The sequence below is a fragment of the Hippoglossus hippoglossus genome, chromosome 12 (assembly GCF_009819705.1).
Source record: "Hippoglossus hippoglossus isolate fHipHip1 chromosome 12, fHipHip1.pri, whole genome shotgun sequence".
NCBI classification, from domain to species: Eukaryota; Metazoa; Chordata; class Actinopteri; order Pleuronectiformes; family Pleuronectidae; genus Hippoglossus; species Hippoglossus hippoglossus.
In genome coordinates this window covers 14,423,400-14,475,740 of record NC_047162.1, presented here as the reverse complement: position 1 = coordinate 14,475,740, position 52,341 = coordinate 14,423,400, and the positions used below count along the sequence as shown (strand labels likewise).

General features: G+C 40.5%; 5 protein-coding genes across 9 annotated transcripts; 2 read left to right on the top strand and 3 right to left on the bottom strand.

Moving 5' to 3' along the window:
- Positions 1–1,063: 1,063 nt before the first annotated feature.
- hook3 (hook microtubule-tethering protein 3) lies at positions 1,064–24,017 on the bottom strand. Of its 4 annotated transcripts, none has more exons than XM_034602233.1 (25): positions 23,830–24,017; positions 18,185–18,270; positions 17,778–17,850; positions 17,553–17,603; positions 17,214–17,346; positions 17,064–17,131; positions 16,770–16,832; positions 16,377–16,460; positions 15,402–15,464; positions 13,778–13,941; positions 13,546–13,686; positions 13,243–13,330; positions 13,038–13,151; positions 12,811–12,921; positions 12,322–12,406; positions 12,159–12,228; positions 10,506–10,646; positions 10,132–10,219; positions 7,868–7,902; positions 7,681–7,763; positions 7,355–7,455; positions 7,136–7,240; positions 6,905–6,976; positions 6,119–6,255; positions 3,010–4,434 (listed from the first exon to the last, which is right to left on the bottom strand). In XM_034602233.1, the coding sequence occupies exons 1-25, from the start codon at positions 23,884–23,886 to the stop codon at positions 4,419–4,421; spliced, it is 2,229 nt and encodes a 742-aa protein (XP_034458124.1). In that variant the 5' UTR covers positions 23,887–24,017; the 3' UTR covers positions 3,010–4,418. The 4 variants fall into 4 exon arrangements, with proteins under 4 accessions (XP_034458126.1, XP_034458124.1, XP_034458125.1 ...); XM_034602234.1 differs by lacking the exon at positions 3,010–4,434 and adding an exon at positions 5,649–5,963; XM_034602235.1 differs by lacking the exon at positions 15,402–15,464 and having other exon boundaries at positions 1,064–4,434.
- A 1,608-nt stretch (positions 24,018–25,625) lies between these two features.
- On the bottom strand, positions 25,626–30,047 carry rnf170 (ring finger protein 170). The gene is made up of 7 exons (XM_034602249.1): positions 29,887–30,047; positions 28,806–28,969; positions 28,319–28,394; positions 27,770–27,884; positions 27,470–27,543; positions 26,915–27,046; positions 25,626–26,558 (listed from the first exon to the last, which is right to left on the bottom strand). Exons 2-7 carry the CDS (start codon positions 28,943–28,945, stop codon positions 26,289–26,291), a joined length of 807 nt encoding a protein of 268 aa, XP_034458140.1. The 5' UTR covers positions 28,946–28,969; positions 29,887–30,047; the 3' UTR covers positions 25,626–26,288.
- Positions 30,048–31,283: 1,236 nt separating this feature from the next.
- gpn3 (GPN-loop GTPase 3) lies at positions 31,284–34,359 on the top strand. Of its 2 annotated transcripts, none has more exons than XM_034602247.1 (8): positions 31,284–31,447; positions 32,234–32,342; positions 32,962–33,129; positions 33,290–33,414; positions 33,514–33,629; positions 33,734–33,830; positions 33,919–34,047; positions 34,168–34,359. In XM_034602247.1, exons 1-8 carry the CDS (start codon positions 31,400–31,402, stop codon positions 34,231–34,233), a joined length of 858 nt encoding a protein of 285 aa, XP_034458138.1. In that variant the 5' UTR covers positions 31,284–31,399; the 3' UTR covers positions 34,234–34,359. The 2 variants fall into 2 exon arrangements, with proteins under 2 accessions (XP_034458138.1, XP_034458139.1); XM_034602248.1 differs by having other exon boundaries at positions 31,292–31,442.
- A 918-nt stretch (positions 34,360–35,277) lies between these two features.
- arpc3 (actin related protein 2/3 complex, subunit 3) lies at positions 35,278–38,785 on the top strand. Its single transcript, XM_034602250.1, has 7 exons — positions 35,278–35,432; positions 35,834–35,933; positions 36,670–36,746; positions 37,068–37,136; positions 37,389–37,515; positions 37,915–38,009; positions 38,548–38,785. Exons 1-7 carry the CDS (start codon positions 35,427–35,429, stop codon positions 38,608–38,610), a joined length of 537 nt encoding a protein of 178 aa, XP_034458141.1. The 5' UTR covers positions 35,278–35,426; the 3' UTR covers positions 38,611–38,785.
- Positions 38,786–39,028: 243 nt separating this feature from the next.
- On the bottom strand, positions 39,029–43,248 carry LOC117771648 (ubiquitin-conjugating enzyme E2 G1-like). The gene is made up of 6 exons (XM_034602252.1): positions 42,941–43,248; positions 41,906–42,008; positions 41,723–41,820; positions 41,218–41,396; positions 40,624–40,734; positions 39,029–40,101 (listed from the first exon to the last, which is right to left on the bottom strand). The coding sequence occupies exons 1-5, from the start codon at positions 43,068–43,070 to the stop codon at positions 40,648–40,650; spliced, it is 597 nt and encodes a 198-aa protein (XP_034458143.1). The 5' UTR covers positions 43,071–43,248; the 3' UTR covers positions 39,029–40,101; positions 40,624–40,647.
- Between the last annotated feature and the right edge of the window lie 9,093 nt (positions 43,249–52,341).

The following is a 52,341-nucleotide window of genomic DNA, read 5'->3' as shown; positions in this document are numbered from 1 at the left end:
TTCACTCTCTATCGCTATCTCCGGCCAAACCCAGTTCAAAACCCTGGCAGAACAATGAGGTATTTCTCCACAGTGTCTCTGAAAAAAAGAAATCGTCAAATATTTAAACTAACCAGCGAAGGATTTCCGTGAACTGCATGACCAGCTTGTCTCACCTCTAATGCTGCTGCCGATTAACCGAGCTGCAGTTGGACACGACGAGAAAGTTTCAATGCCCCTTGGTTGTTTTAAAGATGTGTCAGCTGTTTTGGTTGAGTTGAAACCTAATCACCTGCCATCGCCATTATCTAGTTGAACCAAAGCACAATGAATTCTGGGATAGGTTCGTCTGAGGAGGATCCCCCCCCATTGGAGCTTTCGAAATGTGAGTCTCTAGCTCTACACCGCATTGGTCGAACCGAAATGACACGGTCTGGTCTTCCTATTGTGTCACCAGCTTGTCATGCCGTCACAGATTTAAAAGATGTCTTTTTTTTTTTACATGTTAGCTGTTCGGTTGAGTACTTAGATCTAAAAATAAATTCTCTTGATGTGTTCAAGTCACTTTTTGCCGCCATTACCTCTTTGAAAACAGTATATGTCGTCAAATATTCCCACTGAACACCTAAATCTGATTGACATGTTTTATTGCGTCCAAATAGTGAGAAGATCGGTGGATTCAGAATTTTGTCCCGACACTACCAGCTAATTATCTTTTAGAGAAATTGAGGCAACGTGGATTAATGCAAACATTTGAAAACACTGGCACTATTGTAGAAATGCGAAAAAAATGGGCCGAATCTTTTTACTAAAGCAGATTATTGAGTGTCCCGCTCAGTTATTTGCTATTATTGTCATCACAATCTCAGTTGGAGCTGCTGTAACTCAATTTGTTTTGGTGAACCAGTAATGGATTTACCCCCCCGAGGCAGTGGGCTGAGGTCATGGGTTGATTCAATCCCAGTTTGTGTGTGTATCCTTGAAACCAGACACAAGAACCAACTCCGGGTGGAAACTGATATCATGAGAAAACTCTTTTATATATATATTGGTCATCGTGTTGAATGAAAAGCAGACGCGCGGCCTGTTTTATACAAGCTTTATTTACAATGTCATTTCCAAGTTTGGCAGCGTAGGGAAGCACATCGATTGGTCCTCGTGGGACAGATGCTGAATGAAATCCATCAACCAAGACACGAGTTATTTTCAGCCTGACACTTCCTCTACCACTGTCACATAAAGTATGTACACGTGTGTTTGTATAAGAGCGATATAAAACTTGGCAAATGGAAGGTTATTTGCTACGTCGGTAAAGAAAACATGAGAAAAAAAAGAAAAAAAAGCAAACACTGCAACCGTCTGGATGAGACTCTGACCTGTTAACAGCCTCGTGTTGTTTCTGTTATAGACTTTTTGACTGGCCCACAGTTCAGTTAGCAGTCAAAAGTCAAATAACACTGGAAAATACTGGTTACTCCTTTTTATGACTTTAAACATTATAGGTTTTGGAAACTGCAATCCTCGTCCTGCTCTGATATGTGACTAATGAAGATGGATTTTTAAGTTACAGCTTAAAGTCACGTTCTGTGCGAAGAAATGTGGCATTAATAAGGTCTCAAAAATGGGTTTTTAACATTTCTCTGGTTATAGGACAGTAACTTTCTTGTCTACCCTCTATCTCATTATTTGCATCAGGGTAATATTATTAATAATATACACAAGACACAAAAGCAACACAGACAGTGGCTGATTTAAAGGGAAATAACAGGGGGGGGGGGGGGGGGGGGGGGGGGGGGGGTAACACAATCTGTGTGAGATATTAAATAACAAAACAAAATGTTTCCCCACCATCCCTGATACGACCAAACAGTACATGTGTTCCATTATATACAGATTTCATAACAAACCAATGGGGATGGACGGTCAGGATGTAATATAACATCATATTACAGCTCAAACTGCAGCGTGGTTTACAAAACACAGACACAATCAGAGACGAGGAGACATTGCAAGAAAAACACTTCCATTTTTGCATATCAATTTATACTGAAAACACTTCTGGGATAGTAATTTATTTGATATGAAATCTGATCTGTTTTAATCAAGACTCTTTGATTTAACGCAGTAACACATGCATCCGTAACACTTAAGAAACACTTCTCCCCACAAACAAGACCCCGGGTCTTTGTGAAAACACTGGTAATTGTTATAGGGTCACAGTAAGTTCACTAACACTTCAGTAGATGAAAAATGTTGAATGTGCTTGTTTTGTTGATGAGGAAACATTCATTTTCAAACAAGTTTCTTCGAGAGCACCGTATTTTCTAGGAAACCTCTCTCCCAGAAACGGCCGGAGGTAAAAATAACCAGTTTTTTCCTCCGGTCGATCAGAGATGACGCCTTTGTGTCATTTTTTTTATTAGATGGAGACAAAACGCTGAGCTAGTCCAAGTCTCCTCCCTCTGTTGCATAAGACAAGTATTTAATAGTGTTTTGATGTTGCATGGAAATCCATTGTAACAGTATAAGCGGTGAGATATTAATACTACGAACAGAAAACAAATTGAACAACCTTTGCTGTACACGCAGCAAAAAGAATAAATAAGCAATTGAGATAAAAATGCACAGAATGAATTAATCAGGTTACAGAATAAGACAATTAGGAGTAAAAGAGGTTAAAAACAGAGAAAGCCCTCATTAAACCTACTTAATCTAAACAATACAAGACGTTTATCATGCGGGTGAGATTTAAGCCGATCTCAAGACATTTCTTTTTTTAACTCTTTTCAAAACAACACAATAACACTGGTCTTTAAAAGGCAACACGCCCGTTGTCCTAAGAAGACCACAAAGTCTTTTTTCATTTCTTATTTTACAAAAAAGGCACTAAATCGGAGCGTTCGATATATATATGCACTTATACCTGTAATATGCACATATCCTCAGGTCCAGGGGTTTGAGTCTTTCCAACACTTTTATCAACACACGCTCTGAATATAAAATTTAAATAAGACCGGTAATTTTTTTTTATTTAAAAGCTACACAAAATGTACAGTATGATTTACAGCTGCACCAAATTAAGTGTCAGTGTTAGTGATATTAATATTTGTGTCTAGTGAAAAGTCGAGTATTTTTGCTTTGTGGTCACCGCCGCATGTTTAAGCAGTGATTATCCTCCATTGAGAATTAATGCCAAAACTTTGATTTTGAAACTGACGCAATTGTTTTCCCTCTGCGACGCCTTCTAACCGCTAAGCCCTTTCAATCCAACTCAATGAACGTCCTCCACATTAGCCTACGTGAGCTAACGTACAGTTGCATGTCCTTTATTTTTTCTATCATATTAGAATTTAGTTTTCAATGTAAAGTGCATTCAAAGTGAGACAAAATGCACTTACATCCTACAAGACGAGTAACGAACAACCCAGTAGTCAGCAGTGATGCATCTATGTGTATTAAAACCTGCATTTTATGGAGTAACAGATGTTACACTGGCATTAAATAACAGCTAAAAAAAAAGATTCCAAGTGGGCTTAATGGGGGCTTTTCTATATACACAAGCAGATCTGTAACAATGTTAATCATTTAAAAACTCATTTTTCCATCCTATGCTCCGACTGCAAACTGTCCAAAAGGCCTCGAGGGCAAACCACTAATGCCCCGTGAGCTCTCCTTTAGTCCACAACTTGTTGTACTCCCATAATACTTGTGGTAAAAGCACTTCTACGATCTGGCAGCGTGATGAGGAGAACCAGGCAGAACCACTGCAGAAGATCCACACTTGAAAAGGGGGAAAGCTGGTTTCTTTTTTGTTTTGCAGACTCATCTGTAGGCTACACCTCTCGACTGTTTCTCACTGGAGCCAACAGTCCTCCGACCATGTAAATCAAAAACAGATATGTGGAGAAATGTCACTGAGGTATCCTGAAGCAGCTCAAGTCTCACAAGCACCACAGAGAAGGCCTATCAAAGCAAATGGGTCATTCACAGACTGTCCTCCGCACCCTGTACTCGGCGGTTGTAACATACTGTTGGTTGGATAGTAACAGACTTGATGTGGTGTGGAAGCGCAAGCAGACACGTTTCATGAAGAGCAAGTAGAGAGGGGGGGGGGGGGGGGCGATGGAGAGGATAACAAAGAGCAGGGGAACAAGAGGAGCGAAGGAGCCGGAAGGGTGGAAAACGTTGAACTGGGGAAGGAGGGTGAGGGTTTTCTGTTTTCCAACCACATCCCTCCTCCGGCTCGTGTTGAAGGTTACAACGCATGACACTGCAGAGGGGGGGTTTGTTAGTGCTCATGCTGCTGTGCTGGTTATTTGCAGGCTGGAGTCAATGCAAAGTCATGCAAATGGCAGGCGGGCGGGTAGTTCATGCATCGAGAGCCTCTGCCTACAGCTCGGCCACACGGCGCTCGCTTGGCCAGGTCATTGGTGCAGCGGTCATGCAGTGACATTGCTGTTAAAAGGAGGAGAGAGAGAGACATGACAGTCAGAAGACAGCAGCTTGAGTCAATGCCTCAGCAGGTCCGTCACGTTAATAACAACAGACGACAAACACTTAAAATGTTTTCAGACATGCACTGGACATTTTCCTGGAATTTTCCAGAGGGGCTGTACATGAGAATGTCCGAGTCCGTTGCTGCGGACATTCAGCGGAACTTACCAGCCCCCTGATAAAATGTCAGGAGAGTGTCTGAGTGAACTCATGTGACAACGCAGCAGGAAAATGTCCTGAAAATTCACAGCTAGCGAATTAGTGTGTTGACGTCTTTTTGAACAAGCTATGGAAACAAAACTGAAGAAAAAAAAAACGCAGCTTTACAAGATAAGGACAAAAAACCTATGATTTCCGCAGCGCCCCACACCATGAAAAAACATTTCTACTATAACCATAATTCTAAGATGATATGGAAAGTAGCTCTGCTGTGCAATATGGTTCAAGCACCTTCTCTTTGGTGACTTATTGGCATCAAGGGAGATTTATAATCTAAATCCTGTTTCAACCGGACAGTACGAGGATCTGAAATTCACAATCTGTTTCACCTCAAGACGAGATTTTCCTTTGAACACATGTCTTCCTATGTATGAGGGGAAGCCGACCGTGTGTCGAGGATAATAAACTATGGCACACAAGGTGTTGTCTGAGACAACCTGGTAAATGCTGGTAATGATAAAAACATGTGAACAGAAGCATTTCTCACTTTGCTCGACGTCGGCTCCTCACACAATGAAAAGCAGTCAACACAGTTAACACACTGATCTCTACTGAGCTCTGGATTGAACTTTCTCAAACAACTTTCCTTCTTTTCCCCTTGGGAGAAAAATAATCCTTTCACAATTACGGTTGTTACAAGACAACCTGCGTTTTGTTTTTCAAACCACGTAGTCTCACTAGAAATCAAATCAGAAAATGTTCAAATCAAATTAAACATTTGCATGTGATAACTACACGTCTTCCTATGCCTCCGTGCATTTGTTGCTCTGTAACACGATGATAAAACAAAAGAGCAACCTTCTGAAACAAAGCAAATGAAACATGGACACGTGTAACGGATATTTGCTGTTAGCTTTCTTAAAGCTACATCACAAGAGTTAAAACACAGATAACACGGAACAGAAAATCTGCCAACTCAAAAACAAGATGAGCCTCAAACGTTATCACAGGTAGAGATGTGCATAAATACTGCATGAACAGGTAGAGCGGTTCCTCCAAACAGAAATGACAGAGGAGATGCAACTCCTCCCACCCCTGTGGGGGGGTCGAGACTGCCTGCCCGGCAAAGGCTTGCCACAGAGTACAGGTTGAAGAAGGTCAGTGGTTGAAAGGGAGAAAGAGGGGGGGTTTGAGGCGATTAGTCAGACCCTATTGAATATGCCAGGGGTTGAAAAAGGTAGAAGCCTGGCATCAGTGGAGTAAAATATGCTTAGTCAGGGAAAAAAGAGGTGCAAGTTTTGGGTAGTTCCCGGGATCTCTACCTCATGGATCTGATCAAGAAGGGAAAGAAGACAATCAATAGACAGAAAGGAGGAAAACAAGAACTTCCGTTAGAACTGAACGGAGATAGTGTGCCTCAGCGAAGTTCAGCGGATCTGAAAGGTAGTTTGTCTCGGTATTGTTTCTGCCCCCGTTGCCTTTCTACCTTGTGGTAGCTGGCTGGACGTGGCCGGGATAAGAGCGGCGAGAGCTGGTGGCTTGTCTCTGCCGGGCCAGGAAGGACTGACCGGAGCCGGTGTTGGCAAGTCGGTCCTCAGCCGCCTTCTTCTGAATAGTCATGCCCTGAGGAAAGATGCAGGGGAAGGTCAGAGGAAGTTTCACGAATGGGTCACTATCAGTGTGAAGTACATATATAGACTCAATAGCACAGTACCAGTTGTTCCAACACAGTAACCAGAGAATTAGCTGTAATCAGTCCACTGACTGTGATGCATGAGAAAGAGAACTGGCTTAAACACTATATTAGAGCCAATTTAAAAACTCATGAACATTAACACCAGCTATTGATCAAACATGGGACAAGCAAACAGTGGCTACTGAACTTATACAACAGTCTATGCCGCCCTCTAGTGGTGAACATGCCAAATTAGTTCATATTTTGAATATATGCCAGAAAAGACGTTTTCCTGTGAATCAGAGACATTTAGAGTGTAAGGATATAAAGAACATGCAATTCATCATGTAACATAAAAGTAGTGTAAAATGTTCTTTCTTTCAATGTTAGAGCTGACATTGCAATCATTTTCAGGACAGTTACTTTAAAAATATCTATGATAACGTCTTCACTGCTTTAAATTGACATTTTAATGATTTTTGTGACTGTATTAATAGTCTCCTTGTCCTCAAATCCCAGCTCTACATGAGTGTGTGTCACAAATAAAAGGACACGTAACTGGTGTCACAGCTACTGGCTGCGTAAAGTCCTTCTTACCATATTGTACCAGGCTGAAACAATCAGTTTCTCCTCGTAATCTCTCTGGCTCTTTGTCTTGTCCATCTCCTTCTGTTTGGAGGAAAAATAAAGAAACAAAAATACATAAGAAAAGATATTCTGTGTTTTCTTTTGTCCTGTGAGTGATCATCTATGAGTTGACCTGTTAACATTGATCTACAAGCTGCTGAGTCCTGTACACGATCATCTCAGCCTTAGCTTACAAATTACCTCCAGTGAGTGTAACATCCTCTCCTTCTCCTGCAGCTGGTTCTTCAGGGCCTGGACCTCTGGACCCGAACCCTGGTTTTGTTTGGGGTCCAGGGTCCGGATCACCTGGAGGGGAAACATTCAATCACAATCACAATCACCCACAGCAAATATCACTGGTTACAGTGCAGAATACAAAAGATATTACTGTTGATCCTATGGCAATAAAAATATACTCACACTCTTGGCTTTTTCCAGGTATTTCTTATATCTCTCCTCCATCTGCTTCATGTCTTCATCTTTCTTTTTCAAGGCCTCTTCCAGATCATCCACTCGCTGGCCTGAGAGGGAACAACACACGTGTTTGACTCAACCCATCCTGTGCTCTTTTCTATGCATTTCCGTTTGAATTGAAAAATACATTTAATGGCTTCAGACTGAGTCATATATGTGTTGCAACATCAGGTATTATGTAATTTCTGATTCAAAAACAGGAATAGACAGCAAGAGAGGAAGAAAGCAAACTGACTTCACACAGTCCAAATATAACAGGGGCACAAACTCACTGCTGGCGTTGTATTTAGGCTCCATTTCATCGATGAAGGTGTTTTTCTTCAATAACTCATTGTTCAGCTCTCGTACTTTCTCCCTGATGGAAAGAATAACGCACATATGTTTATAAAAAAATTTTCATCCAATATCTCATTTATATTTGAAGTACAAAGACAGCTCCTGGTGTGTGAATTCACTTACATGTGCTCCTCATATTTCTTTTTCAGAATGGAAGACTGAAAAAGACAAAATGAAAATAACATTAATCATATATTAGAACTTCAACAAACCAGAATCCTTTCAAGAGCCACTCTGTTGGATCAATGCAGGACCTGCAGCAAACTCTGTCTGTTGCTTTAATTTGTATACCTGCAGCCACATGTGTGTGTGATACTAGTCCCTGAGATTGTTCAGTTCCACTTCATGATGGAACACAAGTCCCACAATTAATGGAACTGGGCCCCTGGGACAATGTGCACGGCATCATAGAGACATGTATATCAAATAAACACCAAAAATATAGTTCTGATAAGTTAAGCACGTCTGTCTGATCTAGAATGAAGAGGAGTTGATCAAATCTTGAGCATTTCCCAAGGCGTCCAACAGAGGGAAATGTAGAGTCAATTATATTTGGAAATGATCATCATAATGGATTCTGGATATCTTATACATACAAAGATCTGCAATTTCAAAAGGGGAATCAATAGAGCAGCAAAGCAGAAAGACAGTCAGTAATGTGTGGGTGATCACTTGATTTTCTACGATAATCACAAAGAATATTCAGGATTAGATGAGTTTTAGAATTATTTTTTTGCTTTTTGATCCTGTGTCAACTGTTCATGTGGTAAAATATTCAATAAAATCAAGTGAATGGTAAAATCTTAAGAGTACTGGAGAGAAGTTTCCACCAGACTCTAAACTAGAAGACAACAGCATCAAGGAACAAAGAGGAGGAGGACAAATCTACAAGTGTCAAGTTACTAAGGACTAATCAAAGACGTCTCTATTTCTATCAGGAAAAGATACTGTACCTGCAGACTACTGATAGGTAGCTATAAGAAAATGACCTTTCCCTGTGTGCAGCAACTCAGGGCAACAAACGCACAGAAAGTCAGTGAAAGGCTCAATATAAAAATCTAATGATTATTGCTGGACTTCCAGCCATCAAATTTGAAATATTATTTGCAGAGAATATCCTCTGAAAAATAGTGCAGATTTATTACATTCTGAGTTGTGACACATTTGGTTCAATGCAATCTAAGGTCATGAAAGAGCAAAGTTTAACAGAAGGAACTTGTCTGATATCAAACACATATACTTACTATTGTCTGACAGAGGGAGCATTATTTGGAAAAAAAAACATAAGTATTTAACTGAATGGCAAGAGTCCCAGCCCGGCCGAATGTGGACGGTTTTATTCCAGTGTACTTGCTTTAGGTTCTTTTGCCTAGTTTTGTTTCTCCTGTTTTCCAGCTCAATGCACTTTAGACCATTCTTCAGAAACGCTTGATTGTATTGATCTAAAGCAAGTGCATTTACGCAGTGACCAAAAATGATTTTTGATAGTTTAAAAAAGGCCATAGCACCAGGTCTTCCTTTTGGATTGCAATAACACATCAACACTGTGCTTACTGTGTTCTTACTTCTTTAAACTTGACTCCATCTGTTAAATACTGAAAGTATTACTGTTCTGTTCATCTTCAGTGAAGAGGAAGGAAGTTAAGAAAAACTGATCGGAGGCCTAATCTACACATACTGACAGAAAAGGAACCGGAAACCCCAACAAAGACCACAAAATGTTTTTGATTAATGTTGATTAGGTAGTAAAGACGCATAGTGATCGTAATTGACACACATGCAAGCTCTCTCTCACACAAAAGCCTTGTTGGGTCCAAACCTCCTCGTCCTAAATACCAGTTGTTTCCTACTAGAAACTGGTTCAGGGGAGACAAGGAACAGAGAAGAACGCCGTTTTCCCTTTTGTGTTTAGGAGCACAGATTAGACATAAGGTTAATATGAACAAAAATAAATTAATGTAATTGATATGTGAGGATTTTAGTTTGTAAACTTCAAGCCAGTCAGATGACACAAGGCTTCTGTTTATCCCAAGAGAAATAATGATTATCTAACGCTACAACATAGAATTTAGATAAAAGCAAACACACAAACAAAAAAAACATGGATACAATAGGTGTTAGAAATGGTTAATGTTAATAAGTTAGTAATAACAAAGGGAAATCAAAAGGTGTTTCTTTCTATGCACTGGCCAGATAAATAATTGTGAGTGTGTAAGGAACCTAAGATAAATTACCTAAAGAACCTTGACCCTTCAGGAGGAGCAGTGTACTGCAGTCTTGCTGACTATCTATACTTAACAGCTGTGGTATGAAAGGAATTTCATTTTCTTTATATTATCAGTAATGTGCACAAACACACAATAAATACCACATTTTTCATAACTTACATCATCTGCTTGGGAGCCCTGTTCCTGAAGAGACTTTTGCAGCTCCTCCACCTGACCCTGTTCCTCCATCAAGCGCTGATTGATTAACCTTGATGAAGCACAAAAGACCAGTCAGACTACATAGCTTAAAGAAAGGAAGCAGCGAAGCTATGCAGTGGTAGATACAAATCATAGAGGCAGGCTTCTGACTCAAAGGTCAAATTGATGTTCCAGCATAAAGAAAGGAGATTGATCCATGTTCAAAAACAAGGAAATAATCTCACCACAGTCAAAACTACATGAAAAAGCAACAGATATTTTTCCTTGACTGTGAATAATTAATTCTCCTTTCTTTGGCTGTTAATCTGCATGTTCTTCTGCTCGTCTTTGCCGACCTGTTCTCCGTCTCCAGTTCATTTTTTCTTCTGTTTGCATCCTCCAGTAGACTCTGCAGCAGAGTGATCTTCTCATTGTCTGATCCCTCCTGGGCCAACTTCAGCATCTTGTTCTCATGCTGAAGACGAATCAAATGTTCCCTGTAATAAGAAAAACACAGAATAATTCATTCCTTATGAATAACAACGATTTCTGATCCGATTTGATTGAAATAGTAATGGTTATAACACACCTTTAATCAGCAATATCTCTTAAAAAACTAATTCTGGTGTCATATCAAAATTAATCAAGACAAATGAAAAAAATGTAAAAGCAAAATCTTGTGAAACCTAGACATATTATGATATAAACATATTTGAGTGAGCATCAGTTAATATTTGGTAAGAAGGCAAATCATGTCTGTACTTGGCAAACTTAATTATTTGATTGGGCAGCCACTTTACTTGCCCATTGACACATCTAGTCTGCACCTTAAAATAAGAATAAGAATTTTGATAGCACTGAGTCAGAACAGTCTGTTACTCAAGTCTTTCTTTAGGGTGTGGCTGCTGACTCCTTTCCAAACTGAAGAACCGGCTAAATGTGTATGCACTCGCAGGCGGTGGCTAGTCAGTGTTAGGCTGAGGGAGAAGGGAGGCAGAGCTGAGTAAAGGTTCCAGCGAAGCTTATTCATTCAAATATATTACATAAACTTGACTGGATTTCTCCGGTGGACGTCTGATTCCTGCACTGCAGCAGACAGAGAATAACTGTGTGTTTCCAGCTGTTCATCTGGCTGTGTTCATTTCAGAGAAAACCAGAAATAATCAATTCCAGATGTTGCTTTTAAAAGGCTGCTCCAGCTTTTCACATACACTCACTCGAACTGATGACCAACAAATGAGCAGGTTATGTAGTTTGTATCTCTGATATCTCACATGAAACTTTGCTGAAGCTAAAAACATCTTTCTTTGTTATTTGAATCCTTCCTGGATATGACATCTCAAGAAACTACAGCTTTCCACTACTCTGCCACAAAAAACGAACAAATAGTTTGGATTGATTTAACTCAAGTACAACATTTATTCCATAAGCAGCTTTTGTAAGATTAGGATTTCAAAGGAAATCCACATTGTTCTAGGTTTGCAAACGCTGAACTAAAATCCAGGCACTTTCTGCGACCTGAAGAAAGCCCAGCCCTCTTGGAGAGCGGCAGCGAGGCTGATGTAACTCACACACAACTATTACATAAGTCACTAGAGAGACGGCTCATTTTAGGGCCCAACTCTCATCTACCTTCATTTGGCAGAAAAAGCAGCAGGGGGAAGAGACTTGAAATAATCTGTCTGTAGCACAGCAGACAGACAGTAAACACAAACACAAGGCAGGACCCAGAGGGGGATCCAACTGCCAACCTGTCGTTATAGAGCACTTTTCAAATTGCTTCCTTAATCCTAACTGATCTGATTTTAACAGACAACTTGCAATATGGACTTTAAAATCTTAAAAACAACTGTTCTGAAGTAAATGTCTTTTGTGTGACCATATACGGAATTTCTAAGATGCATGTTCTCAAAATTATTTACTGCTGATATTTATTTCTATGTAAAATATAATATTTACTTTTCCCTAACTAATCTAATAAGTATAATTAAAATAAATTATAGTCATACCGAATCTCTGGGGTGGTGATCTCAGCAGCCAGCGAATCTGAGCCGTCGTTGCTGACCAATGGGAAGAGACCTGGGTAAACAGATAGTGTTGTTGTTATTACATGTCGGGGCAAACCTTACTCAACACAAGCTCAACTACTCAGGTTCGGCTGCATTTCCTCACTAGATGTAAGCTGTCCCTCCTGAGCCTGGACACAGTGCAGCTCCTCAATCGTCTCCTTCAGCGAGTCTCTCTCTGTCCGCATACGCTACAGAGGGAGACAGAGAAATACGTATGATCAAGTGATACAGAGAGTGTAAGAGAAATAAGAAATGTGCCATATGTCCAACTGTATGAAACTGCTGGATTTGAAGGTAATTTACAGCCTTTGGTCTTATTTTAAAGACAAAAAGTCACAAAGTTAGAAACATTGATCTGGTGGTAATATATCTGAACATATTTTGTCTTAAAAATGTCTCCGAGAACATTAAAACATGCAAACTCCACACAGAAAAGCAACAACTGAACCAGACTTCGAATCCAGAACCTTGTGAGGTAACAGTGGTAACCACTGGAACACCGTGTGGAATATTATGGGCTTTTCCCATGAAGACTGTTTTTGATCATTCCAGTTTCACTCAGTTGTTTATTAAGGAAGTGAATTGAACATACATCTTTTTCTTTTTGTAGGGAGTCCACTTTCTCTTTGACACGTTTGTACTCGAACTCCATCTTGTCTGCCTTTTTAGACTCTTCCGACAGTCTGTTCTGAAGTTCAACCACCTGCACAGAGTGAGAACAGTTGGAAATGAGATGTTATCCATGGGTTACATGCTCCTGTCAGGGGTAATGTAAATTAAGATGCTTGTGAGTAAACAACATGGCTGTTGATTGGGTACCTGTCTCTTGTACGTCTCCAGCTGGCCCTTGGTGGCATTTGCCTTTCGCAGCTCTTCTTCCAAACCGACGTTGGTCTGCATTAACACTGTGTTCTTCTCCTCCATCAGCTTATTCTGAAAAACAGCCACGGAAATATAAGCATCAACTGTGCTGGTTTATATGGATATTTATGCGCTGTACGTCGGTCTGTGTGTGATCGTGTACCTGTCTCCTCAGAAGTCCCATGTCCTCCAGTTTCTTCTTGTAGTGTTCCACTGTCCCCTCCAGTTTGGACACTTTGTCTGATGAATGCCTAGAGGGGGGGAAACAATGAGCGGTTTCATTTTGTGAGGTTACATAAAGCGGAAAGCTTTACTAAAGCTCTGTTTGTGTAGCAACATGCCTGAAACAACACATATCTGATATAACAGGATAGTGGTTCCAAAATGAAATATTTGGCTTTTGTCATCTCCTGTTTTTTTTCTGACTGTAACACAATGAATGCTTACATTACATTTTCCAACTTACCGAAGAACATCCATCTCGTCCTTTAGAGACTGGGCTTCATCAGCCAGTGACACAAGCTCTTCGTTCTGTGACTTTACATCCAACAGTTCTTTCTCAAGCTCCTCACACCGGATCCGGTAGTCGTCTTTCGCTGCCTCCAACCTAAAATGAATTAATAACAATAATCATCCTTCAAATTCAGTAAAGCCAGCGCTCACTTTTCAAGTAACAAAATCTCCTTCCATCTCCCCACCTGAACGTTTCTTCCTGTAGTTGCTCGAGTTGTGTCTGCAGCTGGAGGTGTCTGCGTCCAGCTGGGCTGTTGATATCCTCTATGGAGTCCGACTGGTTGAGTCTCTCCATCAGGACCTGGTTTTCTGCGAGTAAACTGCTCTTCTCCTCTTGCAGCGCTGCCACCTGGGGAAAAGGGGGGTGAAGAGAAGGGGAAAGAATGGAAGCACGTAGGAAAAATAATAAGAAAAGGAGCAGAAAGGGCAGAAGGAGACGGTCCAGTGGTGAGATACAAGATTAGATGAATAGGGAGAAGAAGGGAATTGGATAAGAGGAAAGTGGAAATAGAGGAAAAGGCAAAGGGGAAGATGGAATGATAAATGAAAGGGTTGTTAAAAGGATAGAAGAGAGGCAGAAAAAGGGGAAACGAGTTAGAAGGGAGTGAGACTAAAGCTTTCAAATTGCATCTGTCAACATTTTCTTTAAACAGGTTAATCACAATCACTGCAGCATCAACCGCAGTGAGGAAGCAAACCAGACACACCAGACACACCAACATAGCAAGTAGGGCTACATATGGTTTGATGTTGTCTCGTCATTGTGATAGACAGGGAATCAAACTCCACACAAAGCAAAGCAGAAGCTGGTTATTTTCACTGCTATTTCCACCATTTCTAATCCCTGGTTGTTGTTGGATATATTAAAACCTAAATCAATAAACCTCAGAATATCCTTCAGGACTATTCAGGACAGAATATCAGGACTATTAAAACAAACTTGACTTGCTCTATGAGGTTGTAACCTTGAGCTTGATCTGGTATGAGTGTTATCCACAAATTACATAGCAACTTTGTAAGTGAGGAAGTGAGAGGGATCATATCTAACGTCTTGTGACACCAGTGAAGAGTACTTTGGGTTTCACTGTATTGACTTGTGTTTTGTTCAAAGTTCAATGTGTTTTCATGTGTGTAACATATTTTGTATAACTACAAGTAGACTCATGAAACTGAACCTGTAGAAGTTTTTAAATATATTTGATAGCTGATTGATTTTTGTTGACACTCCTATGTGTGGAATGTAAGCCATTTGATTTGGTCAGTGACACTGTTATGTGGAAGCGTCCTGTGAGAACTTGCACCAGTGTGAAAAATCAGTGGAACAAACTTGGTTCTCGATGTGCACTTACAAAAGTCGAAAATCCTTATCAGTAATGTAACATATTAATAACATACAATCTGTCAATATGTGTCATATATCCAACCAACAGCTCTACTATTTAATGACTCCTTCCTATTGGTCCAAAAACCTCCTGCTGCCTACTGTTGCTGTGGGACAGTACATGGAACACGACAGGGTAAAGAGGCAGGATGCTGTCGTTGAAGGGGCGACCTCTGACACACCCACACAAGACTGGAGTTGTGGCTGGTGTGCGACGAGAGGACCGTGTGTATACGTGTGCACAAACACTTGCGCATAAACGTGTACACACACATGCACACATAATTAGGACAAGGGGAGATCTTGGTTCCAAAGGGGCCAAAAGGGATGCTGGTGCAAGCAGACTGAGAAAAAGATTCCAGGACTATTAGACACACCACACACCATGGATGGAAGGAAGAGACGGAAAGAAGAAAGTTTGGATTTACCCTCTCTTCTAGCTCATTAAACTCTAACCTCAGTCTATCACGCTCCTCTTGGACATGGTGGGCCTTTAAAGCAAGGCACACAGTATTGAAAATAGTCAGGAAGTAAGAGGAAAGTGATTTAACACAACAAGAGAGCAGGTTATTTAATTTACAGCTCCATTTTTCTGAAGTAGCAGAAAATGAATTCAAAATAATGTCCATTATGATTAGATAAATATGATTAGATGATGAATATATCATCTCTTCATTTGCCACAATTTATCATTGTTAAGGTTCATGCCATTTAATTAAATTCATACAGAAAAAGGGAGCTGCTTTTAGAGAAATACAAAGCATAACACAATTAGATAGTGAATGTATTCAACCTAAAAAACTATTAAGAACGCAACCGCAAACAAATGTTCATTACCCCATGCAATGAGGTTATGTTTACACCCACATCCTTTGATTTGGATCTTAAAAAACAACACACAAACACATTTATCGTGTTGAGATCAATTCATTTGAAATTAGAATTATCAGATTACTTTATTCCCTCATATTTTTTATAAAAGGTCCACAGACCTGTATAGGGATGTTTGACCTTTGTGGTTTGTTCTACTTTATCTCTCCTTCACCAATTTACTCTATGTCGATAAAGATCAACTGTGTCAAATATCATTTTAATGAGGAGAAGATCATTGTTCACAAATAATATTTAATGCCTGATAATCAGAAGTTGAAATTGTGCCTTTGGCTACAGCAGATGATATAAATGTTTCAAACAATGCTGTTATTTGATTAATATCTATGATTTAACTGGGATATTAGTTTCAGCACCGCATAATAACCAGCCACAAATAATGTTATCCATCTTAATGTCCAATTATCCACACACACTCACTTTTTATTAGTGTCATTCCGACATATGACTTATGTCTGTTGTATAAACCAGCGTTCAAATAACATGGAGGATTACAACTGTGTGAAACTAACCTGCATGTCAAGCTCACGACACCTCTGGGCGATCTCTTCCTTCGTAGACAAAGCATCGTTCAGCTCCTCAGCCGTTTTTTTCAGCTGAGAACCGAAATAAATCACAAATTTGTAAAAACTAATTTAATTTCCATTGATTTAAAGCTCACATACTGGATCTGGGGTCATACAAATAAAACAACAAACAAAAACAGTCACAGTTTGTACACAGGAATAAATGCAGAGTAGCAGAGGTTTGAAGTTAAGTTTGTATTTCAGCAAGTATAAAGAAAACTTAAGAGTTTAAATTATGAGTGTATTTCTTCTTGAAACTTGAGATCCCTTTGATGCCACTGTTAGAAAAGAGAACTGAATTGTAATGAAACCCTGCAGGGTTCAATAAAGGCTCCATACCTGTCTGTCTAGATCCACGTATGATTCATTTCCTCCCGTCACCGGAGTCTCTTTACTCATCAGCTACAGGAAACACACAACAAGAGGTTAAAGGGTGGAAGAAATCGCCTGGTTTGTCAACCCTGCACTTGTACAGGATTAACAGCTGTATTCTGCAGATGTGTCAATTCAATTACACCCACAACCCTGCTGAGATTAAAAAAAGAAATCTGACTAACCCCACTGTGTTCTCATTTATCAACTATCAATTGCAAACACTATTTAATCCAGGTCTAACGAGCTTGATAGTCTAACCTCTTGGATGGCTGTCATGACAACGTGCTGCACTGACTCCTCCATCATCATTATGGTCTGGATGTATTCTAGAGAAAAAGAGACACAGTTATGAGGTAAATTCAAGTTTCGTGAGATAAAAGACAGACAAACACAATGTGGAATACGCACCTTGTTTCTGCTCACAGTTGACAGCACAGCCCAGTATGAGTTGCATCATCCTCCCAAGTTCTGCTGCGTCAGAGTGTTCTCCGATGAGGTTAATATCTGGTAGTGTGAAGTCATTAATGTGCTGGCCTAGGATCTTGAAGGGGAGGAAAACACGTTATTGGGTTTTAAATTATAATTTTGTAAATATTCCATCAATGAAATTTGGATTATCATGGCCTGTATTGTGCTAAAGGGATTAAGTGTGGAGAAGGCACTCATGACATCACTGTATACAAAGGGTTATTGAGTCTGAATATTAGGCATTTTTATTTCAAAACGATTATGGTAGATGGTTCTTACCTCCTGGTTATAGTCGAGGATGCCTTTCAAAATTTTCTTTAGATTGCTGATCTGAAAAAAGAGAATACTTATATAGACATTTACCCAAAATATTAAAAATACCAATACTACGGACACCAACTGAGACTGACAAATATAATACATATATAAATATTTATTTATGCAAAAGAAATATCTAAAACTATGCAACCTTTGACATAAGACCAAATGATGTCTGATCCTTACCTTTAACCTCCAGTTGTCCCCGACCTCTGGCTTGATTCTACCAATCCAAGCGTCACTGAAATACACTATATCTCTAAATGATGAAGACAAAAGAAAAAGCGAAAAATTAGGTTCTTTAGTTTACTTTTGTAAATAGAAATATAAAATCTAGTTTGATAAGAGGGCCATCTTCTTTAAGGAATTTGAATGAGAAAAAATGCCAGCAGCAATGAGGTCACAGTCCTACTGAAAATGTCAGTATGTTTGCTCATAAGTGTAAATAAACATTAAAATATTTTGTTTTAAAATATATCTCAGTTTGCACAGACATGTCAAAACACATGGCTAAAAAAGGGCTTTTATAAAAATACAACTGACCAGATATATTACATTTGCCACATACACTTTCACAGAATATGTAAACTTACATTTTCTGTAGAGCTTGGGCCATGACGATGCCACTCGTCAAGTCTTCAACCGTCTTACATGGAGCCTCCACTCCGAAAGTCTGGATCTAAACAATAAAGAGAAACACACACATATTGTTTATCAGATTATTATGTTGACCTTCAACGTAATCCGCTCAAAACATTCAACAAAGACTTTACTGAAAAGCTGTGACGCCTTCTTTCCCCAAACACCCTACCACTCTCACAAATGAGGACTTAATTATACTCTTGTGGATGCACACAAAAATCTGCGGATACCAGGAACATATAATTGTTCTTATTATAAAGCTCTCTAGTCCGCTTGGAGTCTGTGGACTAGTGCACATGCACAGTTGGTGTCTTTGTATTGCAGTGGCCACGTTGGAGGGGAGCTGAGAGTCCGCACACAGCCTGGCATGCACCCGCTGATAATGAAGTTTATGTCAGAGCCGAGAAGACTTGCATACTTGGAGATGAACAAAGTATGACACTATCTCTACACACATTCACTCCGACAAGCTGCCCTGGATAACCCCAGTCGTTCCCTGCTGGCCACTAAGCAGCACCAGAGGGGTTGGGGGTTACTTGCTCAATGGTACTTCAGTGATGGTACTGAGAGAGGGGGCGAGCGTTGCTTTAAATATATTACATAATGTTTGGACCAAACAAGACTGAAGCACATCCACTTTGTCTTTCTTTCCAGTTATTACACTTGGCCTGTCTTTGTTCCCGTTCTGCCACTCTTCTCCACGCTTCCTCTGGGCTAAACGTCTGTTGCCCAGACAGAAGTCACTATTCCTCTCAGTCAGCGTGCCAAAAGAGGAGGGGAAACTGAAAGCAGGAATGTTGGAGAAGGGACAAGAAGAAAATGACAAGAGAAGATTGAAATTCTGCCTGCAGGTCGTCGTCATGCCCGTCTCACGTTTCATGACATGGCTCCAATGTGACACGAAGCTCAATGAAGAGCAGCTAAAAGTGTTGGGTAAGCAAGGATGTGTCACTTTATCCATTGGAATCTAAATCCCCGGCTGAGGAAATACTGGCTGTGTTTACACTATTTTCTTAAAATAAACATGATGCAGGAACAAAACCCTCTCCAGCTACTGACTTGACTGATGTACCTTTTTCAAATAAGTTTAAACAAGTATAACAACTGAATAAATTCACTGTGCTTCATTAATTCAACTCGACTTTACAAGTCTGGAATATTGAGCAGGATTTTGTTAACCCATGAAAAGCAAATAAGAACATTGCATCATCATATATTAGCAAAGACAAAGAGGGATATTAGTAGAAGAACCCTGACACGGCACTAACAATAACATGGGTTGTTTTACCCTTGATTCACTAGTGAACATTATGTGTAATGTCTCCTCTTTAAGTGTAAGCTTGAAAACATTGTCGCCATATTTTCAAAATGCTGCAATGACCATTACATGACCTCCAGGGGGCTAATAATAGGGTCAGTCTCTTGGGGTATAACCAGTGGGCATGAATAAGCAGTTTGAAGATTTGATTTGGTCACTGGTTTAAACTTGCTTGACTATTTAAAGGCCTCTTGAATTGAATTTCTAATCTTGAGTAAAATCTGAACTGACTGATTTACTTAAGTTTCCTAAATTGCTGCTGCATGATTGTGTGTATGACAGCTTTCAAATAAACGACCCAACAACCAAGACAACCTTCCTACATCTGTATTATTATTCCTATTTCTACACTTTCTGGTGTTTCTGGGCAGCCAAGTACCAGAGAGGTAGCGGCTCCTCTTGAGAATCAGTCCAGCAGCTCGCGGCTGAAGCAAGTCACCGGCCCAGAGCCAACACACAAAAGGCCCAAAACAATACCCACCATTACATAACAGTCATTACCAGTGGTAGACTGAGAAAAAACCTTACCCACTTCAATTACCCACGCAGTGCTCACTCCATCAGTTCAGTTACAAAAGTCCTTTACTGTGATGCGACGCTATCTTTTAGTATGGGCTAGATTCTGATGTCCTGTGTCTGGATACCGAACGAACACAATGCAGGTGACTACCGTTTGTACTGTTGCTGTCAAAAGTGCAGCATCAATTTGTTGAAACACAGATGAGAAACAACAGCATAATAAACATTTAAGCAGCAGGGGCACTTTGTTGAAAAGAATTGAATAAAGAAAGCACCGTGGTAGAAATTGGTTTCATCCACACCTATTGTTCTGAACTTGATGATGGCTCTCCACTGCAGCAACGATCTGCGTCACTTCCTTTAGCAGGAAACACGAAGGAAAGAAAATAAAGGAGGAGCCAGCCCATCAGAAAAAGTCAACACACAGCCACCAGAGGCCTTGACAGAAACATGACAGCCAGTCAACAGCTGGTATCCACACACTGCTATAAAGCATTTGGGAGAATGTGATTTGTAATGCCTCACGCTTGAGGTCAGGCCGGACTCTTCATCAAGACCTATTTTTGCTGCTGAGTTATGGTGTCACCTTAAATCCACTGGCGACTTTAGGTCCACATTCTGTCTTCACAGGGCTCTGTAGCTGTATTTACCCGCTAAACCATTGTTCCCAAGCATCAATACATTCTCGTGGCCACATGAGCCCCGTACGCTTGACTGCGTTGATACATCAACAAAACTGTAGCGCGCATACCACTGAACTACAAAGCCTTTAACCGAGACATATGCCCCCCCATGTGATGTCTCTGGAAAAGCACAGGGGATCGCTGCAGGTGAGTGGCTTTATGCTGTTCAGGACATTGTGCAGGGTTGTCAGTGTCAGTGAATGAAGCCTGTTTGTGCTGGCTTCATAGGAATTACTGGTGACACACGTGAGTTGTACGCTGAGAATTTATTATCCTCATTTAGTTTTTATTAGTTTTAATCTGACGTTTGTCATTTAAACCTTTTTGGTAGTTGGCAAATAATAAGCAAATCTGCTATTAAAGCTGTCACTCACAGCTGGTTGTACCACACATCTAGAGCAGTTTAAAGTTTATAGAATATCTCAGATATCTCTGGGCTAAACCATGTCCTGCGTCACCGGCGTCACCTCCTAATCAGCTTATTATGATCGTATCAATCGCTGAGCCTTAGAGCACTGATCACAGAGCGAAACAAGGTCAACAACCACCACTGCATCTATCGAAACATAAAAATATCACAATCTCTTAAGATTTGCTAATAAAGTAGATCATCGACGTCTTCGAGATCGATCACAATATAAAATCCTCCAATCCTCCACCTCCTGATGCCTTTACTACACATCCAAACTACAATGGTTTCATGCATCCAGGCCAGCACATCTATCAGCAGATGTGTTTTCATATCATTTTTAGCTTGAGGCGTATTTAACTTTTAAATGTGTGTGAGCTGCAACACAATATTGAAAACCAATTAATCTGACAACAAAGCACCTGAGGCATTTTGAGGTTCTAGTTTAGTTTAAGATTTGCTTGTGTTCCGTGGTCTTGCCAGATTACAATCAGTCTTCTTTGATCACATCATCTATGGCAATGAGCTAAAAGGAAAGATAAGAGCGTTTCATTACAAGGTGCGATTACCATGATAACATTTAGTCTTAATGGCAAAATAATTGGTGCAAATTACACAATTACATATGACAACACACAAAGGGCAACACAAATAGAAAGCAATCCCTAATATCTGTGGTGTAATATGAATTACTAGAAATTCATGTGTTCCGTTTTGAAAAAGGAAAACTACAGGTTTGTGGATTCAGTTGGGAAAAGAGTTGAGCTGTGGAAAAAGCATGAACAAAAAAGTGCTGCAGAAGCCTCTGCTTTCCTGCTGCTCTGCGTGTGAAACTATTGCTGTCATGGGTTCCCAATTATTCACATCAGGGAGTGTGAGACACAAATATCTTACAGTAAAAGCGATTCTGCAACTAGTACAGGATAAAGTGACACTGTGACTGTTGCGACCTCACAGTTAACAGGTATGTGAGGAATGTTTTCCTGCCACATCATTACTAGGAACTTGTAGCGAGGCCATTCTGAGTTGTCGTACATAAACCAAGCAACAACAACCAGAGGTGGAGGTGACAGTGACGTACTAGGATGCACATCGACTGTGACTGTGCACCCACGAAAGTTACCAAGTTGCTGAACACAGCTTGTACCAGAACCATTATTTTTTAAGGTTGGCAGATGTTATGTTTTTGTCTGCCAATCTGTCTGTGTAATTGTGATCAGGAATACACAAAAACTACTTGACACATTGCCACAATATTTGGTGCAGGGATGCGGCGCGGTTACGGAAACAACCCATCAAATTTCGCGGGATAGTTTGTTTGTCTACATTTTCATTGATTTCTCAGAGAATTATTCATGGTTCTTGATGAAACACATCAAGCATGTTTAGGGGACTGGAATATATGAATCAGATGCAAATAAAAATCCAGATCTAGTGTATTTAAATGGTAATCAAGGGACTGTCAGGACTTGGTGGAGGTATATCCTCTCTGTGTGTCCTTCTAATTTTAAATATGCCTATATTCTATTCCAACAAAGAGTCCCCCCAAAAAAAACTTGATTTCATCGTTTCCGTAATGTACATTAAATACTTGTTTTTTATGTCTATGCTCTACACACGAGCTCTAAAACTCCTATTTCACAGTTTCACAGAAGGACATTCACATTTTAATTTCCAGTATATATGAGGTAACACACGACTGTGCAGGGACCAAGGTAAGTTTACCTTAACGAAGCTCCACTATGACCAACACCACATTCATGTTATCACTGTACACTACTGACATTTATGCAGGTTGTGTGTAGTAAACACATCCAAGAACCAGCAAGTGTCATTTCAGCCCGACCAGTCACAGATGGGTGTCTATACTTGGCTCTCATATGCCCAATGGCTTTTTCCCATCTAAGCTGTAGGTTCCATGTTGCTCGACAGTCACAACCAAAACATCTCGGTGACATTATTGATGCTACTCTGCAAACACACATTCTGATCATCACTGTCCCGGCTCTTGTCACAGAGCTGCGTCTCAACAATGTAAACACGCACCACAAGGTAGCAGCACATGATCCGTTAATCTGATGCCTTTATTCCCCTCAATCGCTGTTTTCAAGCTTTGACTGGAGATATCCGACGTGAGGCTACAGATGAAGAAAAAACACCCAGTGAGCTACTTGCTGATGTGGATCCGGAGGAGGGAAGGCGAAGCAAGGAGAGTGATACACGAGACAACAATGACAGGAATTCAGACTCAAAGCAGACGCCGCGCTGTGACGTTATATCTCCGATCCAGATGAAAAAACAAGCGGTAACACACGAGCTGAAACACGGCCGGCGTCTCTGTCGTTTCGCCCCTGGGACACAAAAAAAAAAACGACCGAGCAGTGGGAAAGTTGAGCTGGCAAAAGGAGCTAAGGAGCTAGCTAGCCTGTAGCTACCCCCTGACAGATGAGGGCGGTTTGCTGGCGAACAACACATCAGCAGCTAAAGCAGCTAAACAGCTGGCCTGCATACGTAACCAGCGTCCGCCCGTCGTCTCCCCCCGGTCTGCCCCGTTAGCTCGCCCAGCTAGCGTTAGCTCCGGGGGCTAGCTAGCGTCGCCGGCGCCGGAGAGCCGCCAGCCTGTCAGGGGAGGGGGGGGGTAAATAACCCCGGCACTTCATCACGTACCCACGTCAGGAGGCTTCCACACAGCTCCATCCGATCCAGCGTCTCCGACCGACTCATCGTTAGCTAACCGCGGCTGTGTTTTGGGCGAAGTGAGCCTGGAGTTTAGCTGCCCCGCGTCATACGCTCCCGACGTCCGCTGTTCGACTGTTTGGTTCGCTGGCTGCGCTGCTCCGGCGTCTGCCAGAGGAGGGCCGGGGGGCGGAGTCTGTAGTGGAGCTTAAAGTGGTAGTTCACGATGCAGATGGAGGGTGGGTGTTCGAGTCCACTAAACACACAACAGTGTTGCAGCCAAAACAAATGCAATTGAAGTAAATGGAGACTGATTCTTCAAATGTATAAAAACAACAGAAAAAACATAAAATTCTGCTCCTGTGGTGTCATCCAAGTGTCCGTAAGACACGATTTTCTAATTCATCTTGAAACAGTGTCTTTTACACCATGTTTTTTAGCCTAAATGTCCTCTGTGATCCTCCTCTGGAGCCACATTCACACATGGATATCATAGGACTTTTAGATTAAAAACATGGTGTAAATGACGCAGTATCGAGTCAAATTTGAATATCGGGGCTTGCGGACGCTTGGATGACACCACAGGAGCAGTATGGAGGTAAAATCATGGGGGGAAATCATGCATATTTAGCTTGTTTGAATTTAAGGGATCTGTTGGGCCTTGCTGGAGATATGTGCTCTACTGGATGTCTTTCTCGTTCATAATTACCTGAGCGATAAAACTACTAACTTCATTGTCAGGCCTCTAAAATGCATTCAACTACAGCAATGGGGCAAAATACACTTTGGTTGAAGCGGTTAAAACTGTGTAGATGTCAGCTTAAATCATGTAACATCACAGTTGTGCATTGTGATGTGTGTACTTGGGAGTATGTGAAATGGTGTTTTATATGTTAAAAAACATTTATGAAACTCTGAGGCACATTGCACCAAAGCACTGACTCTTCCTGCAGCTTCAGTATTTTTCCCACAAGATTGAGACTCTCATCGAACCGGTTCTCAGCTGCAGAAGCATTTACGACACGTTGCTCTCGTTCCCTTCAGTCTACCTATCACACACAAGGGGGAGGGGGGGGGGGGGGTTGTGCCGACACCCTGGAGACAAAGTGGAAGAGACGCTGATGAGAGAGGACAGTGGTATGTATGTATATATGTTTGACTTGTGCCACACCTTAACGTGGTATTCCAACTGGGACCTGATAGGGTTTTCTATAGGAATCTGTTGCTGTCAAACAAACTGAATGAATTCTATGGTCGACTCTTGATCCGCCACGTGACTCTGAACTCTCTCCTTCATCTATTCATGAACATGAAGGTTTGCTGGCTCAGCAAATAGAGCCCCAAGAAAGCCAATGGCCTGGATACAGTTTCAGCTCCCACTCTGATGCAGCCATTTTCAGCCTGAGAGTCAAGACCCCTTGTGGGAAGAAAAAACCCCAAATATATCTACAAATGTAAGATACCCAACGTTTCCACTTTCAACACCAAATAATTCAAAAATTAAAAGCTTTGTGGCGTGGATGGAGTTGTTCATCACCAACGTCTGTACCACATCTGTATTAACTGTAGAGAGGCGATGTATACTTTGAGATAGTTATTACATTTTCAGAAGTTGAGTGATTTATGTTTATTGATCATCGAGACCTTTGGTTTGGCGTCTTTTTGTGATCAAGCATGACTTCATTTGTTGATACAAATCCACTTTTTTTTAAGTTATCATGTATCAGACAGGTTGATATGTGCAGATCTCATTAGATGCAACTTCAGCAAATAAAATAATTCAGTGATTTTTACACAAAGGCTGTATTTTGTATGTCGTTGTGAATATGCATAGTCACTGGTTTATTCCATAAGTGCATCTTCAGTGTAATTGACCAATCAAGCTGTATAAGATAATATAGTTGTTGTAACACTCAGTTGTCTGGCAGGTGACAACATGGACACAGCAGGAAGTAAACTTTAAATGCATATAATTAAGACAGAACATTCAAAATCACATTATATCACAATATTGCCTCCATTATGACCATATGCACATTTAAAAACATGACTGCTTTTGGCATATTTTCAAAGAAATTGGCTGGATATCACGATAGCTATTCGGTTACTGCACCGATTCAAAGTAGACTTCCTCCAACAGCACATCCTTCCACAGCCCTCTTTATGTTGTATCAGTGGTGGCTTTGACAACATTCAACCTATGAACCATTAATGAGGAATTCTACAAACAGAGTCAACGTTCTCACAGCTCATTCTTCATCCAGCTCCTTTCCAGGGATGAAGTAACACCCCAGGCTTTCAAAGTGAACACCTCAGAGAGAGCCGGCGTTATTGACGAACTGTCCTTATTACATTTACTCAGTCTTTATACGCCCACATCAGCTGCTGAGTTCTCCTCTTCCCCGAGCCTGCAAGCTAAGGCCACCTTTTTCCCCCCCCCGAGTGAGCACCTAGCCGTTCAGTCTCTGCGTAACCACCTCCCTGTACATGATAGAGATATACACGAAGAGAAGCAGAATTACAAAGAAATCATCCATGAAGCCCAGGAGACCGAAAAGCGCCTCGGGGAGGATGTCGAGCGGCGAGGCCAGGTAGGTGAGTGCACCAACGATGCAGAGGAGAATTCGAATCCTGAACATCCAGAAGAGGCCGCCCATGGAAAACATCTCCCTGAAGGCATGACGGAGCAGAGTGGGCACATCTCTCAGCCGGTCCATAAACTGAGGAAACAGAGGAGAGGAAATATTATAAAATATTGTTCGAAATTAACTCCCCTGAACCATAATGTACTGCGCAAGTCAGTACTTCATTTGCTAGTATTAGAATTATCTCTTACCAGCAGTGAAACATATTCCATGCATTTTGGAGGGAAAGTATCTGATAACATTTTTTACATCAATGCAAGGACAACGGAGGCGTCCCTTGTAGCATCTTCAGCATATTATTATATAACAAGAATTGCTATTTGCTCGTCACAGATATGTACAAGTAATTGAAAATGAATGTTGTGTTAAGTAGGCCAAGCTAACCTGTAACTACTGCAGCCTAAATATAAATCTGCATGTATTATACTCACAGATCTCGGCTGGCCTGAGAACCTGCGGTTGTAATCGTTGATGTCACGTAATATGAGCTGAGGTTCTGCCTCGCCATCCTGGACCCTCTGAGGAGAAGTGTTCTCATGAAATAGTGGGAAGAGCAATGTTACCTGGGAAATGGGAGAAAAATAACACTTAATACATTGATGCTTAAGGAAATAACTCCATTACTGGACACATATAAAAATAAGTGAGAAAAGAAAGAGTAACATTGTGATGAAAAGAGACCTCAACCTTGGACTAAGCAGGTGGGAGAGGTTCATGGGCTTTCTGAGGGTCAGATCAGGTCTATTATCACCACTTGTTTTTGATAGTGATTTTGACAATAACAGAAAACAATCAAACTGAAAGTGAAAGGTATTTCAGACCTGGGAACAAACAAGTGCAAGTCTTAATAGATGACATTTTAGCTTCACAGAACGCATCTTTATGGATGGATGTGCAAGCAAGAGACGGTAACAGCTACCCGTATGTCTGGCATGCAAAAATAATCCAATAACTATTCTACAGCCATGATTTATTACATGCCTCACCATTTGTCTGCAGATGGGGCAGTTGATAGCACCCAGCCAGGTGCCATACCTCCAGTACGCTATAATGCAGGAGCCTATGCAGGAAAACAAAAGGCACTAAGTACACAAGTAACTACTTTAAGCTATATATATATATATATATATATATATATATGCAAATTAATTCTATCTTCATTGTCATTCTGATATGCTTATTACGTGAAGCTAGCCCATATTAACTAATACATACAGCTCTTCTTCATAATGCAAAGGTCTATTTTAGCATTCTGAGTATTTCCAGGATCTGTCCAATCATCTTACCACAGAAGAGATGTCCACAGTTGGTTTCCACAGGCAGAACAGCCTGCTGTAAACACACAGGACAAGACATGTCTGTGTAATACTGCTGCCGGGCCTCCGCCTGAGGACTTTCATCCTGAAAATTTAAAACAAATCTTCAAAATCATCATCATAGAACAGGTGGTTTTGAAATTCGCCCTCTCACTGAAAAGATCAAGATAAAATGCGACTACCTTATTTCCCACCTGCATAATATATTTATTAGAACTACATTTTTTCTGAAATGAGTGGAACTTGTTTGTGGTTCATTTTAAGAACCATAACCCTTTTACAATTTCCTGTCCTCATTTGGCCGCAGACACCTTTCCGCTTATTTCTCAGAGCTTTCAACTACTTTCAAACTTTTTAAAGAGACATTCTGTTGCTTTTGATGCCTTTGCAGCAATTTAAAAATGAATACAGTCATATAGTTTAAAATATACACGTTTATGAATTTGTGTTGTTTGTATCGTCCTATGTATCCTATGAACTATTTAGCTACAAAGCTTCTAGCTGCATTTGCCTGAGTACCTGCTCTGTTTGGAGTTGTTGTCTGACAGCTCGGACGTGCTCCTGATTCTCAGGATGGATGTTCTGCTGCTCTTCTCTACAACAGGAAGAAGAGCAAACATTTGGCATCAATATTCATCAGTTGACACCGTGGAAAATAGAACAGCACCACTGTGTTTGACTGTGCAAACTATCAGGATGTTTCACCATCAAACTTTAAGGGCATCTTTTGCAAAACACAAAGCAAAGCGTTAATAACTGTAGTATTATTTGGCCAGAAAGAGCCTGTTTTCCAAAAGGAATCAAAACTTTTATTATTTTTACTTAACCCGTCAATGTCATTTTTCTAAACACACGTAAATATGTGCTACCAGGGTCAATGTAAAAGAGGTGCTTGGACAGGATGCTTTCATTGAATTTGACAACTAGAATTTTCAATCAGAGTTTCCCCAACATTTAAGGTAATTTTGTCTGCATCATACAAAGTTGGTGTGATTTTGCTGATTACCTGCAGAGCAGAGTGAGGAGGCCTGCAAGGAAGGTGATGCTGAGCACCACAACAAATAAGACCTGGTTGCTGACTCCTTCAATGAGGGTGTCCTCATCTTGGATCAGGTAGTCCACGTCCCCACATTGATTGTCCTCCATCACCCACACTCATAGTCTACAACACTAGAAAACAAAGACCCCCCAAAAAAAGGTTATCACATGACTGCTGTTTCTGATCTTTAAGTTCTATAAAGAAGAATGTTGATTTACTAATGTTGTTTTTCTGATTAGCTTGATATTGGTTGATGATCTTTAGGGGGCAGCAGAGTAAAAGTAATCAACTACTGTTAACTTCAGTCCAAATAATCTACGCAACCATGACTACAGCATGGAAAGCATCTTGAGTTCCACTGTGACCAACAAACACAATGTACTTGAATATTCAAAATACTGAAGTTAAGTTCTTACTTTAATTCAAATGGTTCAGCACATTTAAGGCGTGAAAACAAGTTGGAATAAAGCTGCAAATTTGGAATTAGCCAAGATTTGTTTTTACATTAAGTGGCGGCAAAATTGGTGAGTATCCTAGTTTTATTGTGAGCACATTTAACTAACTGACTGACTAACTGACTAACTGACTGACTGACTAACTGACTAACTCTGCATCTAGTGTCAAGATCTCAACGTGGTTATAAAGCTGTTAATGTTTACTATGCTGTCACTATCAGTCTGTCACGAGCTTACATTGAACTTAGTGCTAATACTGCTACAAGACAGGTTTAGCCTTAGCCTCGACTGGCTAATGCTGTTATGTATTTCTGAACACCTCCCGACGCTGACGTGTCGTTCGGCCGCTAGGAGCTTCTCCTCTGGCGGACAGGGGCCGGTTATTAAACAGCCATGAAATATATAAAACGACCAGTGAATAAAACCAGGTTCATTTCTGCTCATGAGACTCAGAGCGTCATCTTCATCTTCATCTTCATCTGTAGCTAATAACGTTCAACAGCCGAAGAGTCCCAACACGACACAAGATCATAACGGAGCTGATGCAGTCTGTGTGACACGCGCTACACATCACAGTAAAGATAGAACCTCACCTTATAACTACACCACCTTTCTCTTGACTTGACTGACAGCTTGTTAGTGATCAGCAGCTCGACTGGCTGCTGTCACATTATGTTTCAGTTTGTTGTTGACGCTTCTTCTTCTTCTTCTTCTTCTCCTGCTCCTGCTGATTCTTCCTATTCTTCTTCTTCTTTTGGGTTTAAACGGCAGCTCGCATGCTTGATATGGACCTTTTACTGCCACCACCTGGTGTGAGTTAATTCCTACAGCGTCCGTTTTTGTGTTGTCTCATTATTGTCGTCAGTCTTGTGCGGAGGCTGAGAGAAATCCACCCACTGCAAATAAGGAAAACACGTGCATAATAATAATAATAACAATTGCAATAATAAAAATAATAATCTTCCGCTTTTTCTTCTTCTTCTTTTTCTTGTGGATCAATCCAAACGCTGAGGGTACTTCGTGGGTCTGAATATTTAAAACAAAATGTTGAACCTCTGTATAAAACACATCTATTTTGATGATATTCCCTTTGTATTTTTGTTCTGCTTGAAATCTTTTTCATTGCACAAAAGTATGTTGTACAGTATGTTATAAAGTATGTTGTACAGTATGTATTACAGTATGTTATTATTATGTTTTACAGCATGTTGTACAGTATGTTGTACAGTATGTTATTAAGTATATTTTACAGCATGTTGTACAGTATGTTGTTCAGTATGTTTTACAGTATGTTATAAAGTATGTATTACAGTATGTTATTATTATGTTTTACAGCATGTTGTACAGTATGTTGTACAATATGTTATTAAGTATATTTTACAGCATGTTGTACAGTTTGTTATAAAGTATGTTTTACAGCATGTTGTACAGTATGTTGTTCAGTATGTTTTACAGTTTGTTGTACAGTATGTTGTACAGTATGTTGTACAGTATGTTTTACAGCATGTTGTTCAGCATGTTGTACAGTATGTTGTACAGTATGTTTTACAGCATGCTGTTCAGCATGTTGTACAGTATGTTGTACAGTATGTTGTACAGTATGTTTTACAGTTTGTTGTACAGTATGTTGTACAGTATGTTTTACAGCATGTTGTACAGTTTGTTGTACAGTATGTTGCAAAGTATGTTTTACAGCATGTTGTACAGTTTGTTGTACAGTATGTTGTACAGCATGTTGTACAGTATGTTTTACAGTTTGTTGTACAGCATGTTGTACAGTATGTTGTACAGTATGTTATTATTATGTTGTACAGCATGTTGTACAGTATGTTGTTCAGTATGTTTTACAGTTTGTTGTACAGTATGTTGTACAGTATGTTTTACAGCATGTTTTACAGTATGAGTTCTGGTGTGTTTGTTCAAATCTGTCCATGTGGTTTCCCACTCTGGTCAGTAGGTGGCGGCAGTACAAGGTAAGACGGATGTCAATGTACCTTCAAACAAGAAGAAGAAGAAGAGCTGTAGCATCATCGCACATTTCACCAGCAGCAATAAGAAGATTTAAGAGATTTAATTTTCACATCGACACTTTTTCACTGAGGCAAAATGCCTCGTTTCGCTCAGCTGGTGATGGGCCCGGCGGGCAGCGGTAAGGTGCGTCATCAGTCGGCCCCGTAAACTCCCTGCAATCATTGTTATGCTAGTGGGCTAAAGCTATGCTATGCTAAAGCATGAGGCTGATCTGTGTCCCTCACAGACCAAGTTCAACTTCAGGTTTTATTTGTAATAAGGAAGTTGACACAGAGTCAGCAGTAGAATTAAAGACAAGAAGAAACAGGTCAGCTCAGCATCAGAATCCTTACAATTAAAATAAAAGCAAGGTAGAAGGAGCTTATTAGACAATAATATACAAATACAATACAAAACTAAAACAATATGCATTCTAAGGTACAGTGAGAATGAAGTAACAACTTTAACAGTATGGAGTGTGTGTGTATAGTTATTGCAAATGTGTGTGTATAGTTATTTGAACATGTGTGTGTATTGTTATTGAACATGTGTGTGTATAGTTATTGAACATGTGTGTGTATAGTTATTGAACATGTGTGTGTATAGTTATTGAACATGTGTGTGTGTATAGTTATTTGAACATGTGTGTGTATAGTTATTGAACGTGTGTGTATAGTTATTGAACATGTGTGTGTATAGTTATTTAACATGTGTGTGTATAGTTATTGAACATGTGTGTGTATAGTTATTTAACATGTGTGTGTATAGTTATTCCCAACAGGCAGGGAAACAGATGTGCTGAGGGTTGTTGGTCATGAGTTGACTGCAAGTTTAGGAACCTGCTGGCCTGATGGTAGAAACTGTTCTAATACCCGTCCGCCTGATAGTGAGTTATTAATGGATTATTAATGTGTTTATGTTTCATCACAGAGTACCTACTGCTCCACCATGATCCAGCATTCAGGGTCAATAAACCGCTCAGTTCAGGTGGTCAACCTGGACCCAGCGGCTGAGCACTTTGACTACCCTGTCATGGCAGGTGAATACTGCATTTCTTTACCTCACATAGTGATACTTAGAGTACATTACGAATACTTAGCTGTATATAAAGTGACGTGCAGACCATGGTAAAAAGAGAAGATTGAGATAGGTTGTGTTGTTACATCCCTGTAATGGCTTTAAATTGTGTTTTGGGTCTATTTTAAATCAGTGGTTTGCTGTTATTACACTGGTTATTTCACATAGAGTATAACAGCACACTAAGCCAGAGAACAGCATAGTATGACCACACAAAGCCTGAAATATCTAACCATACAAAGTGGTACTAAACAATACAAAATATATTAGACTGAAATACAGACAGATTTCAGGGATAATCATAATAATTGACTTTTATTAACAAAGTTACAAAGTGCTTCACAGACAGAAAAATGCACATGAGACAATAAGCAATCGAAACAATAGAAATGTGATCAGTGCAGAAAACAGAGGGAAATAAAATGACGTTACACACAAAATAAAACACAGTATATTAAAAGCTTTGTGATTGAAATATGTTCAGAGTAGATGAGAGTTGCATAATCACAGGATAGAGGGATCAAGTGTTTGTAGGGTAAATGTTATAATCTATATGACAATCCCATTATTTGTGTCCTCAGACATCCGTGAGCTCATAATGGTGGATGACGTGATGGAGGACGACTCTCTCAGATTTGGCCCAAACGGCGGCCTCGTCTTCTGCATGGAGTACTTTGCCAACAACTTCGACTGGCTGGAGGAGAGCTTGGGTCATGTGGAAGATGACTACATTTTGTTTGACTGCCCAGGTAAATGCCCTGATAGAGGAGGGTAAAGCTGGTGCAAGGCCGGCTGAGGGGTTACATGCTTCTCTTTGTGTGAGGAGGTGAAGGTGATGGGTGGAGAAATGGGAGGGCATCTGTTCTGCCAACACACAGTATGGTTTGACGAGTGGCTTTGTCTTTGCAGGTCAGATTGAACTGTACACACACCTCCCTGTAATGAAGCAGCTGGTGGAGCAGCTTCAGCAGTGGGAGTTTCGGGTGTGCGGGGTCTTTCTGGTCGACTCCCAGTTCATGGTGGAGTCTTTTAAGGTAAGGCATCGCTCCAATATCCTCATCTGTTTATTTGAGTCGGGTTTTTTTGTTTTTTTTTACCTGAAGCTGCAAATCTTCCCTCTTCCCTAACTGCAGTTCATCTCTGGAGTCATGGCTGCCCTCAGTGCCATGGTGTTATTGGAGATTCCTCAAATAAATATAATGACTAAAATGGACCTGCTCAGTCCAAAGGCAAAGAAGGAAATTGAAAAGTAAGTAACAATATTATGTGTGATCAATTCTCCTGAAACCCACAGCAGTGATTCCCCTTAAGTTCTTTTCATACATCCCAAGTAAAGTTTTGCATCTTCTTTAGATATCTGGACCCAGATATGTACTCGATGATGGAAGACTCCTCCGATTGCATCAGAAGCACAAAGTTCAAGAAGCTGACTCAAGCCATTTGTGGCCTGGTGAGTGAGAACCTTCATTTCATACTGGATTTCGTTTTGAATGAGAAGATTTATTTTTTAACAAGACGGTCTCTGCCTGTCCGTCCAGATCGATGACTACAGTATGGTGAGGTTCCTGCCTTTTGACCGCACAGACGAGGAAGGTATTAACATAGTGCTGCAAAACATCGACTTCTCGATACAGTACGGAGAGGACCTGGAACTCAAGGAGCCAAAGGTGAAAAAACAAACAAAACCACTACACGACATTTAAAAACATGTAATTACTTAGCATTGGCCATTATTTTCTTTCTGAACTATATATTTAAGGGATAACATGTTCTCTCCCTTTCCACAGGAGACTGACGAGGAGCCCTCTAACCTCAATTTTGATGAGATTTTTCAAGGCAAAGGGGACAGCTGAAGGGAAACGCCACTCCAGAGATGACGGAGTGTTAGTGCCATATCGAAGAAAAATTATAATTCTGAGATTTTGTGAATAATGTTGTAAAATGTAGTGTAGAGTATAGAGAATAAAATCATAATTTGTGCAAGTGGAGCTTTTTCTCATAACATTATGACTTTATTCTCTAAATCTCCGATTTATAATGGTTAACTAATACGTAACAGAGACTTGACAGGAGACAGAAAACATCTCGGAGGCTGATGATCAAGCCCAAGTGGAGAATGTGGACATGTGACTGCAAAGCACACAGAGAAAATGTAAAAAAGACTTACTGCGAAGATGAGAAATATCTTTTGTCGTATATATTTAAAAGGGTTTCGTTTTTGTGAGCCACTTCGATGACTCTAGAAACATGTGATTTGAATCCACTGATGTTGTTTCAGGACGATGCTGAAGTTTGAAGAGTTGTTGTTAAATGTGTTTATATTTTGGAATAAAATAATCCATCAAGTATACAACTTCAGTGTGTGTGTGTGTGTGTGTGTGTGTGAGAGAGAGAAAGAGAGACTGTGTTTTGTGAGAGAGAGTGTTGTGAAAGAGTGTGTTTTGTGAGATAGTGTTTTGTGTGTGTTGTGAGAGTGAGTATGTACGCTTTGTGAGAGTGTTGTGAGATAGTGTTTTGTGAGAGTGTGTGTTGTGTGAGAGTGTGAGTGTGTGTGTGTTTTGTGAGAGAGTGAGTATGTGTGTGTTGTGTGAGAGAGTGTGAGTGTGTGTGTGTGTTTTGTGAGAGAGAGTGTGTGTTGTGAGAGAGAGAGAAAGAGAGACTGTGTTTTGTGAGAGAGAGAGTGTTGTGAAAGAGTGTGTTTTGTGAGATAGTGTTTTGTGTGTGTTGTGAGAGTGTGAGTATGTACGCTTTGTGAGAGTGTTGTGAGATAGTGTTTTGTGAGAGTGTGTGTGTTGTGTGAGAGTGTGAGTGTGTTTTGTGAGAGAGAGAGTGAGTATGTGTGTGTTGTGTGTGAGAGTGTGAGTGTGTGTGTGTGTTTTGTGAGAGAGAGAGTGTGTGTGTGTGTGTGTGTGTTGTGAGGGCGCCCCCATGCGGCCGCTCCCCCTCACGACACGTGTCCACTTCCTGTAAGCTGAAGGGTGGGACAGGCGGAAGCAGCGTCCTATTTCTCTCGCTGAGCAGTTGGATTGATAGTTTATCACTCAACATGCCGGTGAGTAAACACAAACACGACACATGACAAACAGAAGCTGTTATTGTTCAGTTTAAAGCAAAAAACAAACCGAACAATCACCTCGGCGGGTGAAACGAGGCCCTCCGTGTTGAGCTAGCTCTGCTGTCGGCTCTCGTTAGCATCGCTGCTTAGCCACCTTAGCATTTATCCGCAGTTTTACGATGCGTGTAACATCGGAAATGAAACATTAGCTCACGTAACTTAGCTGCTAACGCTTCATAGCGTCGTATGTATAGAATACATCAGCTGGTGTGTGTTAGCATGCTGTGCTACCGAGAGCAGCAGAGATGTCATCGATGCTAACTGGCAGAAATAGTCTTTATTATTATTATTATTAATAAATTAGCAGTGACAGTAACTTGATTCCTCTGTGTTTTCAGGCGTATCACTCCAGCCTGATGGTCCCTGACACCAGGATGGTGGGCAACATGGCTCTGCTCCCCCTCAAAACCCAGTTCAAGGGACCAGCCCGAGGGGACGGTGAGGATGTGGTGCTTTTATTATCCAGAGTAAAGACAACAACTTAAACTGGGAGAAACACACTCATCGTCATGTTTGAAGGGGATTTTAGTTTCGTGCAGGGGTTCAAGTCTTTGTTGTGTCACGCAGCTCGGTTCCTGAAACATGCATCTGCTTCACTTCCATAAATGGTGTGAACATTACATCCTCAATATTTACTTCTTCACACGTTTCCTGTGGCATCCAAGTTTAAAGCGTTTAGGTGCACGTAGGCTTTTCAGTGTTTGTCATAGAAATGTTTAAAGACGTAATAATTTACAAAGAATTTGTCGAACCATGATATTGTGGTCATGATGTATATGATATAATACGATATGGTACTATACGATACTGTAGGGTACGATACGGTACAGTAAGAAACTATATTTTAAATAAAGCAAAAATAACCAGGACCAGAATATGCCGCTTTGTAGTTGCATGTTAAATAAAGTGAAAAAAAGATTCCTGGATCTACCCCTGATCCGGTTCCTTAATAAAAAATGTAATAAGTTCTACCCTTACCCATATTGTATTCTTTCATTAACTTCCATCGTAATCCGTCCTGTAGGTTTTGTGTAATGCTGCTAAATAACAGACAAACCCAGATGACAGCATCGCCTCCTCCTGCGAAACAACACTTTGTATTCACAACACATTGTGAAACACTCTGTAAACTCTTGACTTAATCTTGTGCATACATTTTTGTGTCTCATTTCAGGCGTAGAGTCGGACATCATCGACGAGGCCCTCTACTACTTCAAAGCCAATGTTTTCTTTAAGAACTATGAAATCAAGGTAGGACATTTACTATCACCCGTAACAGCCTTTATCCCTCATCTAATACGACCCAAGTATTATACATGTGTGTACGTTTAACATTAAAGATATGAATGCGAGGAGCACTGCCTCACTAGTGTTCTCGTTCCTGTGTGTATTTTCTTCTCCTCCCCATCATGGGGCAGCTGTGCTCTTCGTTCCTCCACATGCCCCAGCTTGTTTCTTCTCATCCCCCTCAGCGCTGCATAGCTGCTCAGGATTTAAACTATGCAGCCTCTCACTGTCACGACATGACTGAAAGTGTCCTAATCAAAACGTGTGTGTATTCATTCCTGTCAGAACGAGGCCGACAGGACGCTGATCTACGTCACGCTCTACATCTCCGAGTGCCTGAAGAGGCTACAGAAGGTAGGATGTGTTACGTTTGTTGTTTGCGTTTCATTAATTGTAATATGTGCAATAACAAATCAACCAAAGGCTGTGGAGCCTCTAAGGGCTAAAACAGATGGTTATTAAAGAGCCATTAAATGAGTAGAATCTGAATTGTTTTTCCTTGCACACGAGTAAGGAATTAGCAGCTATTTAAATGGTTGTAAGTAAAACAGATGAGCCATTTATTTATTTAGTGATTTCCCCCGCCTCTGCTTTGTCTCTTTACAGTGCAGCTCCAGGGGTCAGGGAGAGAAGGAGATGTACACTCTGGGCATCACTAACTTTCCCATCCCTGGAGAACCCGGATTCCCTCTTAATGCTATGTATCTAAAACCTACGAACAAGCAGGAGGAAGGTAAGAACAAGCACAATTACACCAAAAACAAAAAGCAAGAGTCTAGATACTGCACCTTATTTCCAGTATTTCGTCTTGTGGTCTATTTACACTGTTTCTCTACTCTATACTCTGCATCAGAGCCAGTTCCCCTGTCCCCTTCTTAAATTTCAGCAAATTTTGGCCGAGGAGTACATCAAGCCGAAAATAGCAACGCTGACCAAAGCCTCATCAGATTTAAGGATCTGAGGCTTGAAGTGTTGTTTCATGCTTGTGTGGCTTCCCCTTCTGTTTTTACTGGCACCTTTTTTCCTGTGAAGTTAAGAATATAATACGGGTAGAAAACAATGTAAGCAAGTACCCGAGGTCTCCTTTCCCAGCTGTGACATAGCAGTAATGAATGTTGTATAACTTCTTCAGAGACCATGAGGGCGTACCTGCAGCAGATCCGCCAGGAGACCGGCTTACGGCTGTGTGATCGTGTGTTTGACCCCCAGACAGACAAACCCAGCAAGGTGAGTCCAGCAACACCCTTACAGATTTATATGCACCAGATAACACCTGTCACATTAGCTCTGACCTACTTTTCCTGTTTTAAAGTATCAGGGCAAATGTAACCTTTGTCCAGAATGTACCGAGTTAACAGCTTTCAGTTTTGCTGTTGTAACGTTCAACAAGGAAACCAGAAAGGAAATTCCAGAAAATTAGTCTACAGCTTACCCTACAAGGTTCAACAATTAAATGTGGGTTGCTCTTTTGAGTCCCAGTCTATTTAGGCTGTTTTTGCCTTTCTATACCACATTAAATTTGTTTTATCAGCACAACAGAGTCTAGCTGACCAGACAATTAATGATTCGCTCTGACATAGTGTAGAAAATATTGGACCCATTAACACACAAGACAAGTGACTTGATCTCCAGCGGTACTGGAGTAAATCTGATCTAAAACACTGTATTCAGTTGTCTTGTGACTGAGGAGCTGTGTGTCTTTTTTATTCTTCACACAGATTATGTCAGTGAAACAGTTTCCTAACACGAGTTTTGTTTCTTTCAGTGGTGGGTGTGTTTCGTCAAGAAGCAGTTCATGAACAAAAGTCTCTCCGCTCCTGGACAGTGAGCAACTCAGGATCTGCAGTTTCTGCAACATGGGTGGATTTTTTCTGGGGTGGGGGGGGGGTTTATGTTGCTAAAAAAAAGATTTTATACTCATTGAGTTCAAGATTGTGTCTTTGTCTGGATGTTGATCATATTGAGCTGGTGCTTGATTCATTAAATCACAGATTGGAAAGTAATGTGAGTCTGGTTTTGTTCTTATTGCACTTCACATCATAAAGACTTGATGACCTCTGAGAGAAGTTGTATTTCAGTGAGATTTACACACATACAGCTGTGATTAGTCAGTTTCCTGTCGCAGGCCTGATTTCCCTAAGCCTGGAAACAGCCGTTTAGGGGAAGTGTGTCTAATTTTCTCTCAGATCCTCAAATTAAGAGCCAGTTATATATTGGAAGTGATTAAAAACATCTCAACAAATGGGTCAACAATGTCCACATTGAGCTTTATTTCTTGTTTTCACAATCTTAACATTGATTAACCTGCACACCTCCACATACCCATCAAATGAGGTTCCTTATTAGCCATAAAAAATATGTTATTACTACTGTTCAGCCCTGATGAGCCACTCGATCGGGAGATCATTTCATGGGTGCTGTTTGAAGTGCCACCGAACTACGACAACACCGCCTCTGCATCTTCATGTGCAATCTCAAGGACAAATAGTTTATATTTACAAAAGGTAAAAATGTAGCATGTTCATTACAAAAGGTATTTATTGGTGTGTTGTCTTTGGTTTGTCCATAAGAGTTTATCTGCCTTTAAAACAAGCCGTCAGGTGCAGTTTTTATTGAAAACAGGTTTCCTTCCTTTCTTGGCAATCAAAGTTAAGGCAGCGATGGATGATTATTTCCCCCCTCAGGGAAAAAAACCTCTTAAATGTGCAGGAAAGAAAAGCCAGTGTCTGTAACTCCATCTTGACTGCAAATGCTCCAGAACGACATACATCCATTGTTAAACAATAGACTGGATGGCTCAGTGTGGCAGGTTGAAAATAAAACTAAAAAGACTCAAAACAGATGATACGCATCTCAAAATAGTCGCAGTCTAAATAAATAGGTTCATATAAAGTAAATAAGTGTGGAAATGGTGCATTAATCACACAGGATTTTACTTTTACCCCTTAAGTATGCACATAAAGAGGTGATAGCCTGTTTAATTTATCTTCCTGTGAGTGAAACACTGATTCTTGAACAGAAAGTCGATCTCGTCCCTTTGGGGGAAGGAACAATGAAAAGTAAAAATGGGAACTTTTTTGGCAGCATTTATAAATAACAACTCTCAAACTGCAAGACAAAAATGAACAGACAAATAGGTGACGGCTCAAAAAAAAAAAAAAGCTGATGGTACTCAACTATACATGGGTTTGTAATTTATTTTCTTCTTCCAGCGAGTCTCTCTCTTCTGTGGGTTGACTGATGTTGGTAAAATTGTGTTCCACGATCATTCCGCTGACTTAAGTGTAACCAGTTGTCAAATACCCTGTAGAGTTCTAACCTGAAACAAAACATACATCTCAGGTTAGGTCAGAATTGTGTAAAACTGTAGCACAAGTACATGGTTTTATAAGGAGACATCACATAGGTGAGCAGCAACAGTACATTCTCAGATTTCACTCATTTCTTCACAGGTCCAAAATAAATGTGATAGATTTACCACTGATCTTTTCTCTGCATCAGGATTAAGATTCGATTAAGACACATTTACAGGAGAAATTCTGATGCAGGGTACGTATAAAAACAAGTTAACTATCAATGAAAGTTTATGCATAATGTGTTATACCTCAACAGCCCTATAAACTCCTGACATTTGGTGCTACTTGAGAGCATGATCGAACGAAAACTGTGCAGGTATTTTTCATCATGGAAATACTCCGGCTGGATTTCAGCTGAGTCACAAATGCTGTTGAGGTTTCTCAGAATAAACATATCTTCATGTTGAGAGTGGGGAAAAAACATCCCCCCCCCTTTAAATGTGTCCTGATGCAGAGAAAATATCGGTTTGTGTGGTTGTACTTACTGTGTTGATGTCTGGAGTGAGGCTTTAATCAAAAGCCATCTCTTGACTCCTCCGCACACACCGGGCCACTTTTTTCTTAAAAACTCCAGCAGGATCGTCCCTCCACTCTTTCTGCAGCACAAACAAAAACTCAATCATTTCATTTTGCTACTTGGTTAAAGCCTTTTGCACAAAACGCTTAGAAGCACAGCTGACAGATGTTTACTTGACTTCAAACGCGAGTTAGAACCATCACCTTCTTCTGACTCCAGGCAGCCCCCCCCCTGAATAAGAAGATAAGCCCCTTTTAACCCAATGAAAACTCAGCTAGGCCTGAAAGGTGGTGATCTGCCCTGGCATCGACCCACATCACTCAGCCTACGTGTTGGGATTTCCATTAGAAAAGACAGACTAAACTGAATGATAACTCAAGAGTCATTTGATGTGTTTGTACACTTCATCTGCACACACACAGTTCATAATCCATAAACTCATAGATTAGAATAATTTTACCTGTGTTTCTACAGATTTAAGGTTTTTTAAACAAATACACAAGACTGCTGCACACACACACACACATCACTGAAAACAAACCAAGTTAGAGTTAACACTTACAGCTGCATCTACATTGGCAGGAGAGTCTCCATTGGGGTCGGCCAACATGGATATAACACTGATCATTATGGTCTCCACCGTATGGATGGGCAGCCAGCGCTCCTCAGGCTTCTCATAGCCATACTTGTCCTCACCAGGTTCGTGCAGGATTGAGATGCAAACATCACCATTTTTGGCCACTGGGAGAAAAACAAGTAGACAATAAGATTACTGACATGTTTGCACTTAAGCACAAGATTAAAGATTATATGATGTGGCTTTAAATTTGAAAAGAAGTCAGAGGGATTAAACCTAATGCACTGAATGAAGCAGCTAAATGAGAGACTCTCAAAATCATGTTAAGCTACTTCTGTCACACAATAGGTGAAAACTTCCAGCAAGGGGTGCATTCTGTTTTGGGGGGTTAAGAGTGCTTATATACACTTCAAGCAGAATCAGTATTTACTCACTTACCGAGTTGATTGAATAATTTGGGGACACAGGGGTCTGGACGGTTTGCACTCACCATTCGGATGCCAGATCTCTGTGACAAACTTCATCTTGGGAGGCCTGTGAGGATAGTCCCTGGGAAAGGTTAACGTGGCCTTGAAGAAACCTCCCTCGCTGCAAAGGAGAAAGATGCTGGTGTTAGAGTTTTGCACTGGGGGGGAACAAAGGACAAAGTTACTTTATGGGTGAGGCCTCTTACAATAATGTGTCCTGAGGCCCAATGACGACCACCTCCCACTGATAGATGTCGTCATCATCGACCAGACCCGCAGAGAAGCCTTCCACTGGGTTCTTGTTGAGCTCTGAAATACAAATCATCTGATTTAAAAGGGATAGTTCACTGGAAAATGTAAATGCACTCATCATCTTCTAACCACTGTGCCGATGGAGGGTGGGGGAAGTGTTTGAACACTTCTGGAGTTTCAGGGGTAAACAGAGTTGCAGCCAAATCCAATAAAAATGGAAGTAAATGGTGACAACAGTCATTTACATCATGTTTTAGCCTAAATGCCCCCTGTTATCCTCCGGAGCCGTGTTCATGTGTGGATCACAGAGGACATTTGGGCTGGAAACAAGGTGTAAATGAGGCTGTTTCGAGTTGAATTTGAATGTCGGGGCTTCCGGACACTCGGATGACATCACAGGAGCCGGATGGAGGCATCTTGTGGGTTTTAATTATGTTGTTTTATGACGTCTGAAGCTTTGGTCGCCATTTACTTCAATTGCATTTGATTAGGTTGCAACACTGTTTACCCCAGAGACTCCAGAAGTGTGTTGTGGACTCAAAACACTTCGCCCACCCTCCATCTGCAAGAGTGGCGAGTGGCTAATGAGTGAATTTCCCTTTTCCGGTGAACTATCCCTCTTCACAAACCCATTAAAAATGAGATCATCGTAACCGCACGAGGTGAATCTGCGTCAAAGGGAGTCGATGTTGTTGTGTGGTGGAAAAAAAAAATTGTTGACGACACAAATCCCGGCGGTGTGTGTTACACTGAGGGAAACTGAGCACATTGAGGGGTTGTTGCGCAACACCTCGGCTAACAGCTGTGTGACACGCTAACGGAACACGTGTCGTTTAACTCTGTTCCCGCTGACATTTGTGCGCGACAAAAGGTGACACAACGTGACACAACCACGGACCAACAACGTGTGTTGGACAAAAAGCAAAAGCAAAAAGGACCGCGGAGCAGCTTTAGCTTCCCGGTATCAACAGTTAGCATTGCTAACTCACCCCCTAGTTGTTTGCGCAGTAACAACGAGGACTGTTCCGTCATGCTGTCGCCGGGCGCGTGCTGGGAGTTGTACTTCGTGTGGGTTTCCGCGAACTGACTCGAACTGTCAACGCGGGGAAAGTAAAACATGTGAAGATGAAGAGAAACGTCACGTTTCCTCCTGAGTCTCAGTCACAGCAACAACATGAGTCAAGAGACCACACAGGGGGGGAGTTTCACCCGCGGCGCGACCTGCCAGGCAGACGTGGCTCACAGGATGTGCACTATCCTCGACGTTTTAAACCTCTTAAATGAAACAGTGACTTCAATGCAGTCCAAGGAGTAACACGTGTGAAATACAGGAGTTTTAATCGTAACTAAAGAGTTGGACTTTGTGTCTCACACAGTCAGGGCAGTGATGCCTGTCAGACTAATCTTAGGGTACCAATAATCCAATGGGCACTGGTAACTTTTCTTGTTCGTGTTGTTTTCGCAGTAGTGTCTCCCACCATTCGTGCACTACTGCCTCAACCGGTAAGTACGAGTACTACAAGGTAGGAGATATTCCTGGGGCCCCTCGTGTGTCCCCTGGAAATAGTTTGACTATTGTTTTATACTTTTACCCTTTACAATTGCTGAGTAAGACTAAAGGTGGAACACACATCACAGTTTACACTCGTCACATGTTTGTTTTCATAATGATTTTAAAAGGATCTTATTCTTTTATAAGGAACAAAGTTTATATTTTTAAACGAAAATTGAAATTCCACTAATGTAGTATTTCATAAGTTTATTTTATCCTCATTGTTCATATTTATTTTTTTAATCATTACTTTTTTTTAATTCCATGTTGGTTTACTAAACTTTTATTGTTTATCATTATTACTTATTTTACCATCTAAACATTCTTAGCTTAGTATCTTAACTCTCTTTCTTTCTTTCCTTGTTGTATATTCTATTATTGACTGCTTTGACATGGAAAGGTCCCTAAATCTGAATGTCTAATTTTATATTATTATTATTCTTTATTATTTCAACATCCTATGTTTAGTCAATCACCTGTAAAGTACGTTAAATTGCATTTAATTTGTTTGAAATGTGCCGTTGAGTTGATTAATTGATTAAACAACACAAGACAAATGCCATAGAAAGATTTTAGACATGTATTAAAAACACTTTCACCATGTTCACAGAGTATAGCATGATCATTTTAGTGGATGAACATGGAGAATTTTTGCAGATCCCAGTTTGAGAACCACCTCGCATCCAGAGATCAATCACCCAGTATTTTAGAATTGTAGAAAATGTGTAAATATAAGAACAACATTCACATTACCTGTATATTTAAGTTTAAATTTAACTTTGACAACTTACTTACATATGTTCTCACCACAGTAACTTCCCCCTGTAGTGTTAAGAAGCATTTAAATCACCACATGGGGAAATTACATTCACACAAATATTTTGAAGAGGAAACTGCAACAAATCAGATGCATTTGAAATTTAAGTAGTTGAAAAGTTCTTGCTATCGTGCACAGAGCTCTGACCTCGGCCCCATCCAGCTCCTCTGGGATGAATGAACACTGATTACCTCTCAGGTCTTATCATTCAACATCACGGCTCAACCTCACTGACGCTCCTGTGGCTGCATGTGGGAGCAAATCCCCACAGCCAGGCTCCAAAATCTTAGGTTACGTGGAAAAAGTTATATGGTAGATTTCATATTCGATTTTCAACAATCAGAGTAATAAGTGTGTGAAGTGTTTGAATACTTTAGAGGTCTCTCATCCTCTCTAACCTATATTCTAAGCATGATTAAGTCATTCGTGTTTCTCAAGCTGAGCTAAACTGGATATGGCCTATAAAAAAAATTACCCCAGTCCTGATTCTCTTTATCATCTCATCACTTATCTTCAAAATCAGTTCCCTTCTGAGTACAAACACACCCTGTGCTCCATCCTCCATCTCCGACTTCCTCTGCCACCTCTTTGTTGCTTTATTCCCTGTGAGCAGCTTTCAAATCCACCTCATCTCACTTTGCTCCTTTACAACACTTTTAAAGCTTCCCCTATCAAAAAAACTCTAAAAATACCAAAGTATGCACAATTGCGTTTCAATATTAAAAGCTCTATAACATTTTCAAGCTTCATTAAAGGTTATCGGCCTCATTATATCACCCGAAGAAGATACCTGTGCTGTGGTGTCACTTGTCGTACTCTGGTCTGTCCTCAAAAGCTTCCATATATCAATTTGTAAAAATCTAATCTATCTATCGAATCGTTTTGAATCTATCATATTTATTGTATCTTATGTATATCGAATCCCATCAAATCTTATATATCTAATCTATCCTATCTATATCTTTTCTATTGTATCTTTGCTATCGGATCTATTGAAATCGAATCCAATCTATCAAATCATATTGAATCTATCATAGTTATTATATCTTATCTAGCTGTCATATCTTTCATATCTATCGTACAGATCTATCTTATCGTATCTATCTTGTCTGTCTGTCTGTCTATCATCTAACTATCTTGCATTGTAATATCCTTCTTCAACCAACCTTGAATTTATTCCTGCACCATCTGCATTATCACAACTTTCATTCGTCCATATTGTGGCGCAAACAACATGTTAAATCCCAGTTTATCCTCAAAAATATCAACACATTGTTTGATTCTTTGCCTTTTTGGAGGCAAAATTCACAAAATATATACATCATACCCACCTGAAGTGACTTTGCCTTGAATTAATTTGCACCCTGACAGTGTCTCTCTCTCTCTCTCGTCTGTACGTCTCCCCTGACAAAGCCCTCTGTATTTCCCATCATATATTTGCACAGCTTCCCTGCAACAACCTCTGACTCATCCGGGAACGTCTCTGCTCCTTCATCCGGCGCTCCAGTCACCTCAGGTCTTTTACCGACTTGTCTGTTTTTTTGCCCACAGGCGCCCATCATAAATGCAGAGCAAAGACCATCTTTTAATGAAAAATGTATCAGGAGGAGTTTCTACTTGGGTTGGTCTTGAAGGTGGTATTTACCTGCACACACACACACACACACACACACACACACACACACACACACACACACACACACACACACACACACACACACATGCTGCTGTCACACTCACTCAGGAAAAGCTCTTTGCGACGGCTCCCTCCCACACAACTTCTGCAGACCTCAGACATTTGAAAGAGGGCGAGGGGGGGATGTTTAGATTCCTCTGTTTGATGCATGATGAGGTTTAAAAATCAGTTAACTTGCATTAGCTGATTGTGTCAGCTGATCCTCCACTTGTTTGCCGATCAGCTGACTAACATCCAACCAAGTTCAATATCTAACCTGACCTGTCTCACTATTACTCTTCTTCATGCTTTTTGCTGCAGCGGCTCCTCTTCACACTCCAGCTGCCTCCTTATCAGCAAATGTTTTGGTGCAGTTGATTTAAGTCAACTTTATGATGAGTGTTGAGAGCTCACAGGAGAAGCAGAAGGTTTCCTCCGGGCTGTATCACCATTTACTGCAATCGGTCAATCCCTTGATCAAAGTGCAACTGACCGAAACTGACATGTGCTTGGTATGAACCCTTCTCCCGGTCGTAAACTGGTGCACTCTTTTCATCCATCTATCATTTATCTATCCTTTTGAGGAGGGGGAGGTGGCGTCTGGGTCACCAGTGTATCGCACAGCCAACATACAGACACCAGCAACCATCCACATCTTTGGACAGTGGGAGAAGGCCGGAGTACCTGGACAAACTCCACACAGACACAGGGAGAACATGCAAACTCCACACAGAAAGAACCCCGGCCTGACCCAGGATTTGAACAGGTAACCCCTCTTGATGTGGGTAACCCTCTGGAGCTCTGCCTGCGTGGTCCCACTCACTGAACTGAAACTGAACCTTGGATATTACCCATGATCCCCGGCTTCCTGTACCAGAAGAGCTGCTGCTGTAGCAAATCCATTAAACTCTGTTTGGAATTCTTCATATTTTAAAAGTTTCCTCGCTGAATATTGGAGATTAACGTGGTTTTTAATGACTTCCAAGTCTTTTTTAACTGATTTACGTTTCAGCATTATTCTGGTCAGTTCCACACTTCTCACAGGAAGAACCCACGTTCAGGGTGAGGGGTGGGAACGACAGTGGCACCATTAATTCCTTTATTCAGCTTATTTTGGTCCACATATTCAATCTCCACAAGAAATTTTGTACAAAACAATAGAGAAAAAATAAACTGAGCAAAACAAATATATCTGTAGGCTAAAAAAGGTGTAGGCGGAATCAATAGCTTATTACAGCTAACCAGCTACAGAATTATTTAAAATTGGCTTACCTATAAATCAAGTTTGTGCCAATAAACTCATTTTAGAGCTGCTATTTTAAAGTTAATAAAGTTGCATATTGTTGTTTTTATGCTGCCGGGACTGTAGCCATCAGCTGAGCTTTTATTTAACAATAGCACAGCACTGAAGCACGTTTGTCCTTTATCAGCTTTCACCATTTATTTACCTCAATCTGTAACATGTGAAGATTTTAAAAAAGTCTCTTCAAATTACGTTTCTCTGTTGCAATAGAGAAATAAAGACACACAGAAACTCCAGGGCAGCACCGTGGCAACATCTATTTGACAACAGAATGTAATGAGCCTTCTGGGAAATGTGGTCTTAACTCCGAGCGCTAACAATACCACTTGTATGAGACTATACATACTGTATATATGACAGTCTTATTTGTATGAAGTAATGTGGCCATTAAACACTGTGTCATTAGGGAATGACAGAGTGCATCGATGCTGGTGCATTTACCTCTGTGCATATTACCAGAGGCTGCACTGAACCCAGAGGCAGGAGGGATACAGAACCCCGGCCAGTGGCTAATAGCAGGTAATTTGTTGCATTGATTAGATCTGTCTCACTGCTGCTCTGAGGTCGAAACCACATTGGAGTCTGCTATTGATGCTCTCTAAAGCCAGAAAGTGAGTGAGTTGCTGACTTGGACCTCTTCACTTGAGAGTTTACTATGAAACGGGAGATTAGACGACTTCAGAAGTGGCCTTGAAGTGTGATTGAAGCCAAGAAATATAATACCTGTATTTTCACTTAAATGTCAATGAGAGTTCATGTGAGAAAAAAGGAGAGAATCCTGTCACAGAAAGGACCACTTCACAATAAAGTCATTTTTTATTTACTATAGCTTAGAAACTAGAGCACAACTGATATGGATTTTTGTGAGGCCAATGCCTGTACAGATTTCCGATACCAGTATATACTGTTCAGACATTTTTTTTATTATATGTTAGATTGTATATTAGAAAGTGACAATGATTCCTTGTTATTAAACCATTGAATGATAACGATATTGTCTTGATATTTTATTATAAATAAGACGACACAAATACAACCAAATAAATAGAACTTAAATAGAGGTAACAAACTTTTTCTCTATATGAATGTAGACATAAATACACAACTTGTTCTGCATGGTAAACATCTAACATAATGATAACAAACTACAATTTCATATGGAAAAAACTATGTAATGACATCATATCCAAGTGTGTCAAAAGTGTTTTTCTGCATTGTTTATTCTGATAAGTCTAGAAATCTCTAAACACAATGGAGTTAGTCTGGAGCTCCTGGAGTGTGTAGCTCTCTGGACTTGGTCGGCAGAACCGCATCTTTGAACGTTGAAAGGGATTTGAGGTAAACACAAGTTTGGGCCTCGGGCACAGCTGTTGATAAGAAGAGTCCAGGTGGACCAGCGGCTCTGATTCAAGTGCTACTCGACATCGATGGATCCATCATCAATGAAAATGTGATCAAAGCTAATCCACAGACCCACGATGCTGCCTGCATGTCTGTGAATCGGACCCCGTGGGTTTCTGACGTGTTTTAATCGTAACTGCAGAAATCTCAGTTGATCAAACCGTGTCCACAAATTAGTTTCTATGACCCAGAGAAGGATTTGCACACAGAATAAAAAACACGAAAAAAGTGTGAGATAATGTATATTTGGATTTGGAGCGAGACATAAAATTGAATTGAGCCAAAAGGATTTTTTAAAACTCTGAAAAACGCTACGTTATAATGATCCTCCACCTTCTGCATCATAATTACAAGTTATTACATTAATACAATACAATTCAGACTGGTGGAAAAGGGCTGGAGAGAAATTTACTCCCACACATGAAACTAAAATAGTGTGGCGGTGGTATAAAGTCACTGTCAAGGCGCTAAAGCAATTAGCGAAAAGGTTGTTACTACTATTGCGCTGAGAGCCGGTGGGATTTCTCTCTCTCTCTCCCTTGAGACTGTGAAAAGGGTCACGAGGATTCGCTGCCTGGAAACAAGTGAGTATTTTTGTCTGGAGAACAGAGGACGTTGAACATGTTATTATTTAGTGAGGTAATTAAAAACATTTTGATGGAGGCTGTGAAGTGCAGAGAGACGCTCTCAAGTCTCTGACACACAGACGGCATGTGGTAACTATCAGCGTTACGTCTGCTGCACACGTTCAAGCGCCGGCGACAGGAAAACCTATCGATTCCTGTGACCCTTTGACTTTTCCTCCAGCAGTGTTTGTTAACCACATCTACCAGTGATGACAATTACAGCCTCTATTTCTTTTGCCCATAAAAGCCGATCGATATGAACTAATTCCTTTGGCCTTATTCGGTGAATTTATCATAATTTATTGAACCGACGGCCTGTGTTGAGAGCGTGGAATGTGTTTCATTTGAACTTTAACTACTGGTAATGGCATTTGTTTGAGGTGCTATGGTTCAGGGGATTGGAGCAGCGAAAAGGTCAAAGTGAAAACTTTGTGTTTTTCGTTTTTTGTGCCGCATCTCATTTGTCTGGGTTGAGCAGGTTTGACAAACGACAAGTTCCCCTGACGCACACGTCCATGAACAGATCACAGCAAATTACTTGTTTCATTGTCGCTCACTTGACATTGTTTCCTTTGTGTGGCTTTTGCATTTGTGTTGTGGTTTTTGCATTTGTGTGTGAGACGTCTCAGCCTCCAGATACATTCCTTGAATACTTAAATGGTAAAGTTATTCATTAATTTTTGTCATTTGTTTTCCATTTTCAGATTCAAAATTGTTTGCATTAAATTATGGAAAATTACCTCCAGGTAATGATTTCATCTGCTTATTGTGTTTCAGTCTGTTTGTCTGTTATTATTATTGTGATTATGCAAAAAACTATTCGACGATTTACTATGAAACCTGGTGGTCGGATGTTATAGGTCAGGAAAGTGCCAATACAATTTTGGTATCAACGTTTTTCAACATTTCTACTGATGTTTTGAGAAGAATTCACAGATCTCGATGAAAATAATCAGACACTTTTAGGGGACTGATATCTTTGAGTGTGTGGAATTTAAAAATCTGGATCTTGTGAATTTAAATGAGATTTCATGAGGGGACTGTTGGGCCTTGGTGGATACTGAGTGCCACTCTACTTACTTATGTCTTTTGTGTGTGTGTGTGTGTGTGTGTGTGTGTGTGTGTGTGTGTGTGTGTGTGTGTGTGTGTGTGTGTGTGTGTGTGTGTGTGTGTGTGTGTGTGTGTACTGCAGTTTGGGTAAAGCTTATTGATAAATCAAAATCCCTGTAGTATTACTTGAAAGTATCCCCACTTTAGTTTAATACCTAAAAGCTTGACACAACACTGAATATATTTATGTTGTGCACATATATTCCATATTGTATTATTTATATACAGCTGCAGCAGGACGTGAGGTATGAGGTGCTCCCTCTAGTGGGCGTGGTCAATGCAGGAACCAGCCTATGGCCAATATATTTAGTTTGTGATGTTCAAACAGTATCACTCTGATGAGCCTAGAATATAAATACATTTGATTTCAATATGTTTTACTCATATTGATTGTTCATTTACAAAACTGTACCTCGGTTTGTTGTCAAAAGAGAGAACCTCCTGAAATGCAGCACAAGTATATTGGTCGGGAATAATTTATGGCAGACAATGATTGGTTGTGAAGACCGTTTGATTTTTAACTTCAGCGGATCATTAAAAGGCAAGACATCAGGGAAGGGGCTATATATAAGTGATTGATTCTTTCAGGCCCGTGGAGGGAGACTGTAGCTTTACCTCGGCTGCTCCCTGGTTCTCTGTTCCCCATATAACACACTCACGTCCTCTTATACGAATCATCATCATTCTGCTCCTTAACTGAGAGGCGTAGTGTCGCATTACCGTCATTTCACATCCATCTGAGACAAAGCTTATCACTGGGACTTTTTACAAAAACTAGAGCACATTCTAATCAATTAAAAAAACAGTGTTTCTACACTCTTCCCACCGTCGTCCTCCCATGAGTGCCGCTCACGAGACATTTGGGCTAATAATCTTCTTTCACGTAAGACTGATTATAATGTCACGTCTATATTGACTCGGCCCTTTATCACAGCCACGAACGCAAACACCCAAACAGTCATCAGTCAGCCCGAGCCACGTTGCGGCGGCTCATGTAAAAGCCATTATCTTTAATAAAATACCCACATCTCTCCAACAGCATCAGATTGGCTCATTTGTTGTTTTTAGCTTCGGAGGTGGTTTATTTAAGGAATCTAATTTCCTCTGGGAAATTATACATAGGCTACTGTAAAGGTGGAATTAATTTATTGGGCTTATGGGCCCCCGCCCTCACCACTCACTGTCCAGCAGAGGAAATAGACATGTCTAAGAATACCCAGAATAAATACATATATACATAAACTGAAGTGCAGTCACAGTTTTAGAGCCACATCTGTCAATGGAGAAGGGGAATTCATATAAATTAAACTTAAAATGACAGAATGTGGCATTTGCACGATGTATAGATTAATTAAAGGAACAATACTGAAGACATTTTAATATTTAAAAGGTTGAATGCTTTATAGTAATTGTTGGTTGATGCTGCCTTTCAATAGATGGCAGTGTGACTCACATTTACGAGGGGATGCTCCTGTATCTTCTGCTTTGGAGGAGTTTAAAATTACATGTTGCAACTTTTGGGAAGTGAATGTTTTGACAGTTTACCTCGTGTATTTACCTCTTTTTACTTTTATAATCTATCCACGCAGAGAAGATTGCTGAGCGTGCAGCTCTGTGTGTGTAATCTGTGCAGACTAACACACCAGAGAGCAGCACGTCTGCAACCGCCAGTGATTCCTGTGAAGTAAACGTGGGAGATAAGCACATCACCGTCTTTGTCCCACAAACTTTCAGATCATCTGGGGGGATTCTCGAAAAACAACTCTCAAAGACACAGGCTGTGCTTTTATTCTGAAAATGTAGACTCCACATTAGACTGATTTACCCTGGGTCAGGGCTCACAGGCTCATTATCTTCCAATTAAAAGTAATTATTCATTATTAGGGCCAATAGCATCCAGCTCTAA

Coding starts and splice junctions, on each gene's coding strand:
- hook3 (XM_034602233.1), bottom strand. CDS start 23,886: ATGAGTCGGTCGGAGACGCTGGATCGGATGGAGCTGTGTGGAAGCCTC. Junction 16,833..17,063: donor TCATGACAGCCATCCAAGAG/GTTAGACTATCA, acceptor TGTTTCCTGTAG/CTGATGAGTAAAGAGACTCC. Junction 7,456..7,680: donor GCCTAAATACAACGCCAGCA/GTGAGTTTGTGC, acceptor GTTCCCTCTCAG/GCCAGCGAGTGGATGATCTG.
- rnf170 (XM_034602249.1), bottom strand. CDS start 28,945: ATGGAGGACAATCAATGTGGGGACGTGGACTACCTGATCCAAGATGAG. Junction 27,047..27,469: donor GCCCCATCTGCAGACAAATG/GTGAGGCATGTA, acceptor CCCATTTCCCAG/GTAACATTGCTCTTCCCACT. Junction 26,559..26,914: donor TCTCAGGCCAGCCGAGATCT/GTGAGTATAATA, acceptor CTGTTTCCTCAG/TTTATGGACCGGCTGAGAGA.
- gpn3 (XM_034602247.1), top strand. CDS start 31,400: ATGCCTCGTTTCGCTCAGCTGGTGATGGGCCCGGCGGGCAGCGGTAAG. Junction 33,130..33,289: donor CATTTTGTTTGACTGCCCAG/GTAAATGCCCTG, acceptor TTGTCTTTGCAG/GTCAGATTGAACTGTACACA. Junction 34,048..34,167: donor TGGAACTCAAGGAGCCAAAG/GTGAAAAAACAA, acceptor CCCTTTCCACAG/GAGACTGACGAGGAGCCCTC.
- arpc3 (XM_034602250.1), top strand. Junction 37,137..37,388: donor GCCTGAAGAGGCTACAGAAG/GTAGGATGTGTT, acceptor GTCTCTTTACAG/TGCAGCTCCAGGGGTCAGGG. Junction 38,010..38,547: donor AGACAGACAAACCCAGCAAG/GTGAGTCCAGCA, acceptor TGTTTCTTTCAG/TGGTGGGTGTGTTTCGTCAA.
- LOC117771648 (XM_034602252.1), bottom strand. CDS start 43,070: ATGTTTTACTTTCCCCGCGTTGACAGTTCGAGTCAGTTCGCGGAAACC. Junction 41,821..41,905: donor GGGCCTCAGGACACATTATT/GTAAGAGGCCTC, acceptor TCTCCTTTGCAG/CGAGGGAGGTTTCTTCAAGG. Junction 41,397..41,722: donor AGAGATCTGGCATCCGAATG/GTGAGTGCAAAC, acceptor TTTTTCTCCCAG/TGGCCAAAAATGGTGATGTT.